Source organism: Erythrolamprus reginae, chromosome Z (genome assembly GCF_031021105.1).
Source record: "Erythrolamprus reginae isolate rEryReg1 chromosome Z, rEryReg1.hap1, whole genome shotgun sequence".
Classification (NCBI taxonomy): Eukaryota; Metazoa; Chordata; class Lepidosauria; order Squamata; family Dipsadidae; genus Erythrolamprus; species Erythrolamprus reginae.
The window spans coordinates 43,741,304-43,802,251 of record NC_091963.1 but is presented as its reverse complement, the minus strand read 5'-3'; the positions used below and the strand labels follow the sequence as shown (position 1 = coordinate 43,802,251).

Genomic DNA, 60,948 nt, shown 5'->3' with positions numbered 1-60,948 from the left:
TTGTTCCAAGGATCTACTACTCTTTCAGTAAAATAATACTTTCTCATGTTGCCTTTGATCTTTCCCCCAACTAACTTCAGATTGTGTCCCCTTGTTCTTGTGTTCACTTTCCTGTTAAAAACACTTCCCTCCTGAACCCTATTTAACCCTTTAACATATTTAAATGTTTCGATCATGTCCCCCCTTTTCCTTCTGTCTTCCAGACTATACAGATTGAGTTCATTAAGTCTTTCCTGATATGTTTTATACTTCAGACCTTCCACCATTCTTGTAGCCCGTCTTTGGACCCGTTCAATTTTGTCAATATCTTTTTGTAGGTGAGGTCTCCAGAACTGAACACAGTACTCCAACTTTGAATAGTCACTAAATGATCTGTTACAAGTCGAGATTATTGTAGTTTTCTAACAAATTTTAAAACTCGTTAACTTTAAGAGGATTGAGTATACAGGATGAAGGACAATTGGATTGAAGCATGCTGACACAGAAATAATTTCCTCTAAATTCAGTAGAACTCACAAGTTTAAATTGCTTAATAAAAGAAAAACACTCAACCAAGCAGACATTTATTGAATCTCAAGAGTGAATAATTTTATTTATTCATTTATTAATTTATGCTTTTCAGGCAGTATGGACTCCCAGTGACAAATCACTGCAATAATCTAATATAGTGAATATAATACCCAATATAATGTACACATTATAACGTATGTGTTGTATGTTTTTGGGTAGATATACATTTTTTCTTGAAGAGCAGAAAACAGAATTTCATTTTTAAGGTGGGCAAGTATGCTCACAGTAAAAAAATGAAAATAAAAGTTATAAATGGTTCATTAATTGATACATTATAGCATATCCAAGATAAAGCATCTAAAATATTGCATTATGTTCTGATATTTTATAATTTCAAATGCTTTGAACAATAGCTTTGATTTTGTAGGTAATGCAAGTATGCCATCTTTCCTCCCTTTTTAAGAGCATTTCTACAGTGAATTGCAATTCAGTGTAAAGCTTGAAATTTTAACATGAGATTTTAAAATGTTAATCTGAAGAATTAGACAATTCCCAGCTTGCTTTTCAGCAGAGGGTCTCTCTCATTGCCTCTTGGGAAAAGAACAGCCTTGACATTATTGAAGTAAACACTTAGTCCTTCACTGGATTTCCCTTGACCTGATTTTCTTTCAATAGGTTTATATTCTTTATATCTCCTGAAAAGAATGCAAAGATCAAGTTATTAAAGATTAAATAATTCCTGGATTGCATTATTATTTTCTGTAATTTTTATTTTATGAATGGTGTGTATGCGTAAGATTTGACTAGTTTTTATATAAATGCGTATATCCGGGTTAGGTTTTTTTACTTAAGAACTTAATTCGTTCCGTTACCAGGTTCTTAAGTAGAAACGTTCTTAAGTAGAAGCAATTTTTCCCATTGGAATCAATGTAAAAGCAAATAATGTGTGCAAAACCATTAGGAAAGAAATAAAAGCTCAGCATTTGAGTGGGGGGGGAGGAGGAAGAAGAAGAGGAGGAGGACAGTTGCTGCCGAAGAAAGAAGGTGAGGTGAGGGGAATCAAAAAAATACAAAACTTTAAGGCTTAAACAAAAAGAGGGACTCTGAGGCGGTGCGGAGGAGCAAGTGCCTCCCATACACCTGGCATGAAGCTGCCTCCCATACACTGCACCAGAGAGAAACCCAAGCGGGCGAGAGGCGGGAACCTCCCACTCCTTCCTGCCTCTTCCTTCCCATGCTGAAGGGCTCCCCTCTCCTCTCACTCATTAGCTTTGTAGCCGGCGCCTTTCCTTCCCTGTGGTGACTCCTTGGTTTGGCTGAAGCTGAGTTGATCCTGCCAGGGCGAAGTGTTCCCTTTTGCCTTTCTATGCCCAGATGCGCCAGGAAGCAACCTCGCGCGGGGTGTATGGGAGGCAGCGCGAGGGAGTCACTACAGTGAAGTTGTTTATTCCCTTTCCAAGCACCCAGAGAAAGGAAAACGCTCCTTTCGCTCTGGGCTGCCAAAGCCTCCTTAAGTGCCACCAAAAGGCTCCTCTGGCAGCCCAGAAAAGCCCCAGATGGCCGGGATTAAAGGGGGAATGGCAGAAAACTTGCTGGTCCTTCGTGCCACTCTCAAATTTCCTGGAACATTTTTCCAGGCTCGGGTTCTTAAGTTGAAAATGGTTCTTAAGTAGAGGCAAAAAAATCTTGAACACCCAGTTCTTATCTAGAAAAGTTCTTAAGTAGAGGCGTTCTGAAGTAGAGGTACCACTGTATATTTGACTTCTTTATATTGGTGTATTTTTTGTATTATATTATATTATACAAATCTAATAAATAAAATAAATAAATAATAAATAAATTATGTTGTAAATAAATAAATTGTTATTGCACATTTATATTTGTGAAAAAAATCAGTGGGGAAAAACCTTTTAGTACAGCTCTAGAAAACAGATGCTGAAAACATATATTAGGGTGAAAGGACAGAGACACCAAAATAGAAAACAACCTATTTTGTGCTTATATAAATGTATTGCGTCACTAGTGAAATATACTACAGTAATAAGTAATGGTTTTCAGAGTGCTTGCATAAAGAAAAAATATATATTATGCCATTGCAAGATATGTTCATTATGTGAAACCTTTTAAAAACCAGGGACAAAGGAATATTGTAGTCAGAGTCAAATTTATAGGCAGCAATTATGGTTCAAATTGTCATTCACTTCTGACACTGAGGGATCTGTGGGGTCATTGGTATTCTCTGATCTTGGTTGTTTTCTTACAAGCATTTCAGTAGTGGGTTTCTACTGGAATGGCAAAGGACGCTGCACCGGTAGCAAAAGTTGAGCTGCGCGCGCAGCTTTGGGTGTCTTGCTTGTGCAGTGCATATCCCAGTGTGTTTTTGCTTCTGCGCATGCGTGGAAGAAACAAAATTGCTGAAATGTCACACATGCATGCAACCCCTCATAAGAGTTTGCTTCCTGCACATGCACAGAAGCAAAAACATGCTTGGACACACGTGCACACAAAACACCTGAAGCTGCGCACGCAGGACTCTGGTAGCGGTGGAAGGAGCAATCCGCCCCGAAACATTTTATTCCCAAATTAAGAAACATCATCATGGCTACATGAGAGTGGAGTCTTCTCCCTATACACAAGTGACTCACTCTATTAGTATTGCGTTTCTGCAATACTCCGCGGCCTGCACTGGCTGCCGATCGGTTTCCGGTCACAATTCAAAGTGTTGTTAATGACCTTTAAAGCCCTATATGGCATCGGGCCAGAATACATCCGGAACCGCCTTCTACCACATGAATCCCAGCGGCTGATAAGGTCCCATAGAATTGGCCTTCTCTGGGTCCCGTCGACCAAACAATGTCGTTTGGCAGGCCCCAGGGGAAGAGCCTTCTCTGTGGCGGCCCCGGCCCTCTGGAATCAACTCCCCCCAGAGATTAGAACGGCCCCAACCCTCCTTGTCTTTCGCAAACTACTCAAAACCCACCTTTGTCGCCAGGCATGGGGGAGTTCAGATATTCCTTCCCCTAGGCCATTATAAGTTATGCATGGTATGTTTGTGTGTATGTTTGGTTTTTATAAAGAACGGTTTTTAGTTGTTTTATTAAATTGGATTGTTACATGTTGTTTTTATCATTGTTGTTAGCCGCCCCGAGTCTGCATACAAATCCAATAAATAAATAAATAAATAAATAAATAAATTGCTAGGAATGTCCTTAGTAGTTTCTTAATTAGACTATTGTCTAATTGTATTGTCTTGTAAAGAACAAGAGAGTAAACCCCACCTCCTTTTAGTAGTGATGATATTACTGAGTTGGGTAATGAAATGTCTGCAAGAAAACAACCAAACTCAGAAAGCACTAACGGCCCCACAGTTTAACTGTGAGCTACAAACATTCTCCTCTATTGATTAAGGGATCTCTATGATTTTTCAATTATTATTTTTCATTCCTCAATAGCACACCCAAGTAGAGTTGCTCAACCTCTTGCAGAAAAGAACATTGACAAGTTTTGACCATATTCCCAACAATCTTAAATACACTGCGTGCTCTATTCTCATGACAACAAACCTATGGAATGCATGCACAAGTGGCATGCGGAGCCATATCGGTGGACAAAGGGGGTCCAGGTCCTGTGTGCATACGCATGCCAGCCAGCTGATTTTCAGGCTTCTGGGCCCACTAGGAGTCGGGAAATGGCCTATTTTCAGCTTTCAGAAGGGGTGGATAATGTCTCTTTTGCTCTCCCCAGGCTTCAGAGTGTTTCTAGGAGCCTGGGGAGGAGGTTAAAAATGGCCTTCCAGAGACCAGAAATAGCCCATTTGCCGACTTCTTCAAATTGGAAAATGGGCCATTTTTGGCCTCCAGAGGGCTTCTAGGGCGATGAGGAAAGCCATTTTTGCCTTCTTCAGGCTTCTAGAAAGGCTATGAAGCCTGAGGAGAAGAAAAAAACCGGGTGTCCCCTCTTTTGACACACAAACCAAAAAAGGTTTGCCATCACTGTTCTATCCAATAATATTTGGGAGTTTCTATGAATACTTTAAAAAGCAACATGAAGAAAACAGTATATAAAAAGAAAAATAACATTAGAGAGATGATAGGTAGGTGTGTTTTATATGTCAGGAGTGAGTCAGATAGAGAGAGAGAGAGAGAGAAGACTATTGGATTTTTGCTTTTTTCTATGGGTAAATAGAATGTACCTTCTGTTACAAATTCTTACATCAGTATTATTTGAGTTTGAACATTTTATATATCACTAAAACAATTGTCTGATCCACTGGAGGGTTGCTACCGGTATGGTACAGATCTAGGAACTGGTGGGGTGGTGGCAGGAGGCCCACCTGCCCTGGGTGCTTTTGCAGAAGTGTCACATGTGCACGCAAACTGGTAGCAATGGGATTTAAAACCCATCACTGGCCTGATTCATGTTAATGACTGTACCAAGCAACTTACCTGTAAAGGAAGAAAGTCAATAAACTACCAATCACCACCAAGAAACCACAGGTAACCAAAATTCCTTCTGCTGTTCTTGAAAAGGATGCTTCAGCTTAAAGAATAAATTAAAGAAAACAGAGTAAAGGGAATTTAATCAGTGAATAATATATTCTTATAATGCTCTATATGTTCTGCATTGCTTGATATAGCAATCTCATTGGGTTCACCATCTCCTAATTAAAACTAATGCCTTTATTGTTTTTAATATTTTAAAATTATTTTTGTTTTGAAGGGAGGGCATTATTTTTTTTACTTTTTTGCAACTTGGTTGTCACTGAGAGTCACATGAGGTGATGGTATATAAAATTACTAAAGAAATAAATATTATAAAATACAAAGAAAAATAAATTGTTCCTCAACTTATTGCAGTTTCATTACTTCCATTTATTTAGATCCTTCTTTCTAAATTTGACTGAGTTTGAAAGGTAAGCAAAAAGTTCTTCCCACAACACTGCTTGTTACACAGGTCATACAATAATAACTGAGTCATTCTACATTTCTTCAAATGCAGACATTTGGGAAAGTGTGGCACTAGTAGAATCATTATTCAGATTTGGGCTGACCGAGTTAGGAAGGACCAAGAACTTCAGATTGAAAGGTTTGCTGTGCATATTTATCATAAGAAGCACACTTTTCTCTATCTCAGGCACTCTACTTGTATATTAGTGTAATGTTAGAATAAGGAAAGGTTCTACCATTTTACTGTAAATTAGCTGTCAAAGATGCAGTTTTCCTTAGAGTTGAAAATTTAAAATATCTTGAGAAATAACCATGCCAGCTTTCATTTTAAAAAGTAGGATTTACCTCCATTGATGGAGATCAAAGTACTTGTGAGTGCTAGACTTGTTGCATCAGCTAGTGTGATGTTGACACAATAGGTTCCAGATTCATTGAAAGCTCTTCTTATGGTTAGGAAACATACATCGGCAACATCAACAGGGTGACAGGACTCACTCTGTAAAATTGTACATGTGGGATCAGCAATTAACGTGCAGACATCTGTAGGTAGACTATGTAGGGGGAAGAGACAAAAAGAGATAAGGTAGTTAATAAGTTTGGATTGTATAGAACCAATGGACTAATGGATAACGTAACTTTCTTCAAAACCTGCCCAAAACAATTCAGTTTCGGTTCAAACAATAAAGATGATTAAACAGGAGAAGTAAAATATTGCAGTCATGCTATGATCATTATTGTTTACGAGGGTAACTCTTTTAAACCTTTACACTTGTGCTGGAAGTGTAAAAAAGAAATAGGTTCATATTATCATCAATGGTGGAGCTGTAGCAAAGTTAAGACATATTGGAAAAATGATAGAATAATAAAAGAAACAATAAAGCAAGAGATAGAAAAAACTCCAGAATTTTACTTACTAGGTATAAACTAACAGAAATATAAGAAAGTTATTTTACATCTAGTTATTCATATAACGACAGTGGCCAGGATAGTATATGCGCAAAATTGGAAGGGGGAAGATATTCCCAAAGAGGAGGAGAAAATATTAGACTGCGCTGAAATGGATATGATGACAAGACGGTTAAATAACCAAGAAGAATCTGAATTTTATGTGATTTGGAATAAAGTGTATACATGGATAGACAAAAAGAAGAATTAAAAATGTACAATAGTAGTATGGTTAGGATTTAATTTTTGTGTTTGTACTTTGCTTAGATATGAAGTTTATGGGTTTCTTTTCATAATAAGGTAACATAAAATCTCTTCTTTTCACTTAAAGTAATAGGTTGACCTAACATATTAATAATGTATTCTTTTTTCTGTAATGCAATTTGACTTCTTGAACAAGCGGGGTATCTGCAACCCCAATTTTATGTTAAATGTGTGTTTGTATGTTTGTCAATTTTAAGAAAATCAATAAAGTTTATAAAATAAAATAAAATAAATAAACCTTTTAAAATATTAATGCTCCAATGAATCTTTCTATTTATACATTCTAGTACAGAGTTTACTGAATGTATTGCAAAGAAAGCCAGATCAACTGCAAAAGACAATGCGTCTTTTAAACTGAATCTTACAAACTGCCTAGAAATAAATCCAGTTTAAGAGAGGGAGGGAGGGAGGGAGGAAGACAGAAAGAAAAAGAAAGAAAGAAAGATGGTAGGAAGGAAGGGTTTTTTGACCCCACAGTGAGCCCTTCAAGAAATAAATCCACACACCCGAAGTTTTCAAGTTTTAAAACACATAATATTTGTAAAGCAGAAAGGTTTGCAAAATGCAGCGACAAAAGTAAGGGATATTTTTTCTCTGCCAGCTAATTATCAGTCCGAGAACAGAGATAAAATTAATAGTTAATTCTTCTTTGATATCACAACTAGCATTTTGGCACTGCTTTACTTGAATTTGCAGGCAGCCCTGGATAAGAAGTTTCTTCTAATAAACTCATTAGTTTCACACCAAACTCCAATCATCCATCACAAGACTTGCCTTTTTATAGCCAAAAGGCGTGGCAAAATGTTCTATAGAGCTATTCACACATAGATCTCTTCCTCCTCAGCCATTCCTGCCTGCTAATACTCCTGCACATCCTTGCATCGAGAAGAGACTCTTCCTCTTCTCCTAAGTCACTCATGGGCACCTCTGGAGGTGCAACAAGCCCTGGTTGACTTTCAGACTCTGACTCCACATCCTCTCAGCTATCAGACTCTGGTGCCAAGTACATTGGCCTAGGTTACCAAAACACACCTGTCGCTCGATCCTCAGTGAAGAGTCCAGAGACAGGCTAAGTAAAGACGGTTCCTTTATTCAGCTCTTAAAAGGAGAAGTGACAATCAGCGGAACACGTCTGCCCTACCTGGGGAGAAACCGCTCTTTTTATACATTTGCGGCTCCCGCCAAAAGAGAGCAGCCCGCGTCTGAGCCAATCAGGAGCGACTTCCTGTTTCCAGCTCAGACAGTGTTTCCAAAAGGAACAAACTATTTACAAGGATACAACACCCCTCCCTCCTTAGTCAGAATACATCACTCAAGAAAGCCACGTGACGAAGTCCTCCAATCTGCTCGGTCTTCGCAGGGCTCGCTTCGACCTGCGCAGTTCATTTGAGTCCTCGCTTCCAACGGTGGAGGTCGGTTCGCCTGTACTTCCCCAGTTTGGCTGGGGCCTAGTTTGGGCTCCGGCCCGCTGAGTCGATTGGGCAGGCACAACACCGACCTCTGAGGATGAAGACGGCTCGGCGTCGCTGGAGGACCCTTCCTGACTGGATAAGTCCATTTGAATGTCCATTAACGCGGGTTGCGCGTTACAGTCTATTAGAGTGGGAGAGTCTGTTTTAGCAGTTTGTTCAGGGAAGGTTTCAATGCGCTTTCGTACATGGTCAATGTGCCGCTTCCACATTCGACCATCATCCAATTTTACAATGTATGTTTTAGGAGCAGTTTGTTGTACAATTATTCCCTTCATCCAATTCAAACCCCCATCAAAATTATTTGCAAAAACACTTTGACCCAAATACAATTGTCTTTCAGGGTTCACATACATAGGATTATGAGTACAAAACCTTGGGTGTAACCTATCCAGTGGGGACCTAAGTTTCCTTCCCATTAGTATTTCAGCAGGGCTTATGTGTGTGTGGGAATTTGGTGTAATATGTTGTGTTAACAAAAATTGGTCCAGATGCTGTTGTACATCTCCAGGGCCTGACCTGCGCAATGCCTCTTTTGCCACCTGAACGTATCGTTCTGCCAAACCATTAGCCCAGGGCGAGTAAGGCGAGATGAGAGCATGTCTGACCCCCAAGTTATCTAAAAATAATTCAAATTGCCTGGCTGTCAATTGGGGTCCATTGTCTGACACTAAGATGTCAGGACAGCCATGGGTGGCAAACAAATGGCGCAGAACCTTAATTGTGGCACTCGTGGTTATATTATTCATTGCAATGATTTCCACCCACTTGGAAAATGCATCTACCACTATTAAGAAATATTGTGACCCCACTGGCCCTGCAAAATCAATATGGACCCTGGACCAAGGCCCTGCAGGTTGTTCCCACTCTGCTGGAGTTGTTTTGGGGGGGTTAGGCCGAGACTCTTGGCATGGATCACACTTGGCTACCCATTTTTCAATATCAGTATCCAGACCTGGCCACCATAAGTGCCCCCTAGCTAGGCCCTTCATCCTGACAATACCAGGATGGCCCACATGTAACATTGTGAGTACTTTGGTCTTTAGACTCTCAGGAATGATTACCCGATCACCCCACAACAGGCAACCTTTAACATATGACAATTCCAATCTTTTGGTTTTAAAATCACTTAAATCAGATTCTACAGAGTCATTCTGCCACCCCTTAAGTACACAGTTTACCACCTTTTTCAAAATTGGGTCTTGCTGCGTGTGTGCAGCCACCTCCCTTGCTGTTGTTAGTGGGTTATCTTCGAGCTCTATCATTAAAACATCAGCAGATGGGGCAGGGTCCTCTACTAACTCTGCCATTGGGCACCTACTGAGACCATCTGCGTGGTTGATGGTTTTACCCCCTTTGTGAATGAGCTCGTACTGGTATCCTGAGAGGAACAAGGCCCACCTGATTAATCTTGGAGACATAAATGGGAGAGTTGGTTTGTTGGGGGCTAAAAGGCCTAGTAAAGGCTTGTGGTCGGTAACCAATTCAAAACTCCTGCCAAAGAGATAATTATGAAACTTCTTCACCCCAGCCACTAACGCTAGAGCCTCCTTATCTAGTTGGCTGTAATTTCTCTCCGTATTGGTCATTGTCCTTGAAAAGAAAGCAATTGGGGCTTCTGTATTATTTGGCAACACATGTGCCAAGACCCCTCCCACGCCATATGGGGACGCATCGCACGTAAGCCTGACGGGTAGTAAAGTGCTATACTGGACTACTACACTTGCGGAAGTTAATAACTGCTTTATTTGTAAGAAGGCTTCGTGCTCAGTTCTCCCCCATGTCCAAAGGGTTCCTTTCTGAAGTAGCCGGTGTAGAGGCTCTGCTGCTGTTGCCTTCTGTTTTAAAAAGACAGAGTAAAAGTTTAGAAGGCCTAAGAATGCCTGCAATTCTGTTCTATTCTGTGGCTCTGGGGCTTCCCTGATGGCTTTTAATTTTTCAGTAGTGGGGTGTATGCCTTCCCCATCGATTCTATAGCCTAAGAATTCTACACTGTTGGTTCCCCACACACATTTGTCAGGTTTGATTCTTAACCCTTTATCTTGTAGTCTATGTAATACTTCTCTTATTCTTCTGTTGAGTTGAGATTGGTTTTCTCCTGAAATTAAAATGTCATCAAAATAGGAAATGGTCCCTTTAATTCCTGACAACAAACATTCCATTATGCTTTGAAAAATCCCGGGAGCTATGCTTACCCCAAATTGTAATCTGGTACATTTAAATGCACCCCTGTGGGTGACAATTGTCTGTGCGAGTGCTGTTGGTTCATCGACAGGGAGTTGCTGGTAAGCTTGGGCTAAATCGATTTTTGCGAACACTTTCCCTTCCCCCAGGGAGTGAAGGAGCTGTTGTACCACTGGAATGGGGTAAGGGTGATGTTGGAGGGCTTTGTTGAGCGTAGACTTATAGTCAGCGCAAACCCTCAAAGAGCCATCCGGTTTAAGAGGCGTAACTATGGGTGTTTCCCATGGCCCCTGCTCTACAGGAACTAAAATGCCTTGGCTTATGAGCTTATCTAGCTGTAGGTCAAGCTTGGGAAGGAGCGGGAGGGGTACCCTGCGAGGTTTGAGCTGGACAGGAGGGACCTTGGGGTCAATAGAAAAGGAGATAGGGGGCCCTTTATACGATCCCAAGGTGGGGCTAAACACTTCTGGGAATTCCTGTAAGAAGTTAGGCATGCTATCAGAGTTAACAGTACATATACCAGAAATTTCAATTCCCAATGGTTCCATCCAAGCCAAACTCAGGAGAGAGTGTCTAGCCCCTGTAACAACAATCATAGGAAGGGTACATTTAACAATCTTAAACATAATAGGTACATTCACTTGGCCTAGAACAGGTATTATTCCCCCTTGAAAATCTCTAATTACCAATGAGGTTTGTAAAAGGTCAGACTTTGAGAGGCTAGGCATGTACATTATAAGCTTTTCCCACGGCATAATGGTGTATTTAGACCCCGTATCAAGTTCCATGGAGCATGGCTTGTTGTTTAGGAGCAGTGAGATTACAATCTTGCCCCCATTTTTTGTTGCCGTGCTATTCACGGAAAATTTATTGTTACCTCTTGAGTAGTCGTGGTTAGCGGTTGAGTAGTTCTTGCGGCCGGAAAACCGGGGAAACCGGTTTTCGCGCGGTTGAGGTGTTTGAGTCTGGAAACGAGGAGGACGAGGAGTGGAGAAAGATTCCTCAGGTAAAGGTGCTCTGCAGGCTTCGGCGATATGGCCACGTCGGTTGCAGCAGCGGCAAATGGCATCCCGGAAGGGGCAGCGTTGGCGCGGATGGTTTCCTCGGCAGCCGGCGCAGGGGGCGACGGGGCGAGGGTATCTGGGTTGTCTCGGTTGGTCCTGTTGCAGCAGGAAACAGCTGTCCTCATTGAGGGCTGGTGGGCTGAGGTCGTCTGGGGCCTCAGCGCAGGAAAACGTGGAGTCGAACTTGGCGATGACTTCTCGCTTGTCGTGCTCCTTCAGCTCTTTGGCAGCAGCGTCGGCGACCTCTGCGGTTTGTGCCAGCTTGATTACTGCCTGGAGAGACGGCTCGTCTTCGGTGAGGAGCTTGTTCCGGACCATGGCATTTCTCATGCCAAAAATTAAGGCATCAGTGAGGCGAGCTTCCGGGCTATCAAACTTGCATTTTGAAAGCACCGTTCGAACACGCGTAGCGAACTGATTAATGGATTCAGATTCGAGCTGGGCCATTCTTGAAAACTGGTGCCGGAAAACGACGGCTGGTTTCGTAGGCTTGAAATGGCTCGCGAGCTTGGTTTGCAGGACGTCCCAAGCGACGGATTTGGCTGGGAGCGGATCGGTGAGAGTCTGGGCGAGATCGAATATTTCTGGGCCGCAGTAGTTCAGGAAGATTGCCCGCTTTCGTTCGGCGTCGGCGTCCCTTATTCCCGCGGCTTCGAGGAAGATCTCGAACTTGGCTATGTAGGCGTCCCAGGAGGATTTCTCCGGATCGAAGAACTCAGGAGCCCGGCCGATTTGAAGGTTGTTCATTTTGCACGCGTGGTTCTTCCGTCCGTCGTCGCCAGTGAAGAGTCCAGAGACAGGCTAAGTAAAGACGGTTCCTTTATTCAGCTCTTAAAAGGAGAAGTGACAATCAGCAGAACACGTCTGCCCTACCTGGGGAGAAATCGCTCTTTTTATACATTTGCGGCTCCCGCCAAAAGAGAGCAGCCCGCGTCTGAGCCAATCAGGAGCGACTTCCTGTTTCCAGCTCAGACAGCGTTTTCAAAAGGAACAAACTATTTACAAGGATACAACACTCAGAATCTGTGATCAGCTGAGCTGGATGTGGATGGGTCACAAGAGAAAGAAGAGAAAGAGAGAAAGAAAGAAAGACCTATGACCACGATTGAGTTGGTTACTAAGCAAGAGCGTTGTTAAGTGAGTTTCAACACATGCCACACCCATCCAGTCACCTGATCACCAAGCCATGCCCACCTGAAGGGAGGGGGACTGAGGATGAGTTTGTCGCACCAAGGGGGAAGTGGACTGAAAAGGTTTGGGAACTACTGTTTTAAGATATAACAGAATATTGAAAATCTGGCAGAGTTGTCCCCTTATATACCAAAGATACTGTAGAGTTTTCTAAATCTCTTGCTCATGCTTTCTCTTTGCCAGGATGTGTAGAGGTTTCAGCTCCCTTAATTACGTAATGTTTTCAAGATTATCTCCACATTCCTCAACAGTATCCATGCATGCTGGACTGCAGCTCTCTTATTTCTCAGTCTCTGTGTGCAGCAATATACCAACACAGTGAACCACAGTTATATTGGTATTCCTGGGTCTTCTATATAGATCATTTTCAGTTAGTTGAGCAGAAATGATTTAAATGTGTAATATAAAATGCCAGAATTTGTAGGAGAATATGTAGGAATATTTGGAAAATCATACCTCCCTTGACAAGTTACTATGAAATCAACCATGGAACTTCCAACTTGAGTAGCCGTCATCTGGACACTTGTCATTTGGATAATGTTTACCTCAAGAATCCCCTCTGTCAAAAAATAAGCCATACCAAGATTTTTAAAGTGCAAAATTTGACAAGGAAAATAAGTATTTTTAAAAATCTTAAATACAAGAGAATTATAATTTCTTGTTGACAATAGTTTCTGATTCTTCGTTGCAAAAATAGGCAGAGTTCTTGGTCATCATATTTCTGTTTTTGTTTCTGTTACACAGAAAAGTTCATTTTCTTATTTTTGATGACATGTAATCATAACAGAGAGAGGTCTAGGTACTTGACATTTTAAAGCATCTTGGATCATTATATGTTTAAATTCCAGCCCCAAAGAATGATATGAATGATCCATAATTTATAACCAAGAGAATAAAAAGATAGGTCTTTGGGTAGTTTTTTTAATTGTTGCAAAAGATAATAGTGTTTGATTCTCATTTAAAAAAACAGCAACAGAGTTACTCCCTGTCTTCCACACCACCACTTAGTAAGATCTTTGTTAATACACTATACACTGTATGTATTGTATATGTCTGACTTCAGGTTCTTGCAAAAAAAAGTAGAATTTGATCATTTTGTTCACTCCTTCTGCTAAGGATATGTACATAATTATATTCATAGTGTTACTTTAAGATTATGACTCATCTTTCTTTTAAATTAAATGTTATTTTTAACTCAGTGGTATACTGTATTCATTATATTTTCAGAATGATTCCTTAATTTGAATTTGTTGTATTAATCCAGGGATTGTACTCTTCCTGAAGGTGACAAAACTGAACATAGCAACAATAATACTGCATGCTGAAATTTGGTTTAAAATAATGTGTATGGTGATACACAGGCATAGTGACAAGAACATTGCCAGCCAAACATAAATATTACTGATGGGCTATTTAGTTAAATACTCCATAAAGGATAATTGATAGAGTTGGGTCTTTCCTAGGAATGGAAGAACTCTATTGGACAAAAGAAGTCTTCCTCTAATGGAAGAAAGTCCACCTGTACAAAGCAATATCTTTTTGTTCATGGATGAAATCTTTAGCTGCAACACTGTTGGTAATATGACTTTCAAAGCAAACAAAATAACACTATTTTAAATCTTCCTTTCAAAATGAAGCTTTCACATAATCTGTCCTTTGTTTACAGAAAAAAATTAAAATAGCAGGAACCCAAAAGCCATTTTAATTATTTGATGAATGTGAAACACTTCAGACACTACCTATCAAAATAATATTCTTTGCTTACTGATGTAGATGCATACCTACAATGGTAATTGTTGCTTTGTAAGTTCCATATCGAGTGATACTGCACCTTTCAACAGGAGGCTGTCCTGTGGGCACCTCTGATACGTTGTAGGAGGTGGGGGTTGTATTATAAGGCAATTCTGTAGTGAATGCTAAAAAAAAGAAAGAAAAGTTGTAGAAAGAGTTTTTAGATTTGCATCTTAGAGCAAAAATAATTTTTGTATCCACTGTTTATACAAAGATAAAATGTATATTACATTTATTTGACCATCATATTTTCATACAGAGGCCTACATCCATTTATATACCATGCATGCTACTAATAAAGCAGGATATTTATAGCTCAGGATTGACCTAAGGAGTCCTTGATGCTCTCTGAGCTTCCTTGTTCTCTTGAACATGTTTCATTACCAAAAATAGATAACATCATCAAGCTAATGACAGTCACTGATGAAGTTACAGTGATCCCTCGATTTTCGCGGTCTTGATTTTCGCAAAACGCTATACCACGGTTTTTCAAAAAATAATAATTAAAAAATACTCCACGGTTTTTTTTTCTATACCACGGTTTTCCCCACCCGATGACGTCATACGTCATCACCAAGAGTCACTTCTCTCTCCCTTTCTCTTCCTTTTTCTCTATCCTTTCTACCTCTTACTCTTTCTTTCTCTCCCTCCTTCATTCAATTTTCTCTCCCTCCCTTTCCTTTCTCTCCCTCCCTCCCTGTGCCTGCCCTGCACCACCCAACAGGGACGGACAGCCCCCGATCGTCGGTTCGTCGCCCCCCCCCCAGAGGGAGATCGGGCTGCGAGGGCAGTGGATCCGCGTCCCCAGCCACCGGCTTGGATTCCCCTCCCGGCGGCATTGGGCTGCCCTGCATCGCTCACGTGCTTGACTGCAGTGGCTGCTTTGGCGGGGAAGGAGGAGTTTGGGGAGAAGATGAAGGCAGCGGGCAGCAGCTGAGGCGAAGCGAGGTGAAGGCGGCGAGGAGCGGCGAATAACAGAGCAGCTCGCGCCCGGTGGGGTCTCTTCTCCCCAGCCAAAGGAGGAATGGCTTGTGTGTGTAACATATTTTCGCTGATAAGGAAAAGGATCGGGCTGGTGGGGGTGGCGAATCCACCTCCCCAGCCACCGGAGGGAGATCGGGCTGGTGGGGGCGGCGAATCCACCTTCCCGCGCATGCGCAGATGGTGTTTTTACTTCCGCACCACTATACCGCGGAAAATCGATTATCGCGGGAGGTCTTGGAACGTAACCCCCGCGATAATCGAGGGATCACTGTACTTAGTTTGGGAAATGAAACATCTTTGAGAAAACAAACAGGCTAGTGAGCACCAAGGGACCCTCATATACCATACACCTGTTCTCAGGAATCCTCACTAGGAGGATAATCATTCCATTTATTAACAAATATTGCAGTTCCCTTTGAAATAAAAATTCCTACTGTTGGCTCCTGCCACTTGATTTTGGCATTATGTATTTGTATTTTCCTGTGCTTTTGCAAATTTACTCGTTTGAAATTTAATACAAGCAACAGAAAAGGAAAGCTTCTCTACTTACTTACTTTGTTAATTTCTATTTGTTTATTATTTGTTTATATTGTATGGCATCTATCAAACACAATGATTCTAAGTGGCTCACAGTAACCAATAAAAACAACATGAAAATAAATCACACTCTTTCCACCAAGATGCCAGAACTCTCCCTACTGTTAGTATCCCAACTCAATTCCATTCTATCCCAGTGCTTGGGAGAAGAGAACCAGTCTTCAAAATTTTCTGGAAGACTAAAAAGTCCTCCCAAATCTCAGGGAGAGATTCTTCCAAAGAGCTGGTGCACCTATGAAAAAGTTGCCTTCAAGGATACATTGGATGATATCATCCACAGGAGTAGAATCCAACCACTCTGTCCAAACCAGTAGGATGAGCAGATGCCCTCAGAGAGAAGCAATCCTGCAAATAACTGTACAGGTAGTCCTTAACTTACAACCACAATTGAGTCCAAAATTTCTGTTGTTAAACAAGACAGTTGTTAAGTTCCATTCGTCTCACTTCACAACCTTTCTTACCATAATTGTTAAGCGAATCCCTACTGTTGTTAAGTTGGTAACATAGTTGTAAAGTTAATTTGTCTTCCCTATTGACTTAGCTTGTCAGAAAGTTACAAAAGGTAATTGCATGACCCTGGGATACTGCAATCGTCATAAATATGAATCAATCACAGTAGAACTGGAAGGGACCTTGAAGGTCTTCTGTTCAAGCAGGAGACTCTATACCAGTGATGGCGAACCTATGGCACGGGTGACACAAGTAGCACGTGGAGCCATATCTGTTGGCACGCGAGCAGTTGCCCTAGCTCAGCTCCAACGGCCATGTGTGTGCCAGCCAGCCGATTTTTGGCTTGCTCAGCTGCTCTGGGAGGTTGTTTTTGGCTTCCAGAGACCCTCTGGGGAGGGGGAAATCATTTTTACCCTGCCCCAGCTCCAGGGAAGCCTTTGGAGCCTTGGGGAGGGCAAAACACAAGCCTACTGGGCCAAACAGAAGTTGGGAAAAAGATAATTTCCGACCTCCAGAGGGCCTCCAGGGGCTTGAGGAAGCTGTTTTCGCCCTACCCAGGCATTGAATTATGGGTGTTGACACTCGTGCATTCGTGATAGCACCCACCCATGGTCTTTTGGCACCTGAGAAAAAAAGGTTCGCCATCACTGCTCTATACTATTTCAAACAACTGATTCTCCGCTCTTTTCTTTAAAACCTGCAGTCATGAAGCACCCACAACTTCTGAGAGCAAGCTGTTCCACTTGTTAATTGTCCTCACTGTTAGGAGGTTTATAAAACAGTTGCCAAGCATCTGAATTTTGATCATGTGACCATGTGGATGCTGCAATATTTATAAGTGTGAAAAACAGTCATAAGCCCCTTTTTTCAGCGCTGTTGTTGCTTCAAATAGTTACTAAACAAATACAGTACTGTAGTTGTAAGTAAAAGACAACAAATATTGTCATTCCATTCCATTCCACTTTAGGATTTGTTTTTATTCTTGACCATTCTTCCTTCATTTTCAGCAATGGTCAGAAGAACAATGGGATTTTCCAGTAAGCAGAGAATAACAATCTGATTATCATAGGCCTAAGTGTAAAATTACCTCTTAAAGCAACGCCCAGATGAAAAAGATGGCTTTTCTTATTCTGGGTATAAGAATAATGAAGTAAGCATAAACATTAAGAAATCAATCAATCAATCAAATATTTATGACTATAATTTTGCAAATTATAGAGAGGTGGAGGACAGGAAATAAATTAAGTTCTATAAAAAGCAAGTAGTGTCTGGATTAATATATTAGCCATCAAATAAAGTACAGCGATACCTCGTCTTAAAAACGCCTCATCATACAAACTTTTCGTGATACAAACTCGGGGTTTAAGATTTTTTTGCCTCTTCTTACAAACTATTTTCATCTTACAAACCCACCACCACTGCTGGGATGCCCCGCCTCTGGACTTCCGTTGCCAGTGAAGCATCTGTTTTTGCGCTGCTGGGATTCCCCTGCGGCTCCCCTCCATGGGAAACCCCATATCCAGACTTCCATGTTTTTGTGATGCTGCAGGAGAATCCCATCATCGCAAAAATGGGCGCTTTGCTGCCAACGAAAGTCCGGAGGTGGGGTTTCCCAGCGAGGGGAGCCTCAGTGAAATCGCAGCATTGCAAAAACACAGAGGTCTGGAGGTGGGGTTTCGAAGACTTTGGTGTTTTTGCAATGCTGGGATTTCACTGATGCTCCCTTCGCTGGGAAACCCCACCTCCGGACTTCCGTTGCCAGCGAAGCACTCGTTTTTGCGATGCTGGGATTCCCCTGCTGGGATTCCCCTACAACATTGCAAAAACACAGAAGTCCAGAGGTGGGTTTTCCCATGGAGGGGAGCCTCAGGGGAATCCCAGCAGCGCAAAAATCGGCACTTCGGCTGGCAAAAGGGGTGAATTTTGGGCTTGCACACATTAATCGCTTTTCCATTGATTCCTATGGGAAACATTGTTTCATCTTACAAACTTTTCACCTTAAGAACCTCGTCCCGGAACCAATTAAGTTTGTAAAACAAGGTATCACTGTATTAGGCTTATAGTATTTTATATAAGATATAATGTTTCTGTTTGTGGTGGGTAGTTTATATAACAACAAAACAGTGTACATTGTATCTTATTTTCTTTCATGAACCAGACCAATGTGTCTCCATGAGAAAATATGTATGGAGGATACCACAGTTAGACACTGACCTGGAAATGTCGATAAAGGAGCAGCTGTCACTGGTCCACATGGCGCAGGTATAATAGCTTGAACAGATAGGTCAGCACTGAAATTTCCCAGAAGGGTGTATGTATGTGTTGAAATAGAATTGTTGGAAACAAATGACCCACTACCATCTCCAAAATTCCAGTGGTAAGAAATAGCAGAATGATTTAGATAGTGACTGGGATCATGAATCTGAACATCAAACATAATGGGAATATCCTTGATGAAAATAAAGTCTGAAATATTGCGATTGTTCTTCTGTGATATATTCACATAGAAGGGGATTTGATCTGCATATCAAGAATATCCAAAAAAAGATGAAATTGTAGCTTTATAGACAATAGATAATATTAGACATGCATTAGCTCTTACTACGCTCCGCAAGCTGCACTGGCTTCCTATTAGTTTCTGGGCACAATTCGAGGTGTTGGTTATTATTTATAGGACCGTCTTTTGCCACATACCTCCCAGAGACCAATAAGAGCACACAGAGTTAGCCTACTCCAGGTCCCGTCAACTAAGCAATGCAGGACCTTCTCGGTTTCTACCCCGGTTCTATGGAATCAACTCCCCCTGATTTTTTATAATAATAATAATAATAATAATAATAATAATAATAATAATAATAATTATTATTATTATTATTATTATTATTATTATTATTATTATTATTATTATTATTTAGATTTGTATGCCACCCTTCTCCATAGACTCGGGGCGGCTCATAGCAACAATAAAACAATGTACAACAAATCTAATAATTTAAAAAACACTAAAAATTCCATTATTAAAAGCAAACATACACACAAACATACCATGCATAAACTGTATAGGCCAGGGGGAGATGTCTCAGTTCCCCCATGCCTGATGGCAGATGTGGGTTTTAAGGAGTTTATGAAAGGCAAGGAGGGTGGGGGAAGTTCTAATCTCCCGGGGGAGCTGGTTCCAGAGGGTCGAAGGCTCTTCCCCTGGGTCCCGCTAAACGACATTGTTTAGTCAACGGGACCCGGAGAAGGCCAACTCTGTGGGACCTAACCAGTCGCTAGGATTTGTGTGGCAGAAGACGGTCCCGGAGATATTCTGGTCCAATGCCATGAAGGGCTTTGTAGGTCATAACCAACACTTTGAATTGTGACCGGAAACTGATCGGCAACCAATGCAGACTGCGGAGTGTTGGTGTAACATGGGCATACCTAGGGAAGCCCATGATTGCTCTCACAGCTGCATTCTGCATGATCTGAAGTTTTCGAACACTTTTCAAAGGTAGCCTCGTGTAGAGAGCATTACAGTAGTCAAACCTCGAGGTGATGAGGGCATGAGTGATTGTGAGCAGTGAGTTCCGGTCCAGATAGGGCCGCAACTGGTGCACCACGCAAACCTGGGCAAACACCCCACCTCGCCACAGCTGAAAGATGGTTCTCTAATGTGAGCTGTGGATCGAGGAGGATGCCCAAGTTGCGGACTGTCTCTGAGGGGGTCAATAATTCCCCCCCAGGGTTATGGACGGACAGATGGAATTGTCCCTGGGAGGCAGAACCCACAGCCACTCCATCTTATCCGGGTTGAGTTTGAGTCTGTTGACACCCATTCAGGCACTAACAGCCTCCAGGCACCGGCACATCACTTCCACTGCTTTGTTGACTGGAGATGGGGTGGAGATGTACAGCTGGGTATCATCAGCATACTGATGATACCTCACCCCATGCCCCTGGATGATCTCAACAAGCGGTTTCATGTAGATATTGAATAGCAGGGGGGAGAGGACCGACCCCTGAGGCACCCCACAGGGAAGTAACCTTGAAGTCGATCTCTGACCCCCCACTAACACTGACTGCGACCAACCGGAGAGGTAGGAGGAGAACAACTGAAAAACAGTGCCTCCCACTCCCAACCCCTCCAGCCGGCGCAGAAGGATACCATGGTCGATGGTATCGAAAGCCGCTGAGAGGTCAAGAAGCACCAGGACAGAGGATAAACCCCTGACCCGGGCCCGCCAGAGCTCATCCATCAATGCGACCAAAGCAGTTTCTGTGCTGTAGCCGGGCCTGAATCCTGACTGTTGAGGGCCTAGATAATTGGCTTCTTCCAAGGACTGCTGGAGTTGGAGCGCCACCACCTTTTCAACAACCTTCCCCATAAAGGGAATGTTGGAGAGTGGCTGATAGTTATTAAGAATGGCTGGATCCAGGGAAGGCTTCTTGAGGAGGGGGCACACAAATGCCTCCTTGTAGGGATCTGGAAAGGACCCCATCCCCAAAGAAGCATTGACAATCTCCTGGACCCAGCTACGTGTCACCTCCCTGCTGGCCGAGACCAGCCAGGAGGGGCACGGATCCAGTAAGCAGGTGGTGGAACTCACAGCTCCAATGGCCTTGTACACCAGGTGTCACCAGATCAAACTCTTCCCAGACAGGTGGACAAGTATGAGCCCCAGTCACCTCAACTGACTCGTTGTCAGTCGACTATGTTATACAATTGGAGTCGAGGTCTGCCCAGATCCGAGCGATTTTATCAGCGAAAAACATGTTAAAATCCTCGGCACTACTCTGTAAGGGCTCCCCAACTCCCCCCTAGTTAAGAAGGGAGTGGGTCATCCTAAACAGAGTGGCCGGGCGGGATTCTGCTGATGCAATCAAGGTGGCATGATACGTGCACCTTGCCGCCTTGAGCACCACTTTGTAAGTCTTAATATAAGCTCTTACAAGTGTTCGATCGGATTCGGACTTACTATTCCTCCATCGCTTCTCTAGACCAGTGTTTCCCAACCTTTTTTGAGCTGCGGCACATTATTCATATTTTCAAAATCCTGGGGAACACTGAACCGGGGGGGGGGGGGGGGGCTAAAGAAAAGTTTTGACAAAAAAAATCTTCCTCAATTTTGCTCTATTTCTCCCTCACTCTTTCTCTCCCTTCCTTCCCTTCTTTCTTTCTCTCCATCCCTCTTTCGTTCTTCCTGTCTTTATTGCTCTCTCTTGCTATCTCTCTTTCATTCTCTCTCTTTCTTTCTCTCTCTTTCTCTCTCTTTCTCTGTCTCTCTTGCTAGCTCTGTCTCTCTCTTGCTAGCTCTCTTTCTTTCTCTCTCTTTCTCTGTCTCTCTTTCTCTCTCTCTGTCTCTCTTGCTATGTCTCTCTTTCTTTCTCTCTCTCTCTCTCTGCCTCTCTTTCTCTGTCTCTCTTTCTCTCCCTTCCTTTCTTCTCTGCGGAGGCCGGCGAAGGTTTTTCTTATTTTAAATGTTCCGGGTGGCAGGGGGATGCGGAGCCCGCACGCACACACACCCGACATTCCAAATCTTGCCTCAGCTGTGAGAAGAACGCCTGCCCCGCCTGTCTTGTAGCCCTTTCGCTGACAGCCTGGGACAAAAGCGCTCGGTGAAGGGACTGCAAGAGGGGCCGGGCGTGCGTTAGCAGCCGGATGAGGAGGACGAGAAGCTGCTGCAGCCACCCCCAATCCCCCCCCTTCCCTGGGTACCTTCCAAAGGCCCCTGGAAAAAGGCAGGAGGTAGAAACGAGGCGCGAGGACAAGCAGGCAGCTTGGCGGAGGGGAAGCGCTGAGGGGCTCTCCTCCTTCCCCACCCCACGCTTCTCTCCCGCCCTGGCTTTTGCTTCGCCCGCAGATTTTCCCGCAGTTCAAAAGGAGGCAAGAGGTGGCCTGGATGAAATTGCGGGGAAATCATGGGGCGAAGCGAAAGCCAGGGCGGACTCACAAAGGCGGGCTCAGGCTGCATGAGGAGAAACAGGCGGAGGGAAAGAAGGTGACGGCAGCGGGACCTGCAGCTCGGTGGGCATCTCCTCGTGGGATGGAATCCTCTCTTTCTCACGCTACACCCACCATGGCTGCGCGCAGTCCCGGCGCCCCTGGCTGAAGGTCGTCCTGTGGCTGGTCTTGGGCTTTATGGTTGCTTCCTGGTTCCCTCTCCTCCCACTGCCTGTGTCTATCGCCAGCGCCTCATTCCTCGGGCTGGAGCTGCCGCTTCCTTCCAGGCAGCCCAGCCACGCTGCCGTAGAAAGTGCAGAAGTTATTGCCGCCGCCTCTGCCTCCACTCAGGGAGCCATCGTGGTTGAGCTGAGCGAGAGGAAAAGGCGCGGTGACCACGGTGGCTCCCTGAGTGGAAGCAGAAGCGGTGGCAATAACCTCTGTGCTTTCTACGGCAGCGTGGCTGGGCTGGCTGGAGGGAAGCGGCAGCTCCCACTCGAGGAACCCACGGCAATGGCCGCCGGCTTGGTGGGAGGCGACGGCGGGAGACACAGGTGGTGGGAGGAGAGGGAACCAGGAAGCGACTGTGAAGCCCTAGACCATCCACAGGACGACACTCAGGCAGGGGCGCCGGCAGCGCCCCGCCCAGCTGGAGCTTCCCTAGGAGCTTCGCGGCACACCTGGCCGTGTCTCGCGGCACATTAGTGTGCCACGGCACACCGGTTGGGAAACGCTGCTCTAGACGTCTCTTCTGGCATTTCAACTCCTGGAGCTCCTTGTTGAACCATGGAGCTCTATGGGATATAGTGCCGCGGAGAGGTCGCAATGGCGCAATCCAGTCAAGAGCCTCCGCTGCAGCCTTGTTCCAGGCCTGAACAAGAGACTCTGCCGAACTGTGGATGAGTGCATCTGGAATAACCCCAAGCACCCTCAGAAAGCCCTCTGGGTCCATCAGGCATCTGGGGCGGAACTGCCTAATCGGTTCCGCCTCCCTGCGGGGAAGGATTGGAGCCAGGAAGTTCAAGCTGCAGTTGAAAATGGTCTGACCATGACAAAGGCAACACTTCTAAGCCCCTTAATGTCAGACCATTACTCAATTGCCCAGAGAGGAATACCATGTCGGGTGCGTGCCCCCCCTCATGAGTCGGACCCTGTACTACTTGAGTCAGGTCCATGGCTGTCATGGTGGCCATGAACTCCTGCGCTAACCCAGAGGTTTCGCCGAACGATGGCAGGTTAAAGTCCCCCAAGATAATAAGTCTGGGGAATCCTACCGCCAGCCCGGCTACCTCCTCGAGCAGCACAGGCAGGGCTGTTGACATGCAGCTGGGAGGCAGGTATGTGAGCAATAAGCCCACCTGAACCCCTAAGTCCAACTTCACTAGGAGGGACTCACAGCCCGCAATCTCTGGAGCAACGAGTCTACGCAGGCAAGGGCTCTCCCTGGCTATAATAGCCACTCCTCTCCCCCTTCCCTGGGGTTGAGGCTAATGCCATATTTGAAACCCGGCTGGGAAAATTTCAGAGAGAGAAACTCCTCCCTCTGGGCCCAGCCAGTTTCAATCACACATGCCAGGTCGGCCTCTTCATCCAGGATCAAATCCCGGATGAGGAGAGCTTTATTTACCATCGACCTAGCATTGAGTAGCAGCAGCCTGAGCCCAGGGCCAGAGTTACACTTGTCACCAGTACCCTGGGTTGAGCTCAGAGAGCCGAAACGAGGGATCGTTATTAAGCAGCGATCTCTCATTCCCCTGGAACGGCTAGCTCTGTGGCTCCTGATGTCCATACTGCTCCCACCCTTCTGGCTTCCATAAGGCCGCGAAGACCTGGCTTTGCTGGCAGGCCTGGGGGCCATGAATTAACAACTATTATGGCCAAATTATATGAATGAAATGCATGCAGGTTGACTGGTTAGTTTAATTATGGTTTTAATTAAGTTTTATAATTTAGATTGCACATTCGGCTTCTTTTTATTGTTCTGTATTTTATATTGTTATAAGCCGCCCTGAGTCCTTTGGGATTGGGCGGCACAGAAGTCAGATAGATAGATAGATAGATAGATAGATAGATAGATAGATAGATAGATAGATAGATAGATAGACAGACAGACAGACAGACAGACAGACAGACAGACAGACAGACAGACAGACGATGGATGGATGGATGGATGGATGGATGGATGGATGGACGGACGGACGGACAGATAGATGATAGATAGATAGATAGATGATAGATAGATAGATGATAGATAGATGATAGATAGATAGATGATAGATAGATGATAGATAGATAAATAAATAGATGATAGATAGGTAGATAGAATGATTGATAGATAGATAGATAGATAGATAGATAGATGATAGATAGATAGATAGATAGATAGATAGATAGATAGATAGATAGATAGATAGATAGAACTAGAGAAGTACTGATGTATCCAAAGACTGGTGTCTCATTTCCTTTCTAATATGTTGCATAAATCCTTTTCATCTCTACACCTGCATACATCATTTCAAGTGGGTTGGTTTTTTTTAAACTTTTAAATCTAGAAACCTGATAAAAAGCAGGTACCAAGGTTGTGTAGAGAACATTGTATCTCTGATTGTGTACCCTTCTGCTAAGAATTCTGGAAGTTAAAACCAGCCCATAGGTAACATAAATAGTCCACACTAGATTAATTATAACTTAACTTTGAAGAACTCACCAGTTACAACATAAATAGCATTTGATGTGGTTACAGGAACATATGAGCGATAACCTCTTCTGTAAACTACCAACTCCATTATTTGTTTACCAACAGTGATATTTGTTGTGTTGATTGACAGCTTAACTGATGGACCTCCTTTTATTTGATAATATTGTCCTAAAAGAGTAAAACATTAAAAAGATGGCAGTAATATGGATTTGGGGAGAAGGGGAGCATTATACAATTGCTCTTTGCAAAGGAAACACATATCTTACTCTATCAAAAGGGCAGAATAAATAAATATGCTTCCAAAGGAATTGCATGTTTGTCAGCACTTATAAACAGCCCAAAATTGTGCACATGACTCCATTGTTTTATGTTTAGTATCATAAGTGTGTTCCTTTTCCATGTCTTGTACATTTGCACAAATCACTTGACAACTCATAGCAATATTAATTTTTTCAACTAAACTAGGCTAACTTTGATGTGCAGTAACTCTTTTCTAAATTAATAAACTATTTATACATATCTATACACACATCTATTATACTTATATGGGTAGTGCCATTATGTGGTTCGTAACATCATTTTCAAACCCCAGTCAAGTCTGAGCATACCAGATATAATGCTATTCTATTTTATTCTCACTGGAAAGAGACAAAAATATGTGGTCTACCTGAATAATACATTTTCTAAGCTTTTTCTAAAACTAGCAAGAATTAAGAAACAGAAAACCAAGGGGAAGAGCTATAAATTAAAAGTTAGCACATACTGTAGTATCATTCAACCCAGAGTTTTAATTTGAGTATAAATGACCTGGATCAAATTATTGTACCTTGGACACAATATGCAATCACTCAGTTCTCTGGGAAAGGGTGTAATTCTGAGAAAGGTAAAAGGAAAGAGAAGAAGAGGATGACCAGTAGAAAGATGGACAAAGTCAGTTACAAATATAATGAGTGTATTATTGGGAAACATAAAAAAACAGATTGCCTTGGAGAAAATCTACGTATGTGGTTGCTAGGAGTCAGTTTAATGGCACATAATCAAAGTACTTCATAAATAGAAGCTTCCACATTAAATTACTCATGAAATGGATTTCAAATAATAAATATTTCTTTCTGGACCAAAATATATACAAGAGGTAGGGAGCTAATGGTTCCTTTCAACTCCAGTCAGAATACTTCATGTTCTGGGATAATAAAAACAAATCCAAAATCTCTAGAGATCTAATTTTTGTAGGAAACATTTGGCATTCGCCCACTAGGTAGTATAATTTGCCTCCATTTTTTCCAACTTTTAGAAGGGGCAGGTAAGAAACATTTCTTCAGCTAGTATTTACTTATTTAAAAATGTATATGCCCATGGTATCATTTAATGATTTTGCCTCCCTCCTTCCCCCCCTAGTATCTTGTCAGAAGTGAAAGTCAGAATAAAATAACGATAACAACAATAACAATAACAACAACAACAGAGTTGGAAGGGACCTTGGAGTTCTTCTAGTCTAACCCTCTGCTCAGACAGGAAATCCTACACTACTTCAGATAGATGGTTATGACACATCTTATTTAAAACTTCCAGTGTTGGAGCATTCACAAGTCTTGGAGGCAAGCTGTTCCACTGATCAATTGTTCTAACTGTCAGGAAATTTCTCCTCAGTTCTAAGTTGCTTCTCTCCTTGTTCATCTTCCACCCATTGTTTCTTGTCCTACCCTCAGGTGCTTTGGAGAACAGATTGACTCCTTCTTCTTTGCAGCAACCCCTGAGATATTGGAACACTGCTATTATGTCTTCCCTGGTCCTTCTTTTCATTAAACTAGACATGCCCAGTTCCTGCAACCTTTCTTCATATGTTTTAGCCTCCAGTCCCCTAATTGTCTTTATCACTCTTCTCTGCACTTTTTCTAGAGTCTCAACATCTTTTTTGCATCGTGGTGACCAAAACTGAATGCAGTATTCCAAGTGTGGCCTGACCAAGGCCTTATATAGTGGTATTAACGCTTCATGTGATCTTGATTCTATCCCTCTGTTAATGCAGCCTAAAACTATGTTGGCTTTTTTGGCACCTGCGGCACACTGCTGGCTTATATTTAAATGGTTGTCCACTAGGACTCCAAGATCCCTCTCACAGTTACTACTGTTGATCAATGTACCACATATACTGTACCTGTGCATTTTGTTTTTCTTGCCCAAATGTAGAACCTTACTTTTTTCACCAATAAATTTCATTTTGTTAGATAGCGCCCATTGTTCAAGTTTGTCAAGATCTTTCTGTATTTTGGGCCTATCTTCTGGAGTGTTAGCTTTCCTGCCAGTTTGGTGTCATCTGCAAATTTGATAAGTTTCCATCTATCCCCACATCCAATTCATTGATGAAGATGTTGAAGAGTACTGGGCTTAAAACAGAGCCTTGGGTACTCCACTGCATACATCCCTCCATGTAGATGTAGTTCCATTGAGCACTACATGTTGAGTGCAGTTGGTTAGCCAGTTTTGAATATATCTGGTGGTTGCTGTCCATCCCACATTTTTCTACTTTATTTAGTATGATCTACTTTATTTAGTATGATCTACTTCGTCAAAAGCCTTACTGAAGCCCAAGTAAACCACATCAACAGCATTTCCCTTGTCCACTAATTTTGTCACTTTGTCAAAGAATGCTCTATGATTAGTCTGGCATGATCTGTTTTTGACAAACCTATCTTGGCTTTTGGTTATTACTATGTTTATTTCTAGGTGTTTGTTGATTCGTTGCTTGATTATCTTTTCCAAAATCTTCCCTGGTATTGAGGTCAGGCTGATAGGTCTGTAGTTTCCTGGATCTGTTTTTCCACTTTCTTAAAGATGGGAACTACATCAACTCTTTTCCAGTCCTCTAGCAGTTTCACGGTGCTCCTGGAGCTTTGAAAGATGTAGTTCAATGGTTCTGAGATCTTGTCTGCCAGTTCCTTTAGAACCTTGGGGTGTAATCCATCTGGTCCTGGTGATTTGAATTCATTTAGGGTAGACAGGTGTTTCTTTACCACTTTCTTCCCTATTTTAACTTGTGTTCCTAATATGTTATTTGTGATGCTATTTTTGATAGGTTGGGCTGTTTTTTTCCCTTTGTGTAAAGACAGATGCAAAAAACATGTTGAGTAGGTCTGATTTCTCTCTGTTGCTTGTCCCCTTCTTGCCACTTTCTCCCTGCAATGGACCAATTGTTTGCATTACTTTTTTCTTGTTTTTAATATGTTGGAAGAAGCTTTTTTTGTTACTTTTTATTCTTGTTGCAAGCCTTTGTTCATTGTAAGCTTTAGCTTTCCTCACTTCATCTTTACAAATTTGGGCTATTTGCTGGTATTCTGCCTTAGCTATTTCCCCCTCTTTCCACTTTTTATACTTGTCCTTTTTGTCTTTCAATTTGTCAGAGTGTTCTTTACTGGCTTCTTTTGTGACTTATTATTTTTCTTCTTCATTGGTATTGAATTAATCTGAGCTTTTATAATCTCACTTTTCAAAATTTCCCCAGCTTCTTGAGTTGTTTTCCCCTTGAGGATTCTCATCCATGGAATCTTTCCTAATTTCTCTCTACGTTTATTGGAATTAGCTCTCTTAAAGTCCAAGACTTTAGTTTGACTTTGTTCTACTATTTGTGTTTGCATAATGTTGAATTCCAATGTTGCATGATCCCTTGCCCCCAAGGTTCCTGTAGCTTCAACACCTTCTATCATTTCATCTCTGTTAGTGGATAAAACATACACTAAAGAAAACAAAAACACTTTTATAAATGAGGAAACAAAGTATTCATTTCTGATAGAAAAGCCCTTAAAGATATGTGAAGTTGTAACATAAATGCTAATTTAGACCTACATGATTTAGTAGCTGAGTATTTGTAGAGATTTTAAAATACTTAAATCAATAGAATTATAATTCACTTCAGAAAAGTTCTTCAAGGATACTTCCTTTTTATAACTTTTATAAATTGTACAATTTTCTTTGGGAAAGACAGTAAGAATGATTTACTACTGTCTGTGAACATACCCTATCTCAGCTTAAAGTGCTGTTAAATATGTTTATTTTCCCAAACTTAACTATCAATAAACAGTTTCTCTATTTTCAAAGCAGCTCTGAACTAATGACTTTCTCAGAGAGCTACCAATTTTTGCTCATGTATTCAATAAGGACACTTGCAAATAAGTTTGGATATAGCTGTGTAAAATAAAATAAAAATTCAAATCTAGGTATACATTTTAAAAGACTAACCAAGTGTGTGAAATATAAAGATGAAATTCCTTCTCCTCCATCCATGATGAAAAGGAAAATATTTTCCGTCTGGGAAAACATTATAACTGTTGTTAAATGTGCAATTCACCCAGCTACAGTCATCAATCCACTGGGTCCAATTATAAACATATTCATCATAAAGAACTGAAGAATCTAAAAACAAAAAGGCAAAAATAGGTGTGGGGTGGGGGGAGAAGCAAAACAATTTTTAAAGCATTTTCTTTAGGCTGGTGCCTTTCATCTATTGAAATTTAATTCATTTTAATAGAATGTGGAAAACTTCAGATTGGGAAATAAGGACCAAGTTTATCAAAGCTTCAGTCCTAAACATAATTATTAAGAATTTACTGGATTACATAAAGTATAAAATATACACTGAATTTACATATTACATTAAGTATAAAAACAAATTGCACACCATTTCAAGAATATCGATAAAATCATGTGGTATATATGGTATCTAAAGCTAGTTAAATTACTTGGCCCCCGAAGAAGGATAATCCCATCTCACACCTTCTCTAACAGTAAAATAACCCAATCATAATAGCAGCAATAAAACCACCCCAGCAATAATTAAAAGGTAATTACTTACTGTTTAGACACTTTCGATCATATATTATATTGCTGTAATTATCCTCCTTCTGACATCTGGGAAATTTTAGCATTGCAGTAAATGTCAAATTAGATCCTACAAGAGCTGGGCTATCAGAGGTCAAACTAGCTACTACTTTTCCTCCTGAAAAATTAAAAATAAAATAAACTTATTACATTACTGTCGTGAGTACTGTTGTGAGTGCTTAGAATTACTATTCTATTTTTTCTCCACAGAGCACCAGAGCCCTGTGGCACACAAAATTCCGCATTACCTCTCCCACTGCCATTTCATTTTGATTACAATTTTATGGATTATGGAATCAGTTTGTGTTGCATATATGTTAAATGCTAGATGCAAAATGCAATATGCTATTTAACCAGAAGACTGAGAGATGTTTTCCTGCCTTAGGTCAAAACCAGATGGATGACCTTGACCAATCAAGCAATATCACTCTTGCCAAGAAAATTGTAAGGACTTGTCCACGCAGTCACTAAAGTCAAAAGTACTGACTTAGAAATTGACATATCAATATACATATGTGCACACAGATAGATAAACATAGAAGTAGTCCTAAACTTGAGATCACATTTGTACCCAAAATGTATCTTGCTAAGTGAAAAAATTGTTTAAGTGATTGTCTCATTTTATAACTTTTCTTGACACATTTTTTGTCACATTTGTTAAGTGAATCGAACAGTTGTTAAATCAATAACATGGTTGTTAAGTGAATCTGGGTTCCCCATTGACTTTACTTGTCAGAAGATTGCAAAAATATATCACATGACCTGGGACATTGCAACCATCATAAATGTGAATCAGTTGTCAAGCATCCAAATGTAAATCATGTGACCATGAGGAGGCTGCAACAATCCTAAGTGTAAAAAATAGTCATGTAACTTTTTTCATTGCGTTTGCAACTTCAAATAGTCACTAAACAAACTGTTGTAAACTTCAAATAGTCACTAAGTGAACTTTCCAAAATGTTGCATCATTCTTAAAGAGCTTTTGTAGCATGTACCAGTCTTTTCACTTTCTAAAAGATATTTAATTTTAATAAGATATATCAAATACAGTATGGCAAATTCTATTTGTATAAATTAAAATATTCAATGCAAATAACATAATAAAATTGTGCAAGGCTTCCTGAAGCTATCTAGACAACAAAATCATCCATGTATACGATGGAGATATTTGCTGTAAGTTTGGGAATGGGAAAGTAAAATACAAACTAATTTGTCTTAAAGCTTTTTTTCAATTACTTGCAATTACATACACACACGCACATACACATGATTATAGATCTACAGTGCAACTTCTACTTAAGAACTTAATTCGTTCCGTGACCAGGTTCTTAAGTAGAAATATTCTTCAGTAGAAGCAATTTTCCCCATAGGAATCAATATAAAAACAAATAATGTGTACAAACCCATTAGGAAAGAAATAAAAGCTCGGAATTTGGGTGGGAGGAGGAGGAGGAAGAAGAGGAGGAGAAGAGTCGCTGCTGAAGGAAGAAGGTGAGATGAGGGGAATAAAAAAAAATCCAAAACTTTAAGGCTTAAAAAACATGAGGGACTCTGAGGCGATGAGGAGGAGCATGCGCCTCCCATACACCTGGTGCGAGGCTGCCTCCCATACGCTGCCTCCCATACACTGGCTACTGCTGCTACCTGCTGCTTCTTCCTTCCCATGCTGAAGGGCTCCCCCCTCTTCTTGCTCGCTTTGTAGCTGGCACCTTTCCTTCACTGTGGTGACTCCTCAGCTGCCCAGAGCGAAGGGAGTGTTTCTTTTCTCTGGGCGCTGGCAGAGGTTTATTCCCTGTCCAAGCGCCCAGAGAAAGGAAAATGTTTCATTTGCTCTGGACTGCCAAAGCCTCCTTAAGCGCCACCAAAAGGCTCCTCTGGCAGCCCAGATGGCCGGGATAAAAGGGGGAAATGGCATGTGCCACTCTCAAATTTCCTGGCAAATTTTTCCAGGCCCGGGTTCTTAAGTAGAAAATGGTTTTTAAGTAGAGGCAAAAAAATATTGAACACCCAGTTCTTATCTAGAATAGTTCTTAAGTAGAGGTACCACAGTATGTGCGTGTGTATGTGGTTTTGTGTTTTTCCCCCCTTCATATATAATGACTGAATAATTTCTAAAGCTTGTAAAATATTGTAAAATATTATTGCAAGTAAATTTTAAAATAGATATGTTAAGAGAAATTTTAAAAAGATATATTAAAACTTACTAATTTTGGGGAATTTTTTTTTAAGTTTAGTGTTTAAAAATGATGTTAAAAAGTCCCCCCCCCCCTTTTTAGGTTAAAGAATCTGAAAGAATATATTGAATGCTGTTAATATAAATGATGATAATCTATAAAGATAAATAAGTGAAAAAAAGAAATCAATATTATTTTCCACAGCAAGGGGGGAAATCATACATGGTTAAACTGATTGCTTTAGCCAAAGAAAAAATATATATCTAACATTGTTTCTATTTAGAAATCTCTTCTAGATTTTGTGCTTGTGATTGGCCAGGGTAGGGGTGGAGAGAATGAAGCTTTAAATTTGGTTTTGGTAATTAGATAGATTTGTTGTTATAGATATGCCTAGGATATATGGCTCTGAAAAAGAAAATAACTGAAGTTGTAATGTTATTAATTTATATTGTGCTAAAGAGAATCAGAAATCAGCATCTTTTTTTCTTTCCCTCCTGTCTATCCTACATTTTCTTTTCTCCTTTTTCTAGTTTCCCATTATTTGTAAACTCTTCAAAAATATTAATTAGTTTGGGGGATGTGGAATGAAGAAGTGTCATGGAAGATTCTATTGAAGTGTTTAGATGCATGGATTGATGGATGGATAGAGGAATCATAAATAGGGATGTTACATTTTGGTTGTCTTCAAATTACTTTTTAAAAGAATATTTGAGTGACACTGCCATAGGCAGACTATTTATTTAATAATAGGAAAAGCAAGGAATGCTCTACTGTTCTAATCTACACTGATTCCTACCTCCCAGTTAAACTTCAATGGAGGCATCGTGAGGTAATTATCCTCTGTGCTTTCTTCAAAACAGACCCATGGAAATTCTGGGAGATGGCAGAATGTCAGCGAAATCTGTCATTCAGTTGAAGTGATGTGCCGGTGCTTGGAGGCTGTGATGGTCTGAATGGGCGTCAACAGGCTTAAAGTCAACCCTGACAAACTGAGTGGCTGTGGGTTTTGCCTCTCAAGGACAATGCCATCTGTCTATCCATTACTCTGGAGGGGAATCTTGATCCCCTCAGAGAGGATCCATAACTTGGGAGTCCTCCTAGATCCACAACTTAGGCTAGACCAGTAGCTCTTGGCTGTGGCTAGGGAAGCTTACGCACAGGTTTGCCTGGTGCGTCAGTTGCAGCCCTATTTGGATACGGAATCTCTTCTCACAATCACTCATGCCCTCATCACCTTGAGGCTCGATTACTGCAATGCGCTCTACTTGGGGCTACCCTTGAAGAATGTTCAGAGACTACAGCTTGTCCAACATGCAGCCGTGTGAGCTGTGATGGGTGTACCTAGATATACCCATATCAGTCCAACACTCCGCAAGCTGCACTGGCTCCTTATTCGTCTCTGAATGCAATTCAAGGTATTGGTTATTACCTATAAAGCCCTATGTGGCTTAAGATCAGATTAATTATGGGATCGTCTTCTGCCTCATATGTCCTAGCAACCGATTAAGTCACTCAGAGATGGTCTCCTCCATGTCCTGTCAGCCAAACAATGCCAGCTGGCGGGACCATGGGGGAGAGCCTTCTGTTGTGGCCCCAGTCCTCTGGAACCAACTCCCCCCATAGGTTCATACCACCCTCACTCTCCTCATCTTTCAAAAAGTGCTTAAAACACATTTATGCCAGCAGACATAAGTTGAGTGATGGTTTTCCACTCCAGCCACTAGTATGTATGAGCGGTGACTATATGTTGTTTTATTGGGTTTAAACTTTTTAAAATTGTTCTTATTTATGTATTGGGGTATTTAAAATTTTTATCATGATTTTACTCTTGTAAGCCACCCAGAATCGTCAAGGAGAAGGGTGGGAAAAATAAATCAATAGAAAATTATTATTTACATAATTTTAAAAGCCTGACTTGTGATCTCACACCAGATATTTATATGTGTCAGTAGGAGGATCAAAAAAGTAGGAATGATCACTGTGATCATGAGATTGTAGCACCATCCCTTGTTTATGAATGTCCCAGTGTAAAAGGAATGAGTCTCCAGTCATGTGGTCTTGGTTAGCATGAGTTTTTGGATCACTCCTTTGAACCATTTCAGTAGAAAATGTTTGGACTAAGTTCAACTTTGGAAAGAATACATTTTGTAGTTTAGAAACAACGGAGAAGAAACATTACTTTTCAATGTTGACTACTTGGACATATAAATCTTTTAGTTTTCTAATTGTTTTATACTGTTGCATATGACATTGTAAGCTGCCCAGAGTTACATGATAGTAGGACAGAGGCACATACATTTAATAAGTAAGTAAAAGGAGGCCATTAATGAAAAGATCCTTTCCATTTACAGCAATGCTGCAATGAACTGACTGTCATATGGTCAGACCCAAATTACTTTAGACTTTTAATTGAAATCAGCACTGTAAACTGTGATAAGCCCCTCTCTCACAAAAACCTGACAATAGTGCAGCTTTTTTTGGCAAAGCTTTTTCTAATATTATGCATCTGCTACCAATATTGGCTCAGGAACTTAAGATAGCACTAAACCTAAGTCCTAAATTCAGGTTAGCCTAAAATAAGATTCACTAAAATAAAATGTCAAGGAAGATGACCAATCTTAACTAAGTTCTTTCTGATGCCAATAATAATTTTTAAACCTGAGGGTTACATTTAAACAGCTTGTGACGCAAGAGAATTCTAATCCTAACCTTAAGCATAAGACTGCACTCTAAAGCTACCCAAAGTATTTTAGCTAGAAATCTCAAAAAAGCTAAACCCTAGCCTTATATCCATGAAATTGCCAATATTGTTTAATTCTAAACCATACACATAAAAACCATATCAGAGACTAATTCCAAAAGGAGCACTAAGCATAAAAAGTAAGCAAACTATAATACTAATATCAGCCTAACAAACTCAAGAAAGCCTAATGGTAATTTTAACCCAAAGCCTCCATTGGCTACTGCAAAATATTCTGTAAAAATGTTTTTTGTGACATTCATTTACAAAGCTAGGTTTAACAACATCCACTTGTGACAATATATCTTTTTAACATTAAAGCTTTTCGGAGAGCGGCGGCATACAGATCTAATAAATTATTATTATTATTATTATTATTATTATTATTAAAGCTACCATGAATTGAGAAAGTTTGGGATCCTGAACCCATTAAAAATTAAAATCAGTTGTATCACAAAAATTTTTTAAGATTAACCTTTAACATCACACTTCATTCTATTACTGTTTATCAAGGTATAATTACTGATAAGTCTCAGGAATCCTAATCAATTCCAATAAATATTTTAAATCCTAAACTTAATACATAAATTCAAAAGCATGCTGCAGTCTAATTGTAAGATTAATGATATGCATGTTTAACTCTATGAAGGCATAACTCTCGTTACGGCGTTTAAGGGGTGACTTGATCAAAGTGTATAAAATCATGCATGGGATAGAAAAGGTGGATAGAGAAAAAATATTTTCTCTATCACACAATACTAAGACAAGGGGGTACTCCCTAAAGCTCATAGGTAAGAAAGAGAGGACAAATCAAGGGAAATATTTCTTCATCCAGAGGGTCGTTGGTTTATGGAATTCACTTCCAAAAGAGGTCGTGACAGCTGTCAGCCTTGATAGCTTCAAGGCAGGATTAGACAGATTCATGGATGCCAAGCATATACATGGTTATTGAAATGGATGTCCAAGTGCTGCCTCTATGTTGGTTGAGGCAGGCAGGATTCTCTTGCGTACTTGTTGTGGGTTAAGGGAAAGGGAGTGTCTTGCCTTCTCTTTCTGCTCAAGATCCCCATGGACAATTGGTGGGCCAATGTGTAACACAGAATGCTGGACTTGATGGGCTTTGGCCTGATTCAGCATGGCTCTTCTTATGTTCTTATATTACTCCAAATTTTTGGCTAATTCTAATGCCAAGTCATGTGTGTAGTATCAGAGAAAATAAGTTTGATAATATTTAGTTAGATGCCCTTAATTTGTGTAAAAACAGCTAAACATTATCACAAACAAAAAACCATTACATTACAAAAAACCCAGCCAAACATTTTCACAAACAAAAATATTCATTATACTACAGAAAACGAAATTATTACTCTGGCCAAGGTCCAAGATACTGTATTATCCATATTACTCTACAGTTGTGTTCACTTCAGGTTGATTGCTTTTCCCCATCCTATCAGGCATATAGAATAAAGTGACCAGATGTCTCGCTTTTGGCAGGACAGTCCCGTTTTTGAATTATTTGTCCCGCATCCCGCCTGCTTTCCAAAATGTCCTGATTTTTGAATTGAAGAGCGGGATGGCCAGCGGCTGGGGGAGAGCAGGAGGGGAGCATCCAGGTTGCTTTGGAGGATCTTCTCTGGGTAACCTTCGGGGCTCCTGAGACGGACTGTACCGGGGCAGACTAGACCAGGGAGACTTGGAAGCCGCAGCCGTTCAGCACTGCAGGGACTTTCTTTCAAACTTACTTTCAAATTTTCCCACCTTTCTTCCCAGCCCCCACCCACCTCGCCACCGCTGCGACCACCTCAGCTCAGCCCACTGCTGGCCTGCCGCATCCCCAGGGCTAGAACTGAAAGGAGGGCGGCTGGGGGCATCGCCTTTGCCGGGGCTTGAAGATGTGAGCTGGCAGGGGCTGCTGGCATTGGAGCGCCTGCCTTGGTTCCCCCCCCATCTGGACCCTCATTTGCCCCCGGCTGCCGCCTGTCGCCCCCTGCAGGACTCTGGCTGGCCATGGCGATCCAGGGCATGGAGTGTGCGCGGTGGCTATCCTCCTCTTCAGCCTGGAACCCATGTCCCTGGAAGGTAGGGTTTGGAGGGGAGGGAACGAGGGGCCTTCTTTCTTTCTTTCTTTCTTTCTTTCTTTCTTTCTTTCTTTCTTTTTTTCCCCCTCTTTCCTTCCTTCCTTTCCTTCCTTTCTTTTTCTTTTTTCTTTCTCTCTCCCTCCTTCCTTCCTTCTTTCTTTCTCTCTCTCTCCCTCTCTCCCTCCTTCCTTTGTCTCTCTCTCCCCTTCCTTCCTTCCTTTCTTTCCCCTCCCTCTCTTCCTTCCTTCCTTTCTTCCTTCCTTCCTTTCTCTATCTCTTATTTTCTTCCTTCCTTCCTCTCTCTCCCCTCCCTCCCTTCCTTAGTTTCTCTTTCTCTTTTTTCTTTCCTTCCTTCCTCTTTCTTTCTTTCTTTTTTCTTTCTTTCTTTCCTTCCTTTATAGCAATTGCATTTAGTCTTATATGCCACTTCATAGAAAAAAGAGAGAAGAAAGAAAAGAGAGAAAGAAAGAGGGATGGAGAGAGAGAGAGGGAAAGAAAAAAAGGGAAGGAAGAGAGAGAGAGAAAGAGGGAGGGAGAGAGAGAAATGGAGGGAGGAATAAAGATAGAGAGAAAAAGAAAGATTTTTTTTTGCTGCATATAAATCAAAATTTTAATCAAGCCCCTCCCCCCCGCTCCCGGTCAATGGTGTCCCCCTTTAACAATGTAAAAATCTGGTCACTTTAACATGGAATTACCTTTCCAGCAGTTTTTCCACCTGGGGTCTCCTTTCTGCCAGGTAGGATAAAGCTTATCATTCCAGTTATTATGATCAGAATGCCAATGATCCAGCCTGTGGTTGTACTTATTATGAGAATAAGCTGTTCCATGAGTCATCACATCTCGAAATCCTACACAGAAAAATTCAAAACATCTACAAAGTTAAGAGTTTTATTTGTTTTCCACATGTACAGAACATTTACATGTACCCATGTTCATGCTGGTGGACCAGGGGCGAGTTCTTCCCTGTGCGGACCAGATCGTCTGAACTGGTAGCGACCCGCTGGTAACATCACTTAACTGGATCAGCTGGTGCCGGTTTGTGTGCACCGCCATCTCTTTTTTTTTCTGTTCAGCTGCTTGAAAAATGTCCTCCTGCCCACCTCTGGGTTAATACTGACCTTTATTTCTTCGCCCCTGAGCATAGCTGATCAGTTCCTCAGCTGTATTTTGGACTAATTTCAGCTATTGAGCATGCATGGAAGCCAAATTGCACTGGCGACACACATGTGCATGCAAGTGGAATGAGCGCATGGGTGCAAAATATTGTGATGTGAACCAGTGGGGAAGGTAAGTAGAGCCCACCTCTGTGATGGATCCTCATTCAGAAAACTGTGAAAGTAGCTTTTTTCAGGAGTTATGCAATTCTGCCTTTGGATGGGGCATGCCAAAACTAACCTTCCGGTCCAGCTTGCTTCATCCCTGACCATAGTATATTGAGGGCAACCTGCAATCTGCAGATATGGTTATATTGTACCAAACCCCTCTTCATAGAATTTTATTTATTTATTTATTTGTGTATTTATTAGATTTGTATGCCGCCCCTCTCCGAAGACTCGGGGCGGCTAACAACAGTAAAGAAAACAAATCTAATATTAAAAAATAATCTAAAAACCCCGATTTAAGAGACCAATCATACAAAGAAGAATACCATGTATAAATTCTATAAGCCTAGGATGAAGGGAAAAAAATTCAATTCCCCCATGCCTGATGACAGAGGTAGATTTTAAGGAGCTTGCGAAAGGCAAGGAGGGTGGGGGCAACTCTGATATCTGGGGGGAGATGGTTCCAGAGGGTTGGGGTCACCACAGAGAAGGCTCTTCTCCTGGGTCCCGCCAAATGACATTGTTTAGTCGACGGGAACCGGAGAAGGCCAACTCTGTGGGACCTAACCAGCCGCTGGGATTCGTGCGGCAGAAGGCGGTCCCGGAGATATTCTGGTCCGATGCCATGAAGGGCTTTATAGGTCATAACCAACACTTTGAATTGTGACCGGAAATTGATCGGCAACCAATGCAGACTGCGGAGTGTTGGTGTAACATGGGCATATTTGGGGAAACCCATGATTGCTCTCGCAGCTGCATTCTGCACGATCTGAAGTTTCTGAACACTTTTCAAAGGTAGCCCCATGTAGAGAGCGTTACAGTAGTCGAGCCTCGAGGTGATGAGGGCATGAGTGACTGTGAGCAGTGAGTCTCGGTCCAGATAGGGCCGCAACTGGTGCACCAGGTGAACCTGGGCAAATGCCCCCCCTATTCACTAAATCATGTGTATCGATACAACTGCGCTAATTTGAAAATCTGTCCTATATCTATGTGCACTGATGAAAGTCTGTTCACTCTCTATAATCACATTATAGTGTTTTAAAGATTATTTGAGGCGTGTCCCATTTTGACCAATAGACCAATAGTGCCACAGAAGATAATTTTCTTTTTAATTGTTACTAATTGTTCTGTCTGGGTTCCCCCAGACGTCAACACCAACTAAAAAGAGTATCCAGACACGCTGGTAAAAAGCAAAGTCATTTTATATCTTTGAAAACAAACACAGATAACAAAAACTGTTCTTACAAACTGGAATGCTATGAAGCTTCACAGAAAAGTCACGACGGCCAGACAATACAACAGGCTTCTTGCTGGCACACACACCACTGTAGATAATAAAACCCACGCCTCTCCCAAGTTTTCAGCCTTCGAGGCCACAAGCCAGAATCAGAGACGCCAAGGATCGAAGCAAGGTCACAGGACTCCCAAAAGATAACTCTCCACAATACAGGAAGGGCGGGCCTGCCTTTTCAACCTTTCTGAGGAGAACCACACCCAAACCCAGCTGTTGCCTATTAGGGATGGAAATATCTGGCTAATTGTCCCCTTCGTTGTGCTGCCCTTCTCTGCCTCATATCTATGATGGCTTGTGCGTTCTCATCTAATGACTCCAGGGTACTCGCTGGGGAGAGCTCCCCCCCCCGGGGGTCTCAGGGCTGTTCTCCCTCCTCCTCGTCCTGACATTCCTCTTCCCCGTCTGCCTGGTCCTCCTCCTCCTCCTGTTCCTCGTCCTCCCCCTCTGAGCATGGAGCCGGCAGAGTTCCAGCCGTTCCCTGAGGAGTCTCAGACTGAATCACAACACTAATATTCAAAATATTTGAATTAACATTTTTAAAACAAAATTACTACTTTGTGCCATTATGAAGGTTGATTAAAAAGTAATGCCAAGATGAAAGCGCTAGAAGATCTGACAAGTTTAACATCTGTTCTTCCACTTCTGACACTGGGGGAAAAAGTTGCTTATATGTTTTAAACAGCGTTCGGCAATGGAAGTTTTGTCACCTTTGTACCGAAATTCACTGCAAATGCAGATTAAGATGATTACTGTTTTTGATATAAATGCTCAGTGTCACTTTTATCAGTGTCATTCATATACAAAAACATAAAGACAGTGAGTTGGGGATAATAGTTTTGTGTACTTAAGAATATATAATTTATAACTGCAACTAAACTTTAGGCAAATGCTGATGAACTGATTACAGAAAAATAATATCATTCCAATAAAAATTGTAATTAAACGTGGCACTCAGCAGGAGCGCATGGGTAGCATTAATGATGTTTTTTCAATATCAGAAGTTTTGTGCAACATGAATTCCTTGCATTCTGAGGGCAGAGATTAAAACTTCAAGAGTTTAAATTTGCCAGCAATTTTCATACCATGAAAGAAAGAGAGGGTTTTCTTAACAGCCTCATGATAGCTAACCAAGCACGGGCTCATCTTAATTTTCTAGAATTATTATCATAAAGTTTCAATTGTGGGGGACACAAACTGTTGTGGTTAGCTCTGGCCCAGCTCCTGCCCCAAGGACTGTGGATGTGGGGGAGACATCCACATGCTACAGGCCTGTTTTGCCCCCGGTGGAATCTGCTGATGAAGGCTCCTCTGACCAAGAAGACATGAGTGACAGGGAGGACAGTGTGGCAGACAGCTCAGAAGGAGATCAATTATCTAGCTCCTCCTTGGATTCAGAACAAGAGTTAATGATACATCCACGCATGCGGAGAGCGATGCATAGGCAACAACAACGGAGAGATTATTATCAAAGAAAATGAGGCCACCTGTGGTTGGGTGGGGCTGTGGTAATTAGTGAGGCTGCTATTAATAGCAGCCTGTGGGTTTGGCCATTGTGGAGGATTATCTGATAGTTGTGTTTCGTGACTGCTTTACTGACTTTGACCTTTTGTGTGCTGATTTTTCCCCGCTTTGAAACTAAACCAGAGCAAAGTGTGTTTCAGAAGAAGAAGGACTGTGAATTACCTCACAGCTGCAAGCTAAGTATCACAGAACTGATAAGGGACTTGTACAAATTACCAGTTTGTTTGGAGACAAGTGCTCTTTGCTATACCAAAAGAGGGCTTAGTTTAAGTGACTTTTCATTATAAAGAACATTGTTTTGAATTTTCAAACGTGTGTGTGTCTGAAATTTGTACCTGTGAGTTTTTGGGAGAAGTCTACCAGAGAGCCCGACAGAACACAAACTCATGCTTCAGCGGAAATCCCAGCAACTTTAAGTGTTACCTAATTACCTAATGTGCAAGCAATTCCACCCCTCCCAAAAATCTTATAGAATGAGAGTTCTAACCTTTTTTATCTTATAATGAAATTATTAAGCTCTTATATGATTCATAGATAAATAATTTAAGAAATAGACAGACTCTTACTTTGATTTTTCATAAAATGGTTTTGTTTAAGCATCAATGAGGAGAAAAATAGACTGTTTTCTTGTTATAAAAGTGCTGCGGTAAAATAAAAATTCATGTGTCAAAATATACAAATTCTTTCCAGATGAAGAAAGATTTAATTCATTCAACATGACAAAAGTTAAGTTATGTTGATGCATGTCAGAATTTTCCCTGACTTATTTTATTATTCTTTAGTCTTCGGAGAGGGGCGGCATACAAATCTAATAAATTATTAAATTATTATTATTCAAAATATTTTCATACACCAGCATCCTGCATTCATCTTTTCCGCAACCTTCCATAAGAATGAAAGGTTGGAAACTGGATAAAAATTATCCAGATAGATGGAATCCAACGATGATTTTCAAGGAGGAGGTGAACTTTGGTTTGCTTAAAAGCACCCGGAAACATCCTTTTCTCTAGTCATGCATTAATCATGTCTGAACCCACCCATTAGTCACGATTCTGGAGGCTTTCACCATCCAGGAGGAACAAGGATCTAACAAACAGGTGGGTGACATTGACAGCGTCAAGGGCCCTGTCCACTTTATCAGAGACAACTGAATCAAACTGTTCCTAAATAACAGGGCAAGGCATCTCGTATAGACTGTCTCTATGCATGCGGTCCAATGGGAATAAATCTGATGGACTTTGTCCATGAGATCAGCGATGGGCTGCTCCTGGTTTGACCCAGTTCAGTGAACCAGTAGCAGTAACGGTGAAAGGCTCTACCCACCCATCCAGGATGCTTCTGCACATGTGCAGAAGTATCGCCTGTGCGCAAACCGGTAGCAACAGGATTTACAACCCACTCTACTGCATCAGATGTTGAATAATCTCTTCTGCCTGACTCTGTGAAAGATTGCCTGAGCCTCCTTAACCTAAGAGAAAATGCGTGACCCAAAACAGGGCCTTTGGGTGGTACTCTGACAAGAGTAGAGCAGAGAAGTATGTAGCCTTTCTTGACTCCTCACTCCCTATGTTTTACAGAGGAACTACAGGTTCTGAAAAGGGCCAAGAGATGCCTGGAACACCGCTGGAGGAAGACAAGGGATGACTCTGATGGGTCACGACTTAGAGTAAGGTGAACAAACATCCTGCTTTTGGCAGAACAGTCCCGCTTTTGAGCAATTTGTCCCGTGTCCCGCAGCATTTTTTAAAAGTCCCATTTTTTAAAAAATGGGACATCTGGGGGTCTTCTGGGGGGAGGCATCTGCCTTCAGCCCCTCCAGGCAGAAGTCAGCAAGATAGGCAGTTGAGACGGATAGGGCTGGTGGGTGCAGGGAAGCCATTCTTGGGAGGGGCGGATCGGCCACCACAAGGCTCCTGGGGTGGATTTCTCTCCCTTTGGGGTTGCAGGAAGGAAGCAACAGCGCAAAGGTAGAAGCTATTGGAAGAGGGGACACGAAAGGGAAGTGAAGGTTCTCTTGGGGGGGATGGAATAAAAGTGTCAACATCCCTTCTTCTTCTTTACCTGCGTCCAGGTAAGCTTACAAGAGGACCAGCTGCAGCTTTGAGGATTCTCAATTCTCCCCCTCCCATCTGAAAGGGTGCACAGACTTTCTTTGTCCTCCATTAATCCCTTCTCCAGAGTTAGTCCGACCCAGCACTCCCGGGGTGGGGCTCCTTCTCCCCGGCAGCTGCCTGCTGAACAGCCAGTGAAGTGTCAGTCAAAGTTTTCCCCTCCCACGGAGGAACCCCCCTTCTGCCTCTCACACTGGCAAAAGGCCGAGTTTTGTCCTTGGGGAGCTGGAAGGGGTGTGGTCATTGTTTGGGAAGGGCAGAGGGTTGTCTGAGCATATGGGAGAGAGGTGTTGTTTTGGGGCAGGTTTTCTTTGTGGGTAAAAGAAAGCTGTTGGAAGGAGAGCAAAGAAGAGGGAAAGTGAGGGCATCAGGGAAGGAACGGTCATCCCCCCCACCCTGGCAATGGTGTCCCCCTTTACCAGGGTAATAATCTGGTCACTTTAACTTAGAGCCACTCTTACCTTCTGGCAGTAAGAGTGTCTAAGTTGTGACCCATCAGAGTCATCCCTTGTCTTCCACCAGTGGTGTTCCAGCTGTGTTCTTGGCCCTTTTCAGAACATGTAGTTCCTCTGTAAAAAAATAGGGAGGGCTGGGAGTGATGAGTCAAAAAAGGCCGCATCACTGTAATCCCGTTCAAAGCTGTGGCTATTGTCACAATTTTATCAGGACTATGCAGCTATATCTCCAGATATCCCAAATTCCCTTCAGAGTCCATGAGTCATTGGGATCAAACCATCCAAATGTCCCATCTCCCTTTGGTGTGTGTGTGTGTGGAGGAGTTGCAGGGCAAGATATGACAATGACAAGGGGAATAATTTTAAACCCCCTCCCCACCAGATCACTTTGCCATATATCTGAGGAACTCCACTGCCAGCCCTGAGATGGTCTCCAACAGTTCACAATATGATTTCAATAATCGAGTTATTGAAGCGTGGAACTCATTACCGGACTCAATTGTGTTAACCCCTAACCCCCAACATTTCTCCCTTAGACTCTCCATGATTGACCTCTCCAGGTTCCTAAGAGGCCAGTAAGGGGCATACATAAGTGCACTGGTGTGCCTTTCGTCCCCTGTCCAATTGTCTTTCCTGTCTCTCACTTATCATATATATTCTCTTTCTTTCATATATCCTCTCCTCTAAGTTCACTTTTACCCTTATATATATTACTACGTATCTATTTTTCTTCTTATGTATTTGTGTATTGGACAAATGAATAAATAAATAAAAAATAAATAAAACCAGAGCTTTGTGGAGCAAGCTGAAAACCAATAAAGATTTTCTGCTATTATCATTGTTGGTGGACATGCCCAAAAGCTAAAGAGTACTGGAACATAATAGAAAAATGGCTGAGAGAAATAACTCAAATAGATATCAAGAAAGCACCAGAATTTTTTCTGTTGGACATATCAAATTATAAATATAAAAAATATATATATTACTTAATAGTTCATATATTAGTAGCAGCTAGGATAGTTTTTGCACAAAAATGGAAAGATATTGAGATTAAAAAAAAACCAGATATTCTTAAGAAGATTTTAGACTGTGCCGAATTAGATATGATGACGAGACGGTTAAATAATCAAGAAGAATCAGAATTTTATGATATCTGGCAGAAAGTATATGTCTGGTGGGAAACAAGGAATAAGAGATAAGCGTGTTGCTATATTATTTTGCATATTTGAATTTAGTATTAGAATTGTATAAGACGGTAACTATTAGTATAAATATAAATCTCTTTCATCTCTTTTCTTTTCTTTTTTTTCTCTTTGTCTTTTCATAAAACTTTTTTCCTTTTCATATATATCTTTATAAATTTTGATACAAATTTAGATTTATATACTGTATTAAGATCAATACTTTTATTCTATATAACAATACAGTGATCCCCCGTTTATTGCGTCCCCAACCATTGCGAACAGGGTACTTCGCTATTTTTCAACCCGGAAGTCAAAAATACCATCTACGCATGCGTGCCGGGCACGCATGCGTAGATGGCAGCGGCTTCCCTGGGTCTTCCCCCTCTTGCTGGCGTCAGCGAGGAGTTTCCCCACCGCCCACGCAAACTCCTCGCTGCCGCTCGCCCGCCCTTCGCCTGCCCACGCCGTTCGCTCCCCCCTCTTGCTGTCGGGAGGGCGAGAAGCCCTCCCCAGCACCCGCTCGCCCGCCCTTCGCCCTGGCGGAGAAATTCCAGCCCCCACCTGGTCCCGCCCGCGGCTCGGCTTCCCTGGCTGCTGCTCCGGTCGCCCGATCGTCTCCTGCCTCCCGTGCCGATGTTCCCTGCCAAGCCTGGCTCGGATTCCCTGGCTGCTTGGCCGGGGGGGGGGGGCTCGGCCGAAAGGAGCTGGAGACGCAGAGCTGAACACACCCCTTCATCCCCAAAGGCCGGCCTTTTTGTCTGGGAGGGAAGATGACGTGCCGGTGGCACAGGGGCGAGGGGCGGGAGGCAAATCGCTGCGTCTCCAGCCCCTTTTGGCCGAGCCCCCCCCCCTCCGGCCAAGCAGCCAGGGAAGCCGAACTGGGCTTGGCGGGGAACATCGGCACGGGAGGCAGCTTCTGCCGGACATGGGCAATGGGCGGGACAGAGAAGCGGGGAGAATCAGGAGGCTCCTTTGGCAGCTGGGGGCTGCCTGGCTTTGTTGTTTTGGCTGCAGCGGGTGCCAGGCAGCCTCCAGCCGCCAAAGGAACCTCCTGATTCTTCCCGCTTCTCTGTCCCGCCCATTGCCCGTGTCCGGCAGAAGCTGCTGCCTTATTGCTCTTTGCCGGCGGGATGCAAAGTGCTGGGGTGGGAGGGTGTCCTGACAGCCCCCCCACCCATATGCTTCGCCTCCCGCCGGGCAAGAGCGCTCGGGTGGCAACTTCTTCTAGATACGGGTGATGTCCACGCTCTCTCTCGGCGCTTTCGAGCCGAGTCCGTGAGCGAGTTCGCTCCCGGACTCGGCTCGAAGGCGGCGAGAGACAGCGCCAAGGAACGGGCCTGTCCACGCTCTCTCTCGGCGCTTTCGAGCCGAGTCCGTGAGCGAGTTCGCTCCCGGAATCGGCTCGAAAGCCCCGAGAGACAGCGCCAAGGAACGGGCCTGTCCACGCTGTCTCTCGGCGCTTTCCAGCTGAGTCGGGGAGCGAGTTCGCTCCCGGACTCAGCACGAAAGCCCCGAGAGACAGCGCCAAGGAACGGGCCTGTCCACGCTGTCTCTCGGCGCTTTCCAGCTGAGTCGGGGAGCGAGTTCGCTCCCGGACTCAGCACGAAAGCCCCGAGAGACAGCGCCAAGGAACGGGCCTGTCCACGCTGTCTCTCGGCGCTTTCCAGCTGAGTCGGGGAGCGAGTTCGCTCCCGGACTCAGCACGAAAGCCCCGAGAGACAGCGCCAAGGAACGGGCCTGTCCACGCTGTCTCTCGGCGCTTTCCAGCTGAGTCGGGGAGCGAGTTCGCTCCCGGACTCAGCACGAAAGCGCCGAGAGACAGCGCCCCCCGGACCCCCAACCCGGGTTTGGGGGGCTGCTAGGAAGCCCCCCATGCCGGCGGCAAACAGCCGCGCCGCCCCCAATCTTCGGCTCCTCGCTAGCGCTGTGGGAGTAAAAACACCGTCTGCACATGCGCAGATGGTGTTTTTACTTCCGCATCGCTACTTCGCGAAAACCCGCTCGTTGCGGGGGCTCCTGGAACGGAACCCTCGCAACGAGCGGGGGATCACTGTATATATTTTACAGATAAACTTTTTATTTTCATATGAAGACTTCTATCTTGAGCGGAGCGACTGTAGCTCCATTAAGTATTATATGTTTTGTTTGTTGTGTTTGTTACTTTGAAAAAACTAATAAAATATATTTTAAAAAAATATTTTCTGCTAACTACTGCTACTGCACCTTCCCTACTTTGGGATCTGAGCTGCCCCGAGTCTTCAGAGAGGGGCGGCATACAAATCTAATAAATAAATAAATAAAAATAAATCTTGTCTGATGCCAAATTGAGCTGAACACATCTCCCACAGGGGAAACCTTCCACTTCCAGTCTCAGTAATGCATGCCAGATTGTCTCACTCCCCTTTCATAAGATCCATAAGATCTTGAACAAGAAGATCTTTACTATTGACAAACCTGGCATGCTTTCCAGGGAATAAGGGTGAACTCAGGAGGCTGGAACACACCCACCAATATTAAGCATTGGGGGCATCTTCCCCTGTAATGGCCTATGTTCATTTAGTCATATTTGCATCATATCTCATACAAAGGAAGGTGAGTCAAGTTGGTTGCAGGTAAGTTGAATTCTCCCCTGAGCTTGTCAGCTGTCCAAATAAGTTACTGTTAAAGAAGGAAGGAGGTAGGCTTCTGTGCTATGTCAAGTTGTGCTTCCTGTGAAAAGCATGTGAAATCAGCAATCTGTAGCCCTTAGATAATTGCTACAACTCAGTATCAGCCTTAATTATAGTACCTATAAACATAGAAACATAGAAACATAGAAGACTGACGGCAGAAAAAGACCTCATGGTCCATCTAGTCTGCCCTTATACTATTTCCTGTGTTTTATCTTAGGATGGATATATGTTTATCCCAGGCATGTTTAAATTCAGTTACTGTGGATTTACCAACCACGTCTGCTGGAAGTTTGTTCCAGGGATCTACTACTCTTTCAGTGAAATAATATTTTCTCATGTTGCTTTTGATCTTTCCCCCAACTAACTTCACATTGTGTCCCCTTGTTCTTGTGTTCACTTTCCTATTAAAAACACTTCCCTCCTGAACCTTATTTAACCCTTTAACATATTTAAATGTTTCGATCATGTCCCCCCTTTTCCTTCTGTCTTCCAGACTATACAGATTGAGTTCATTAAGTCTTTCCTGATACGTTTTATGTTTAAGACCTTCCACCAATCTTGAAGCCCGTCTTTGGATCCGTTCAATTTTGTCAATATCTTTTTGTAGGTGAGGTCTCCAGAACTGAACACAGTATTCCAAATGTGGTCTCACCAGCATTCTATATAGCGGGATCATAATCTCCCTCTTCCTGCTTGTTATGCCTCTAGCTATGCAGCCAAGCATCCTACTTGCTTTTCCTACTGCCCGACCACACTGCTCACCCATTTTGAGGCTGTCAGAAATCACTACCACTAAGATGCCTATTTCTGGCTTTAGCAGAACAACTAGATCTTGATGATATTTCCTTATGAATGAAAATAGAAGTAGGCTGAAAATACTTCAAGTGTGCAGATTGCCACTTGGTGGAAAAAAATCAGAAAATTAGAATGTTCTTCATATAATCTGGACAAGATTTTAGCTGTTGGAGATTAATGCTGTAAATTTGAAACACATAATTTTCCATAAATATTTCTAGGTTTTTTTTTAATGCATTCAGCCTATACTTTTCTGGGTCAGACCATAATTCATGTTTATGAGGAACAGCGTTTTGAGGGTTAATTTGAAAAAGGCAGCAGAAATATATGGCCCAGTGTTCCCTCTAATTTTGGGGGGGGGGGTGCGGAAAAGTATAGTGTCTGAGCGGCAGTCCCTTTGGGACTGGGCGGCACAGAAATAATAAATAAATAAATAAATAAATAAATAAATAAATAAATAAATAAATAAATAAATAAATAAATAAATAAATAAATAAATAAATAAATAAATAAATAAATAAATAAATAAATAAATAAATAAATAAATAAATAAATAAACAAACAAACAAACAAACAAACAAACAAACAAATTAAAAACTCACCCTGTTTTGCCTCAGAGAATTTCAAAATAAAATACTGTACTGTGTGTCTATAACAGTGAGCTCATAATAGGGCAACTCTATCAATATCAAAATGCCACTTAAATAGTTGAGCTAGTTTCAAACTAGATTTTGATTTTCTTTCTCTCTTCCTTACTCCCATTCTTTTTCTTTGTCTTTTCCTTCCTCTCTTTTTTCTATCTGTTTCTCTCTCTTCCTCTCTCTCTCCTTCCCAAAAGTATTTCAAAGATGTAAGGTGGCAAACTGCAGCTTTTATGCCATTTTGCATCTTAAAATTTCCCTTTCTCAAAGTGACCTGGTTTGAAAATGTTTGACCATTATTGCTTGTACTGTGCAAAGAATTAAGAAATTTCTTAGTTCCTAAAGATCATGAAAATATGGTGTTTCACTAATGCACTGCCAAGAAAAGAGATTTGAGATAGGATCAGTCGTTACAAGAAACAATAGCCATCCCAATAAAAACACACACTTTATGAATAATCATCTCTAGAAAACCCCCCCAGATAATTTGCCATAAGCACATTCTTGGTCAGAGGTGTTTAATATGTCTGCAGCTGGTACAATTACCATTATATATTCAGTTATTGTGAAGCGTCAGGATGCATAGAGAATGCAGTTTTGCAGCACATGAACACCACATGTATGCTGTGTTCTGTCTGGGTCCCCCCAGACGCCAACACCAACCAAAAAGAGTAGCCAAACACACTGGTAAAAAGCAAAGGCAGTTTATATAATTCAAAGCAAACACAGGTAACAAAAACTGTTCTTACAGACAGGAACACTATGAAGCTTCACAGAGGTTTCACGCAGGCCAGGCAATAAAACAGGATTCTTGCTGGCAAAAACAATGCTGGAGATAATAAAACCCACGCCTCCCCCAAATCTTCCAGACTTCTAGGCCACAAGCCAAGATCAGAGACGCCGAGGATTGAAGCAAGGTCACAGGACTCCCAATTGATAACTCTCCACAAGACTGTAAGGGCGGGCCTGCCTTTTCAACCCTGCTGAGGAGAACCACACCCAAACCCAGCTGTTGCCAATTCAGGGATGGAAATACCTTTCTAATTGGCCCCGTCTTTGAGCTGCTCGTCGCTGCCTCATGTCTATTATAGCCTGTGCGTCTTCATCCAATGAATCCAGGCTACTAGCTGGGGACAGCCCCCCCCCGGGGGGGTCTCAGGCTACTCTCCCTCCTCCTCTTCCTGACGTTCCTCTCCCCCGTCTGCCTGGTCCTCCCCCTACTGTTCACTGTCCTCCTCCTCTGGGCATGGATCCGGCAGAAATCCAGCCGGTCCCTGAGGAGCCTCAGGCTGAATCTCAACAATGCTGTAATGTAGGATTTGTTTTGCTTCTCTTTCCTATTCTTCATTGAAAATACCTAACATAGAACACAATCCTTACTATGAATAAGCAGGAATAAATAGAACAGGAATTTAATACAAGAGCTAAAGGATGCTAAGAAGAAACTGTTTGGGACCATTTGTTCCAACATGAATCTTGTTATCTTTACAGATCTTAGTAAGTTCTTCTACGCAAACATGTGGGTAGAATTGCAGACCATCTTGTGGTGCAGTACAGTAAGTACAAACAGAACAAAATTTTTACACTTGCCTTTCTTTAATTTGGAAAATCTCTATTTTCTTAAGCAGAATCCCTCATCCTCAAATTTCACTTGATTCCTACAAAGTATTCTAGAAGTATAAGTTAAAGGCAAACCTGCCATCATTTCTATATCTGATTTCCCCACCCAGAATTTGCAATTCTATAGCTAGTTTTCATATGGAGAAATGAAAAAAGCAAGGAACTCACGTTTGGAGGCTGTAGCACTCAGAACATGTTCACCAATAAACAGATACCCAAGGAGGAAGAATAGGCAAGTCCACTTCATCCTGAATAGATAAAAGACACCCACACTACAAAACTTGTACAACTTGACTTGATGTTTCTCTCATCTCTTCAAAGTAAGAATGGGATAAAATTCCCTGCTATCCTCCTCCCTTTGGTTAAATTAAGATCTTGGGGCTCATCATGTGATGGACCTGAATTAAGAAGAGATGCATGATTTTGTTTTTTCTGCCTCCCCCGCCCCCTGCAACTCATGTGCTTATGAGTCATTCTTCTCACTTTTAATATTAACTGGGATTTTTATGCAGCTCTGCTTTGTCTTTCAGGAATTTCTGGTGCACTTTTGTTCCTTTAACAGGGAAGCCATAATCATGTATTGCCTGCTAATATTTTAATTCTTACAGTGATTCAAAGAAGGACAGATTCTACATCTTCCAGGAATGGTGTCCATACCAAAGAGAGTAGCTGAGAATTACAAGCTGAGAATTACAAGTGCTTTCAAGAGTTCTGTAACAGTAAAGATAAGACTTTCAAACTCCAGGACCAAATGCAATTCAAGCACAATATATATCAGTCCTGTAGCATAGGAACACTATGTTGGCAGTAGTTTTGCAGTTTGTACAATCTTCCCTAAGACAAGCAGGACATGAATCAAGCATTTGTAGTGGACAAAGGATTTGGTAGGGGAAATTGAGTGTCTTAAAACTGAACTTTGCACTCGGAATTTTGAAAATTGATTCTGATTTTTTATTTATTTATTCAATTTTTTTGACGCCCTTTTCCTTAGACTCAGGGCGGCTTACAACATGTTAGCAATAGCACTCTTTAACAGAGCCAGCTTATTGCCCCCACAATCCGGGTCCTCATTTTACCCACCTCGGAAGGATGGAAGGCTGAGTCAACTTTGAGCCGGTGATGAGATTTGAACCGCTGACCTACAGTCAGCTTCAGTGGCCCGCAATACAGCACTCTACCTGCTGCGCCACCCCGGCTCTTTTTGCAAAGCAGTTACTAACTAAGTCACACAAAAGCTAAGGAGGCCCTGAAACAAAGTTGCACAACTTTGCCCTTGAGCATCAGTTATCAAAGTGTAATCTGAGGATAATTTGGGGCCACAGCTCTCCCAGGGAATCTGTAAAGTCATTTGGAGCAGGGGCATGGCCAACATATGATGCTATGGAGTTCCCTGTGCTCTGATAGGAAATCCCGATATCCGTACTGCCAGGAGACCTGGTTTAGCCAGAATTGGGTTAGAACCACCCTATAGGGTGTTCTGTCTGGGTGCCCCCAGACTTCAACACCAACTGGAAAAAGCAGCCAGACACGCTGGTAAAAGCAAAAGCACTTTATAGTTTGAAAAATAAACACAGAGGAAAAACCTGTTCTTCCCAACAGGCAGGCTATGAGGCTTCACAGCAAAGTCCTGACGGCCAGACAATACAGCAGACTTCTTGCTGGCACACACACCACTGTAGAGAATAAGCCCCCACGCCTTTTCCACCAAGGTTTCAGCCTTCAAGGCCACAAGCCAGAATCAGAGACGCCAAAGATCACAGCCAGGTCCCAGGACTCCCAAAGATAATACTCCACAATACAGGAAGGGTGGGTCTGCCTTTTCAGCCTTTCTGGGGAGAACCACACCCAAACCCAGCTGTTACCTATTTAGGACTGGAAGTACCTGGCTAATTGTCCCCTTCGTTGTGCTGCTCTTCTCTGCCTGTGATTGATGATGGCTTGAGCATTTTCATCTAAGGACTCCAGGCTGCTTGCTGGGGAGAGCTCCACCCCGGGGGATTCTGGCTGTTCTCCCTCTCCCTCGGCCTGATATTCCTCCTCCCCTTCTGCCTGGGCCTCCTCCTCCTCCTCCTGTTCCTCCTCCTCCCCCTCTGAGCAGGGAGCCGGCAGAGGTTCAGCCGTTCCCTGAGGAGCCTCAGATGGAATCACAACATAGGGGTGGGGGAAAAAGAGGTGCCTGCCTTCCTCTTGGCCTGCAGCAAACAGAAGATGACATTAAGTGCCACAAACAGCAGGATTAAATTAGAAAGATTGGAGCCAACTGGGAAGAGGATTCTAAAGCTAAGTGTTGGAGAGTGTGAAGAAAACAGAAGCTGGTGAATAATTTGCTGAAAGAAAACATTAGAAAAGTTTTTTTAACAGTTAAAAGGAGGAAAAAAAGAGATCGGAAATTAAGGAGCAGGTACGTAGCAAATGGAGACCATGCAGGAAAAAAACCTTAAAAAGAACTGTAACTAATGCCTAAAGACAGAAAAGCTTTGATTTAAAAGACCTGGTGGAAACATGAGAAATAGAGAAGATAATAAATCAAGGAGAATATTTTGGAAAGTAGAAAAACGGAAAAGAAAGATTCAGAAGATTGGGCAGACAATAAGGAAGGCTGTGAAATACTCTTGTGTTTAGCAGCTGAACAGTTTTTAAAATGGGCGATTTGTGAACTTGAGAAATGGAAGTAAGTGACTTTTAGTGGCACATATGGAAAGGCATTTGAACTTGATGGAAGGAGACTTTTTATTATAACTGAAATTTGTTTAACTTTTGGATTGGAGGATTGTGATTTCATAGACATGGAGGAAATTAATTATGTGGAACTGGTTGGCTTTTTAAAAGATCTTCTTGATGACTGGAGAAGAAGCTGGGGAATCAAAGTAACGGAAGAGGTTAAAAAAGAACTACAAGAAGGACAAAAAGTAGAGTCAAAGTATTAGGGCTTGGAAAGCATTCTTCTTTGCAGAGAGTAACAATGAAAGAGCTTTCAAGCAGGTAAGAGCTGGGAACATTTGTTAGCACCTGCTTAGGGCTGGAAAGAAACTTACTCAGAACAAGTGAGAATAATGAAACAAACCCTGCAAAGACTTAGGGCTTGGAAAACATTCTTCACAGAGAGAAACAATGAAAGAACCTGCAAGGTAAGAGCTGGGAAGATCCTTAGCAGCTAGTTAGGGCTGGGGGGGGGAAAAGCTACATTTAGAGTATAAGACGCACCCTAATTATCAGCCTCTTTTAAGGAGGAAAAGGGTGTGTCTTATACACCGAAAAATATGGTAGGTCCTCCCCCAAATAAGCCTCCTTCCCCAACTATGTACACACATCCCTGTCCATCTGTCACCCCAAAATTGTGTCTAAACAACTTACCAGAGTGTGGCAACTCACCGTTTCTCTTTCTCGGCCAATCTTTGTAGTTCCTTGAAATGTAAAGAAAAGAAAATATATTTAAAAATCTTCTAGCGAATGCAAGCAATTAACAACTTCTCACACTCGTGAGAAGTTTTTCTTTACATTTCAAGGAATTTCCCTGCAAAGACCTGCCAAGAAAGAGAAGTGGTGAAGCTGCCATACGCTGGTAAGATGTTCAGGCACAATTTGGGGTTGGCAGGTAAGGCAGGGGATGGGGAGGAGCGGGCTACGAGATGCGCATCTTACCAGCATCTGGCTTCTCTCCACTACCACTCTCTTTCAGCTGGTCTTTGCAGGGGAAACCCCAATGTAAAGAAAAACCTCTAAAGGAGCTGCTGCCACCTAGGGAAATAATGTGAATAACTGGCTCTTTTGCAGCACCTCTCTCTTGTTCTCCCAAGTGGCAGCTCTGTTCCTAGAGATCAGCAGGCCAGATTCAGTGAGTCAGACACACCATTGCCACTCAGTGTTCTGTCGGGCTCTCTGGTAGAATCCTCCCAAAAATTCACAGGTACAAATTTCAGACACACACACACGTTTGAAAATTCAAAACAATGTTCTTTATGATGAAAATTCACTTAAACTAAGCCCTCTTTTGGTATAGCAAAGAGCACTTGTCTCCAAACAAACTGGTAATTTATACAAGTCCCTTATCAGTCCTGTGATACTTAGCTTGCAGCTGTGAAGCAATTCAAAGTCCTTCTTTCACAAAGTGAAACACACTTTGCTCTGGTTTAGTTTCAAAGCAGGGAAAAATCAGCACACAAAAAGGCAAAGTCAGCAAAGCAGTCATGAAACACAATGATCAGATAATCCTCCACAATGGCCAAACCCACAGGCTGCTATTTATAGCAGCCTCACTAATTACCACAGCCCCACCCAAGCACAGGTGGCCTCATTTTCTTTGATAATAATCTCTCAGTTGTTGTTGCCTATGCATCACTCTCTGCATGTGTGGCTGTATCATTAACTCTTGTTCTGAATCCAAGGAGGAGCTAGATAATTGATCTCCTTCTGAGCTGTCTGCCACACTCTCCTCTTCCCTGTCACTCATGTCTTCTTGGGCAGAGGAGCCTTCATCATCAGATTCCACCGGGGGCAAAACAGGCGTGCAGCATGTGGATGTCTCCCCCACATCCACAGTCCTTGGGGCAGGAGCAGGGCCAGAGCTAACCACAACACTCAGGAGAAGAAGAGAGAGGGAGGCAGTGGTGCATTCAGTTCCCCAAATCTCAGCCAGTGAGAGGGAGTGCCAGTCGGGGAGAGGTGGGGCAGTGGGGAAGCGAGATGCAAGAAATCTTTTTCATAGAATGCTGGTGAGACCACATTTGGAATACTGTGTTCAGTTCTGGAGACCTCACTTACAAAAAGATATTGACAAAATTGAACGGGTCCAAAGACGGGCTACAAGAATGGTGGAAGGTCTTAAGCATAAAACGTATCAGGAAAGACTTAATGAACTCAATCTGTATAGTCTGGAGGACAGAAGGAAAAGGGGGGACATGATCGAAACATTTAAATATATTTAAGGGTTAAATAAGGTCCAGGAGGGAAGTGTTTTTAATAGGAAGGTGAACACAAGAACAAGGGGACACAATCTGAAGTTAGTTGGGGGAAAGATCAAAAGCAACATGAGAAAATATTATTTTACTGAAAGAATAGTAGATCCTTGGAACAAACTTCCAGCAGACGTGGTAGATAAATCCACAGTAACTGAATTTAAACATGCCTGGGATAAACACATATCCATCCTAAGATAAAATACAGAAAATAGTATAAGGGCAGACTAGATGGACCAGAAGGTCTTTTTCTGCCGTCAGACTTCTATGTTTCTATGTTTCTTCAAAGTCCGCCAGAAATGAGTCTTCATGAGACTCATCCCACTGTGCAGCCTCTTGAAGCAAATGGGGAGAAAGATTTCTTGCATGCCGCATGCAGCCAACAGATACTCTGTCCTGGTGCTGTGTCTTACGTGCCACCCAAAAGATTTGCTTGCTGGCTGCTTTTGCTGCTGCACCTGGCTAGAAGTTTGGCTGTCAGCTTGGTTTTGGTTGCCGACTGCTTCTGTTCAGTGGGAAAGGCTGTGGTGTTGTGGGTATTACTGCTGCCCTCACCGCTGCCACCTATGGAGGCCTCCCTCAGCCAGCCCCTTGCATGGCAAGCTCAGCTGTGGGCAGGGAACACTGGCCATGGCCGAGTCAGCCAAGCTGCGTGTGTTGGAGTTGCCCAGTGTCTTGCTGCTGGGTACCTCAGAAGATTAAGTAGGGAGTGAAGAATGGAGTGCAGGCAAGAGTCTTGCAAGGCTCTCCTCCCCAGGAAGAATGGGGCCTTCTGGCACCGGACCAGATTATCTCAGGGACCACCTTCTGCTGCACGAATCCCAGCGACCACTTAGGTCCCACAGAGTGGGCCTTCTCCGGGTCCCATCAACTAAACAATGTCCTCTGGCAGGACGCAGGGGAAGAGCCTTCTCTGTGGCGGCCCCAGCCCTTTGGAACCAACTCTCCCCAGAGATTAGCCCCCACCCTCCTCGTCTTTCGTAAACTTCTTAAAACCCACCTCTGCCGTCAGGCATGGGGGAACTGAGATATTCTTTCCCCCTAGGCCTTTACAATTTACACATGGTATGTCTGTATGTATGTTTGGTTTTTATAATAAGGTTTTGTTTTAGTTATTTTAGTATTGGATTGGATTGTTACATGCTGTTTTTATCATTGTTGTTATCTGCCCCGAGTCTATGGAGAGGGGGCGGCATAGTAAGTAAGTAAGTAAGTAAGTAAATAAGTAAGTAAGTAAGTAAGTAAGTAAGTAAGTAAGTAGGTAAGAAAGAAAGAAAGAAAGAAAGAAAGAAAGAAAGAAAGAAAGAAAGAAAGAAAGTGTTAAATCCTATGTAAATAGTTAAAGCCTTGTACAAAGCTGTCTCCGGGCAGAAAATGTAAATAACAAGAGGTCGCGTCTGATTGGTTCAGACGCATGACAGTTCCTTTTGGCTTGAGCCGCAAAAGTATAAATAGAGCGGCTTTTCTCATTGACAGCAGACGCGTTCCCTGCTGAGTGTCACTTCCAAAAAGAGCTAAATAAAGGGACCGTCTTTTGAACCTGCCTGTCTCGAGTATTCTTCACTGGCGACGACGGACGGAGGAACCACGCGTGCAAGATGAACAACCTTCAAATCGGCCGGGCTCCTGAATACTTCGATCCGGAGAAGTCATCCTGGGACGCCTACATGGCAAAATTCGAAATCTTCCTCGAAGCCGCCGGGATGAGGGACGCCGACGCCGACCGAAAGCGGGCAATTTTCTTAAACTACTGCGGCCCAGAAATCTTCGACCTCACACAAACTCTAACCGACCCGCTGCCAGCAAAATCCGTTCCATGGGACGACCTACAAGCAAGGCTCGCTAGCCACTTCAAACCCACGAAACCAGCCGTCGTGTTCAGGCACCAGTTCTCCAGAATGACACAACTCGACTCCGAGTCCATCAACCAATTCGCCACGTGACTTCGAACGGTGCTGTCAAAATGCAAGTTTGACAGCCCAGAAGCTCGCCTCACCGATGCCCTCATTTTCAGCATGAGAAATGCCACAGTCCGCAATAAGCTCCTCACCGAAGACGAGCCTACTCTCCAGGCGGTAATCAAGTTGGCACAAACCGCCGAGATCGCCGACGCTGCCGCCAAAGAGCTAAAAGAGCATGACAAACGAGAAACCGTTTCAAAAATCGTCTCTTCGCCTTCCCGCGCCGAGGCCCCAGATGACCTCAGCCCACCTGCCATCGCCGAGGACAACTGTCTCCTACTCCAGAGTGATCAATCGAGACAACCCAGGTACCCTCGCCCCGCTGCTCCTTGCTCCGGCTGCCGGGGAAACCATCCGCGCCAACGCTGCCCCTTCCGGGACGCCATCTGCCGCCGCTGCAACCGACGTGGCCACATCGCCGAGGCCTGCAGAGCCCCTCTGCCCGAGGAATCCTTCTCCACTCCTCGCCCTCCGCGATTTTCCAACCAGTCAACCCAACCGCGAGACAACAGATTTTCCCGAGGTTCCAGCTGCTGAAACTACCCAACCGCTAACCGCGACTACACAAGAGGTAACGAACAATTTTCTGTGAATAGCACAACAACAACAAATGGGAGCAAAATCGTAATCTCACTGCTCCTAAACAATAAACCATGCAATCTGGAACTGGACACGGGGTCTAAATATACTATTATGCCATGGGAGAAACTTAAGATGTACATGCCTAACCTCTTACAATCTGATCTATTGCAAACTACATTGGTAATTAGGGATTTTCAAGGGAATATCATACCTGTGTTAGGAAAAGTACATGTACCTGTTCATTTTAAAAATGTTAAATGTCTCCTTCCTATGGTTGTGGTTGCAGGGGCTAAACACTCCCTTCTAGGATTAACTTGGATGCACCCATTGGGTATTGAAATTTCGGGTATCTGTACTGTGAACTCTGATAACATTCCCAATTTTTTACAGGAATTTCCAGAGGTTTTTAGCCCCACCTTGGGAACTTATAAAGGGCCCCCTATATCGTTTTCTATTGACCCTAAGGTCCCCCCAGTCAGACTTAAGCCCTGAAGGGTGCCTTTACCTCTTCTTCCCAAGCTTGACCTACAGCTCGACAAACTCATAGCCCAGGGCATCCCGGTCCCCATAGAACAAGGGCCCTGGGAAATGCCAATAGTCACCCCTCTAAAACCAGATGGCTCCTTAAGAGTCTGTGCGGACTATAAATCCACACTCAACAAAGCCCTCCAACATCACCCATACCCCATTCCAGTAGTGCAACAAATCCTTCACTCTTTGGGGGAAGGGAGGGTATTCGCAAAGATCGACCTCGCACAGGCATACCAACAACTCCCGGTTGATGAACCAACATCTCTAGCACAGACTATCGTTACCCACAGGGGTGCTTTTAAATGCACCAGACTACAATTTGGGGTCAGCATAGCCCCTGGGATTTTTCAAAGCATAATGGAACGTTTATTGACCGGGGTTAAAGGGACTATCCCCTACTTTGATGATATACTAATTTGTGGGGAAAACCAAGAACAACTAAACCAAAGAATAAGGGAAGTTTTGCATAGACTGCAATCCAAGGGCTTGAGGATCAAACCTGACAAATGCGTGTGGGGAACTGAGAGTGTAGAATTTTTAGGATATAGAATAGATGGGAATGGTATCCACCCCACTGCCGAAAAGTTAAAAGCTATTACAGAAGCGCCAGAACCAAAAAACAAAACTGAGCTACAAGCTTTTCTAGGCCTTCTTAATTTTTACTCTATCTTTTTGAAACAGAAGGCAACGGCAGCAGAACCCCTACACCGGCTGCTTCAGAAGGGAATTCCCTGGACCTGGGGCAAAACTGAGCACGAAGCCTTTTTCCAAATTAAACAATTATTAACCTCTAAAAGCGTGGTGGTTCAATATAGTACCCATCAGGCTTACGTGCGACGCTTCACCTTATGGGGTAGGTGGGGTATTTGCACATGTTCTGCCTAATAATACTGAAGCCCCAATCGCTTTCTTTTCCAGAACAATGACCAGCACTGAAAGAAATTATAGCCAACTAGATAAGGAGGCTTTAGCCTTAGTGGCTGGGGTTAAAAAGTTCCATAACTATCTGTTTGGAAGTTTGAATTGATTACTGACCACAAGCCTTTACTGGGCCTCCTGGCCTCTAACAAACCAACACCCCCATTTATGTCCCCCAGACTAATTAGGTGGGCCTTATTTCTTTCGGGATACCAGTATGAGCTCATTCACAAAGGGGGCAAAACCATCAACCACGCTGATGGCCTAAGTAGGTGCCCTATGTCAGACTTAGTTGAAGACCCAGCCCCATCTGAGGATGTGTTAATAATAGACTTTGAGGAAAATTCAATAACAACAGCTAAGGAGGTGGCGGCACACACCCAGCAAGACCCAACTCTACAAAAGGTTATTAACTGTGTACTAAAGGGTTGGCACGGAGACCCCGAGGAGGCAAAATTAAGTGAGTTTAAAACCAAAAGGTAAGAATTGTCTTTTATTAAGGGTTGCCTATTGTGGGGTGATAGAGTAATCATTCCTGAAAGCTTGAAGACCAAAGTACTCACTATGTTACATGTAGGCCATCCTGGTATTGTCAGAATGAAGAGTTTAGCCCGAGGGCACTTGTGGTGGCCAGGTCTGGATGCAGACATTGAACAGTGGATAGCCAAGTGTGACCCATGCCAGGAGTCACGGCCTAATCCCCCCAAAACAGCTCCAGTAGAGTGGGAAAAGCCTGCTGGGCCTTGGTCCAGGATACACATTGATTTCGAAGGCCCAATAGGGTCTCAGTATTTTCTGATTGGGGTAGATGCTTTCTCCAAATGGGTTGAGATAATTGCAATGAGTAATATCACCACTTGTGCTACAATAAGGGTTTTGCACCATTTGTTTGCCACTCATGGCTGTCCTGACATCTTAGTGTCAGACAATGGGCCCCAATTGACAGCCAGGCAATTTGAAATATTCCTCAGTAACTTGGGGGTCAGACACGCACTCACATCCCCTTACTCGCCATGGGTTAATGGTTTGGAGGAACGGTACGTAAGGGTGGCCAAAGAAGCATTGCGCAGAGCAGGCCCTGGAGAAATTCAGCAACATTTGGACCAATTCTTGCTAGTACAGCATATTACACCCAATTCCCTTACACACAAGAGTCCTGCAGAAATTCTAATGGGTAGAAAACTCAGATCACCTCTGGACAGGTTACACCCACGATATTGTAATAATAAATGTCTTGATTATATGTCTGTAAATCCTGAAAGAAATTTGTACCTGGGACAAAATGTTTTTGCTAAAAATTTTGATGGGGGGTTGAACTGGATTAAGGGAAAGATTTTGCAGCAAACTGCTCCCAAAACATATTATGTAAAATTAGAAGATGGCCGCATGTGGAAGCGGCACATTGATCACTTGAGAGGACGCATTGAATCCTCCCAGGGACAAACCGCTAACGAAAACTCTTCCCCCCTATCAGACTTTTACTCACAACCCGATTTACTGGAA

At 42.9% G+C, this 60,948-nt stretch overlaps 1 protein-coding gene across 1 annotated transcript; it reads right to left on the bottom strand.

The window, feature by feature from the left end:
- Positions 1-562: 562 nt before the first annotated feature.
- Positions 563-50,897, bottom strand: GPNMB (glycoprotein nmb). The gene is made up of 11 exons (XM_070729562.1): positions 50,667-50,897; positions 37,579-37,731; positions 29,866-30,009; positions 29,253-29,426; positions 25,026-25,184; positions 18,610-18,915; positions 14,355-14,489; positions 13,030-13,132; positions 5,802-6,007; positions 4,956-5,049; positions 563-1,205 (listed from the first exon to the last, which is right to left on the bottom strand). Exons 1-11 carry the CDS (start codon positions 50,743-50,745, stop codon positions 1,052-1,054), a joined length of 1,707 nt encoding a protein of 568 aa, XP_070585663.1. The 5' UTR covers positions 50,746-50,897; the 3' UTR covers positions 563-1,051.
- Between the last annotated feature and the right edge of the window lie 10,051 nt (positions 50,898-60,948).

Coding starts and splice junctions, on each gene's coding strand:
- GPNMB (XM_070729562.1), bottom strand. CDS start 50,745: ATGAAGTGGACTTGCCTATTCTTCCTCCTTGGGTATCTGTTTATTGGT. Junction 29,427..29,865: donor TGATCGAAAGTGTCTAAACA/GTAAGTAATTAC, acceptor TTTTGTTTTTAG/ATTCTTCAGTTCTTTATGAT. Junction 5,050..5,801: donor TTTGATCTCCATCAATGGAG/GTAAATCCTACT, acceptor TTATTCTTTAAG/CTGAAGCATCCTTTTCAAGA.